Raw genomic sequence first — 72089 nt, 5'->3', positions numbered from 1 at the left:
CTTCTCAACTGAGACTCTAAAAACCAGAAGGGCTTGGAATAAACAGACCAAACCTGAAAGATAATGAACGTAAAGCAAGATTATTATATTCAGCAAAACTATCTCTCAAAACTGAAGAGGAACTCTCTACATGGGTTCAGGAATAAAACATATCTTGGAGTTCAGATATCATACTAGGGATTGAGAAGAGAAATAATTGCATAGAAAGATTTCTCGAGTTCATTGTGAATTTCACAAGGTCTCTTTCTCTTTAAAATACTGTAGGGGAGCACAAGGTATACCAGATCCTAATCACATTTTGAGGTCCTTCTCCAATAAATTCAGTTCCATACACCACATTGTCTCTTCCAAGATACTAATGCTTTTGTAGGGTTCAACAGAAAACAATGATCTAGATCTGAGTGAGAGGAGGTGAGCCTAGTGTGGCATGTAATAACTTGAGGTGCAGTTGCAGAAGGTAGAACCTGTTGGTTCATTCTCCTCTGTGTGGGTATTGGGTGCCTCTTCCAATACCCAAAGCTGTTGCCATAAAAGTTCTTGATTTCTTCAAGATGTTTAATATTTATTTAGTTAGTCGTTTCATTATAAATGTACACCCCTGTCCAGTCTTCATCCACACAATCTCCATGGCCACTTCCTGTTCTGTGGCCTCTTTTAGTGCCCAAATCACATCACATTTCTTGCTCAAGTCCAGACAATTGAAAATAAACAGACTCACTTCTGGGGAATTCACCAGACCAAAATGGCAAAGCACAATGCCAGGGAATAGAGAAATAAGACATGTTCCGGGAAGACAGCTATGTGGGAGGTCAGGGCAGCCCATGACTGCCGCAGCTATGTTAGTGTCTGTTGTGCCCCGAGTTCAGAAACATGCTGGACTATCAAAGGGTGACTGAACCTTCCTGCTGTGGAATCACAGAAGTCCTGCAGCCTCTGGGGCTGTTCCCAAGGTCTTCATATTCAGATGCTTGGAGGATGTGCTCATGGTGGTCTAGCAGCTTCTGCATAGACTGGATCTCACCCTCTTCCCCAAAATTCTGAGAGCTCCTTTCCCAGGTCTCTAGAAGAAACTGGGTTATCTGATTTATAGCTTTTGGGCTTTATTAAGGTGTCAGCTTGGTTCACTGTAACCATAATTGCCATCAGGCACACATGATCTGATGTGCTCTTTGGAAACCCCACATTTCTCTACACCCAGCCAATCTGTGGAATTCTTCTGAGCTGCCCCATCAGCCACAGGAATGCAGCAGAAGCTGTCCCCACCACCCCAGGAGGCTAAAGCTGTGTGGCCAAAAGACCCTAATTGTTGGAAGAAATCCTAGTTCTTGGCCAGCAGCAGTGAATGACTCAAGTGTGTAAACCTGAGGGGAGGAGCGTTCCGCTCTAGCCACCTAGGAAAGTACACAACTGCCCCAAATTGACTAGTGTTACCAAGGAAATCCGTATAGGAACCTGGTGGTCAGATCCCCCATAGCACATTGTGATTGGGCAAGAAAACCATAAAATGTATAGCTGTTCCTGCAATAAGTGAATTTGCAAGCTCCTTGCCACAAGCCTGCTTCCACCCAACTCCCAGAGTCTGGGTCTTGACGCTGCACCCTTACCCCTTGTATGAGCTAGCTCAGCACAAGAGAAGTAACATCTTGCACCCAACAAGCCTCGACTACTCACACACCCAAGGATTGGTGAGTCCCCCTGATTCAGTAAGGGCCCCTTTGTGTTTGGTGTGCTGACAGTCCTGTAAGGGTGAGCAAAGGACACCTCCCCCCCTTTCTTCCTTGTATTGTCCTGATCCCCAAGAATAGGCACACACCACCACTCACTCATATTGGGCGCCTTGCCACCAGTGGCTCCATTTTCACTTTAGGTTCTCCCAGTGAACTCAACATAAGGGATTGATCCTCCCAAATTCGGAACCACATCTCCCTCTGTAGAGATTTCTACCCGAGACACAATGCGGATATATGGCTGTGAACTAACGACTCACAGAAGTTCCCCACTAAGCACGAGACATTGAATCCTAAACACCTCTCTGTATGTCTGAAGACAGGCTCCCTTTGTCCTCCCGCAGGTCCCCTATCTTAGGTTTAAGGATACTCATTGCAGGTTACCTTACAGTCCTTCTCTTTGTCCTTGAGAGATTTGTTTACTCCACTCCACAATTCAACACCACCCTTTCACGTAACTCCACCCCACAACAATGGGAAATCTGCCCCCCATGCAGCGAGTTCAGCAACTTGCTGCTTTAAAGGCACTTTTCTTGTAGCATGGGCTTAAAGTGAAACCAAAAGGACTGCCAGGCATCTATCATCCTCCTTTTGCCTGCCTCTCGCCTGTCCATCGCCTACCTTACCCCTATCCATCACCCAATACTCGAGGTTCACCTCCCGATGGTACGACAGCTGCCAGCAGATGGACTGCAGACTGCCAGTGGAGCACCAGTGGCCTGCTGTCACCTGCAAGTTTACTGTCACAGTACCTGCAGGTTTGATTACACGTGGCTGCCATCATTTTGAGACAACAGCAAGGCCCCATAGGACCCCTGGCCAGACTGACTGAGCCCCATCTCCAGGATCCCTCAGCCCGACTGACGACTCCCTGCCTCTGGGGCCCTCACATCAACTGACTGCTCCCTGCCGCCAGGACCTCCAGACCAACTGACTGAGCCCTATCACCGGGAACCAAGACCAACTGATTGCAACCGGCCTCCAGGATCCCACAACTACACCAAACACACTGGACCCCCAGGACCCCTGCCGGACCAACTGCATCCCATCTCCAGGACCTCCAGCTGACCACATCCACCCCTGAGCTGCAGCTCCCCATGTGCCAACACATTTCGAAGCCAGAGCGGCCATCTTGGATAATCCTGGAAGCCAGAGCTCCGATCTTCGGGTGGGGCAAATCCCATGCTGAGACGCCTGCTGGAGGCTTTAAGCTCATTGTCAGGTACCTCTCATGCATCAGGCTACTGAACACTGGGAGGTATCATTAGTATATGACTGTTATACAGTAGATTTTCCTTTTTCTCCTTTTTAAAAAAATTTGTTTTTATTTCTTCACTTTCTTGCTTTCTTTTCCTTTTCTTTACCTGTTCCCTCAGAGTCTCTTTCTCCCTTTTTTGCATGCTAACATCCGATTTCTTTTATTTACACTCTCACCCTTTCGATTTTCTAGATCTTCTGTATATTCTTTTCTTATCCCATTAACAGCCATATTCTATATCCCTCTGCATCCTCTTTGTCCTCCATTAGAAACTGCAGACCTTATTGCAAACCTGTTTGTTTTATCGAAGATAACATTTGAACTCATTTTGTTTATTATGACAATTTTGTTATTGTCCCCATAGAGGCTATTTGGTCTAGGATTGCATAGTGTCTGATTTGGGCACTGGTAATATTGATCTCCCCTTAAAGAAAGGGTTTTGGAAACCTATAGGGCCACTATAAGCCTATAGGGGGATATCTTCAATACCCCAGATCTGCACTGCTAGAGGGGAAGATATATGAACAACATGAAAAAACAAGGGAAGAAAATGATCCAAACAAATCTAGATTCTATACTAATAGAATTCAATGACAGTATGTTAGAAGAAATGTCAGAAAAGGACTTCAGATTATACTTGATTAAGATGATTCATGAAGCAAAGGATGAGATAAGAGAGCAAATGCAGGCAATGAATGATAATACCAATAAGCTGAAAGAGCACCTGCAGGAAGCAAAAGATCATTTCAACAAAGAGATAGAGATTCTGGAAAAAAAAAAAAAAACAGAAATCTTTGAAATTAAGGAGGCAATAAACCAATAAAAAACCCAATGGAAAGCATCACCAACAGACTAGACCACTTGGAAGACAGAACCTCAGACAATGAAGACAAAATATTTAATCTTGAATATAAAGTCACCCAAACAGAAAGGATGGTAAGAAATCATGAACAGAATCTCCAAGAAATTTGGGACATCATAAAAAGACCAAATTTAAGAATTATTGGGATTGAGGAAGGCACAGAGATACAAACCAAAGGAATGAACAACCTATTCAATGAAATAATAGCAGAAAATTTCCCAAACCTGAAGAATGAAATGGAAAATCAAATACAAGAGGCTTACAGAACACCAAATGCACAGAATCGCAACAGATCCACACCAAAGCACATTATAATGAAAATGCCTAGCATTCAAAATAAAGATAGGATTTCAAAGGCCGCGAGAGAAAAGCATCAAATTACACATACGGGGAGACCAATACGGATAGCAGCCGACTTCTCAACCCAGACTCTAAAAGCTAGAAGGGCCTAGACCAAAATATTTCAAGCTCTGAAAGAACATGGTTGCCAACCTAGAATGCTATACCCAGCAAAACTAACCTTCAGATTTGAAGATAAAATAAAATCCTTCCATGATAAACAAAAGTTAAAAGAATGTACAAATAGAAAGCCTGCACTACAGAATGTGCTCAACAAAATATTCCATGAGGAGGAAATGAAAAACAACAATGGAGGTCAGCAAAGGGAGGAACTACCTTAGAGAAAAACCACTCAAAGGAGAAAACAAGCCAACTTAAAAAGCAAAAATAAGCCAAATGACTGGAAATACAAATGATTTCTCAATAATAACCATGAACATTAATGGCCTAAACTCATCAATCAAAAGACATAGACTGGCAGAATGGATTAAAAAGAAAGACCCAACAATATACTGCCTGCAAGAGACTCATCTCATAGAAAAAGACATCCACAGACTAAAGCTGAAAGGATGGGAAAAAAACCTACCATGCACATGGACTCAGTAAAAGAGCGGGGGTTTCCATCCTTATATCAGATAAAGTGGACTTCAAGCCAAAGTTAGTCAGAAGGGATAAAGAAGGACATTTCATACTGCTTAAGGGAACCATAAATCAGGAAGATATAACGATAGTAAATATTTATGCCCCAAACAATGGTGCATCCCTGTACATCAAAAAAATCTTTCTCAATTTCAAGAATCACATAGACCACAACACAATAATTCTGGGCGACTTTAACGCACCACTGTCACCACTAGATAGATCTTCCAAACAAAATCCAACCAAAGAAACCATAGAACTTAATAACACAATCAATAACCTAGACTTAATAGACATATATAGAACATTCCATCCATCAACAAGCAGATACACTTTCTTCTCAGCAGCACATGGAACCTTCTCGAAAATAGACCATGTGTTATGCCAAAAAGCAGCCATTAGGAAATGAAAAAAAAAAAAAATAGAGATACTGCCTTGTATTCTATCAGATCATAATGGACTGAGAGTAGAAATCAATGACAAAATAAAAAAAGGAAATTACTCCAAGACTTGGAGACTAAATATATGCTATTGAATGAAACATGGATAACAAAAAACATCAGGGAGGAGATTTAAAAATTCTTAGAGGTCAATAAGAATAATGATACAACATATCAAATCTCTGGGACACTATGAAACCGGTACTAAGAGGAAAATTCATTGCATGGAGCACATTCCAGAAAAGAATGAAGAGTCAACAATTAAATGACCTAACATTACAGCTCAAAGCCCTAGAAAAAGAAGAACAGAATAAGAGCAAATGTAGTAGAAGACAGGAAATAATTAAAATCAGAGCTGAAATCAATGAAATTGAAACAAAAGAAACTATTCAAAAAATTGACATAACAAAATGTTGGTTCTTTGAGAAAATAAACAAAATAGATAAACCCTTAGCCACACTAACAAAGAGAAGGAGAGAGAAGACTCAAATTACTAAAATACATGATGCAAAAGGAAATATCACGACAGACACCACTGAGATACAGAACATAATGAGAAGCTACTTTGAAAATCTGTATTCCAACAAAATAGAAAGTACCAAAAACATTGACAAATTTCTAGAGACATATGCTCCTCCCAAACTGAACCAGGAGGACATACACGATTTAAACAGACCAATATCAAGCAATGAAATAGAAGAAACCATTACAAATCTACCATCAAAGAAAAGCCCAGGACCAGACGGATTCTCAGCAGAGTTCTACAAGACCTTCAAAGAAGAACTCATTCCAATTCTTCTCAAAGTATTCCAGGAAATAGAAAAGGAGGCTACCCTACCGAACTCATTCTATGAAGCTAATATTACCCTCATACCCAAACTAGGAAAAGACACATCAAGGAAAGAAAATTTAGACCAATATCCTTGATGAATATAGATGCAAAGATCCTTAACAAAATATTGGCAAACCATATCCAAAAACATATTAAGAAAATTGTGCACCATGATCAAGTGGGGTTCATTCCTGGAATGCAAGGATGGTTCAACATTCGTAAATCAATAAACATAATCCATCATGTCAATAGACTTAAGGATAAGAATCATATGTTTATTTCAATTGACACAGAAAAAGCATTTGACAAAATACAACATCCCTTCATGCTGAAAACACCAGAAAAAATAGGGATAGTAGGAACATACCTGAACATTGTAAAGGCTATTTATGCTGAGCCCATGGCCAACATCATTCTTAATGGAGAAAAACTGAAACCATTCCCTTTAAAAATGGGAACAAGACAGGATGTTCTCTTTCACCACTTCTGTTCAACATTGTCCTCAAAACTCTAGCCAGAGCAATTAGGCAGACTAAAGAAATTAAAGGGATACGAATAGGAAAAGAGGAAATTAAGCTGTCACTATTTGCGGATGACATGATTCTATGTTTAGAGGATCCAAAAACCTCCCCCAGAAAACTTCTAGACCTCATCAATGAATTCAGCAAAATAGCAGGCTATAAAATCAACACACATAAATCTACAACATTTTTATACGCAAGCGAAAAAACAGCTGAAAGGAATGAGGAAAACAACTCCATTTGCAATAGCCTCAAAAAAAAATAAAATACTTGCCCATCAATCTAACCAAAGAGATAAAAGACCTCTACAATGAAAACTACAAAACACTGAAGAAAGATACTAAGGAAGACCTTAGAAGATGGAAAGATCTCCCATGTTCTTGGATAGGCAGAATTAATATTGTCAAAATGGCCGTACTACCAAAAGTGCTATACAGATTCAATGCAATTCCAATTAAAATCCCAATGACGTACCTCACAGAAATAGAGCAAGCAATCATGAAATTCATCTGGAAGAATAAGAAACCCAGAATAGCTAAAGCAATCCTTAGCAGGAAGAATGAAGCAGGGGGCATCGCAATACCAGAACTTCAACTATACTACAAAGCAATAGTAACAAAAACAGCATGGTATTGGCACCAAAATAGACAGGTAGATCAATGGTACAGAATAGAGGACACGGACATAAACCTAAATAAGTACAATTTTCTCATACTAGAAAAAGGTGCCTCTTCAACAAATGGTGCTGGGAAAACTGGAAATCCATATGCAACAGAATGAAACTAAACCCCTATCTCTCACCCTGAACAGAACTCAACTCAAAATGGATCAAGGATCTTGAAATCAGACCAGAGACCCTGCATCTTATAGAAGAAAAAGTAGGTCCACATCTTCACCTTGTTGGCTTAGGATCAGACTTCTGTAACAGGACTCCCATAGCACAAGAAATGAAAGCAAGAATCAATAACTGGGACAGATTCAAACTAAATAGCTTTCTCTCAGCAAAGGAAACTATTAGCAATGTGAAGAGAGAGCCTACAGAGTGGGAGAATATTGTTGCCACTCATACTTCAGATAGAGCACTAATTTCCAGAATATATAAAGAACTCAAAAAACTCTACACCAAGAATACAAATAACCCAATCAACAAATGGGCTAAGGAAATGAACAGACACTTCACAGAAGAAGATCTACAAGCAATCAACAGATATATGAAAAAAATGTTCAATATCTTTAGTAATAAGAGAAATGCAAATCAAAACTACACTAAGATTCCATCTCACCCCAATTAGAATGGTGATTATCAAGAATACAAGCAACATTAGGTGTTGGAGAGGATGTGGGGAAAAAGGTACACTCATACATTGCTGGTGGGGCTGCAAATTAGTGCAGCCACTCTGGAAAGCAGTGTGGAGATTCCTTAGAAAACTTGGAATGGAACCACCATTTGACCCAGCTATCCCACTCCTCGGCCTATACCCAAAGGACTTAAAATCAGCATACTACAGAGATACAGCCACATCAATGTTCATAGCTGCTCAATTCACAATAGCCAGACTATGGAACCAACCTAGATGCCCTTCAATTGATGAATGGATAAAGAAACTGTGGTATATATATACAATGGAATATTACTCAGCTATAAAGAATAATAAAATTATGGCATTTGCAGGCAAATGGATGAAATTGAGAATATCATATTAAGTGAGATAAGTCAATCTCAAAAATCCAAAAGAGGAATGATCTCACTGATAAGCAGATGATGACACTTAATGGGGGGTGGGAGGGGGACAAGAATGGAGGAAGGAGGGACTGTACAGAGGGAAAAGAGAGGTGGGAGGGTTGGGGGGAGAAAAAAATAACAGAATGAATCAAACATCATTACTCTATGTAAATATATGAATATGCAAATGGTATGCTGTTACTCCATGTACAAACTGAAACAACATGTATCCCATTTGTTTATAATAAAAATAAATTTAAAAAAGTGAAACCAAAAGATCTCAACTCTTTGGGATGAATCATTAATCATTGCACCGTGGATCAGCCCTGAAAACACTTGGGACAAGACAGTGACCCTTCAGGCCTCTGCTTCAAGTGTTGTAACTTCTGAGGAGGAGGAGGAGGAGGAAACTGATAATAACAAAGGCCTCCAGCCATCTGCCCCTCCCCCTCTATATCCTTGGAATGAATTGCCATCTCCTGCTCACACCAGAGGTCCCTCTGTTAAGCCAGAAGCTTTAAAAGGGTCTTCTTTCTCTCCCAAGAATCCATTTTCAGTATACCCCATCAATTTGGGCCCTGAGGTGGGTGAAAGGCCTTGGATCCCCAGCCCACTTTCAGACCTGGCCCTACTTAGGAAGGCATCACAGGACTCTGGCCCTGACTCCCCTTACTTTCAAGAAGTACTTAACCAATGGTCTGCTAATCTTCAGAATTCCTTCAATTGGCTTACTGTTCTCAAAGCCTGTTTAACTTGCCTGCAGTTTTTGCAATGGAAAGCCTCCTATGAGGAGGAAGTAGAAACAGCATGTAATAATTTGGCATACAATATCCCCTTAACGTTGGACATGCTTACAGGGCATGGTGCTTATGTTAACCCACAAGTTCAGTCATAAATTGGTAACCTTATGTTTTTTGACCAAGTCAAAGATTTGCTTATGAAGGGGAAATATCCAAAGGCCATTACCAATTTCCTAAACTTAGCTGATAAGAATTATAAGATCTCAAAGAATAAAGCTTAGTTATGCCAACAGGTTCAATACTTAGGATTGCAACTGTCTCAAGGAACCCACAAACTACCGCAGGAAAATAACCACCATAGGACAATATCCTCTGCCCCAGGAATATCAAAAATGGGCCTTACTTCAAGCTCCTGTCCTCAGCTTACCTATGAAGCAAGATTTAAACTGTTTGTCATTGAGAGGAAAATAAATCCTGGATAGGCAGCCATGGTCAGCTCAATAGCCAATGGCATATCTCAGTGAGGAGCTTAGCATAGTAGCTTCATTCTCAAAAGTAATGGAAAATAAGGTCTCATGATCTTTGACATTCAGACATGTCCTGAGAGAAATGGTTAAAATGCTCTGGGCACCAAGCTTCTGCTAGAGCCTGTTACCTCAGCTCCGTTCAGATCTCAGTAAAGGCTTATGCTGAAATGTAAATAGAGGAAGCCAGAGGACCCAGTGGGAGACCAGTCTCAAAACCAAAAAAAAAAAAAAAAAAAAAAAAAGGCAAACAGTCTTACCTGAACTCCAGCAAAAGTAAATTGTATGGTGCTTTACTATAATAATTAATGGTCATGTTATTTTTCCAGGACTCTTGTTTGTTTGTTTGTTTTTCCCCTTAAATTCTATTTTTTGTTTTGAGCTCATGACTTTTTTTGATCAGTTCTATTTTTTTATTCAACTCTAGAGTTATTTTTCAACATCTGTTACATTGCCATGGAGATTCACCTATGAAGTTACAAGGCCTTTGATTTTGTGTTATGTGTATATCGTGTTGTCTGACATCATGTTGTTTGTGTGTGCATCTAAATATCACGTTCACGGTATAAAAATTAAAAGTTAAAATTTTAATTCACATGATCTTAAAAGTTTTTATTTAAACTAGGTAAACTAATAAAAGTAAAATGTCTTTAAAATTAACTCACAATTTCTGTAGGCAGTCAAACTGATAAAATGTTGATGTTTATAAAATGTCAAATATCAATTGTTTCTAGGATTTTTCTTTAACCGGAAAGAGCTGGCAAATACTGTTCAATACAGTTGTCTGATATCTTATTTTACAGTACAATAAATAAATTAGACAACATATATAAGATTACTCAAATGTGTTTGTTAGAGACATCTGATTAATTTGCAAAGTTAAAATGCTAATTATTAAATAACATTGAGTACTCTTAAATCCTTAAACTCCAAGGGCTAACACACTTATATATTACTGGTATTTTCATAGATTGGTGAATAAAAAGGGTTTAAAATTGCTTTATGTCATCACTAAAAACAAGGTAACTAAGAGTTAAGTCCTAACAGGTACAATTCTATATAAAAAGGGCTCCAAAATTTTCAACTGTGTTTCAATTAGAGTACTATAAGCAACAAAATATTTAATCTTGTTAAAATGGAATAATTTATCTAAATTCAGAAGTTTCATAAGAGTTGTTTCAAGATGTGACCAACAGGGGTTAACAGATAGGAAAGAGAAAATAAAAGGTTCTAAATATGGAAATATATTTAGTGAAAAACAAAATGTTTCTGGGTAAGAAAATGTTTATGTGGTACACATGAGGGTCTAAGTAAATGCTAAGAAAGTCTGTGTGTAAGTAAAGGGCAAATTTCAACAAGTTTGTGTGTAACTACATTGGTTATGTATGTGAGACAATCAGTTAAAGCTATTTAAGTTTTTTCTAAGGTCAAATACTAATGTACTGATATAAACCAAAGTTTAATCCATATACTAAAATGACAAGGATTTCTTAGAAACACTAATTTACTCTTAACATTATGCCTATGATGATGCTTCCTTCTTTAGAACAATTAGTCTTAAAAATTGGGGTTTATACAATTATGGTTAAACAACAACTGTTAGAATATTGTACTATGTTATAGAGTCTAAAGTTTTCTTTAAAAACTAAATTTGGTTCATATAAAGGTATCAAGGTAATTGGAATGATCATTATTTGTATATTAAATGTGCTCATTTCTTTCAGGTATACAAGTCTTTAAAGAAGGAAATTTATCAAGCTGCTATTCTCCAAATTAAACTTGTCTATAATGGTAATTTTAAACTTATAAAGAGTAAGTTTTATTGGGAATTTGTTTCTATCATTTAATGCTCTATTACAGGACCTGTTATCAGTGGATTATATGTAAAATTTCTTACTTTTACAGTGAGATAAAAATTTTTAAATGTAAATATATTTCTAAAAGTTAGTGAGAGTCTGATTTGTCTAAAGGTTAATATCATGAAACATAAAAAACATTGCCACTTTGCCACATAAAAGGAAAGTTAAGAGCTCTCTCAGCCTTTCTTTGATTCATGTTTTGGATATAATGTTAAATTGTGTTGACTAATGTTCATATAGACTCAGAAAACAATATATGTAAACTTAAAATGATATCTAAGGAAGTCAAACATCAGCATCAGAATTAGAACACTTAAGATTCGTGAGGAGCCACACCTTACCTAAGATAAGGCTCTGCCCCCCACCTTACTGCATGTTAGAGTGGCTCCAAAATAAGCCAGACTTCAGTGTCTTTAAAGTTATAGTCGAAGGATTGGTTCTTGTTTTGGGATTACTATGATCTCAAACAGGGGATAAAATATAGCCAGCCAAAATTCAAGATAGCTATTATACAAGATGAATATATTTTTACTCTTGCTAATTTCATTTTGTAAAACTGTTACCTGTTAGTTTTGCAGAGGCACTGCTTCAAGAACACACAACCTAGGTAACTTGTGATAATAAGCCATCTCCTACAGAACAACATAGTATATAGTGGTAACTTCCAGTACTAATACAGACTCCACTTAAAGAAAAGGGTAAATAACTGTAAAGTTATAGACATCAAAGTTAAAGCCCAGTACTCTTACTTTATGACTGGTGAGACTGGCTTGCTGAGTGGTTAAGATCAAATTTAGAGACAGATTAAATACAGAGGCCAGTATTTGGCTCTTACCCTCAAAGTCAGCCTGAATCCAGGGAACAAGAGGACTTCTCTAAGGAGCTTTGCAATTCTGGGTCACATGACCTCCTGACCAGTGAGATTTATGAGACCACTGGTGGATGAAAAGCCAATCAGTGCACCTGCTGCAGAGGAGGGTCATTGGAAAAGGGAGACATCCCTGATACTTCCAAGGGAAGCCATCTCATCAAGGAGACCCTACCTAGCAGATGGCACTAAAGGAACTAAGAAGCTGCTCTCAAGTTCCCCACGAGGGACCCCTGTGGGAACTCAGCTGACTCTTAACAAGACAGGAGCAAGTCAATTTGACCAGCTTGATTTAAACATCTAGAAAAACTGTTAAAACCAAAACATAGCCATTCTTGGGCATTTAAAAGAAATAACAGTTAAATGTAATTTAAGAAATACACTTGTGTTAGCCCCCTAGAATAAAGACTGGAAACTACAAAAGAGAGATTCTTAGGCAAATGTGCCTGATAACTATCAAGAGAAACTGCCTTAGTCAGTTTAAGGTCTACAGACCTTCCTAAGCTACAAAGGTAGGCTTAATTTATGTTTGCTAGTATGATTGTCTAGCCCTAAGTAACTGAAACATAGAGATCTCTACTAAACACAGGTTATACAGGTTATAAAAGGATATTTTACAAAATCAGATGACATTAAGTAGCTTTGCTATGTTTTCTGGGGACATCAATGACATTAAGTGTTAAATGTGGTTTTTACATTCCTGATATCTTGGACAATGTTAAAGTTCCCTTATGAAGGCCTTGTCCTCTCCAGCCTTTGTTAGGCCTTGTTATGGGAACAACTTCTCAATTCTTCCACCACCTGGTGATAGATTATTGATTTCTGTCATCTTCATGATATTCACTAACATGTTCTACATGCTGCAACTTTATATTGTATTAATCATATATCAGTACTCACGTCTTTTTGTTTCTCTCTCATAGAAGCACCCACCCCCAGATGACTTTACAATCTGCTCTTCCCCAACTAGACATCTACCTGGACCCCTCAATTGACCTGATTTCTAAAGGGGAACTCCAAACTTCTTGCCCCATGCTGCCCCCTTCCACTTTAAAGCAGCCAGAGTGGTCATCACCCCCTTTCCTTACAGCAGTAAAGAGTTCCTAAAACAAAAGGGGGGAATGAAGCCAGAGTTGGAGATAGGCAATTAGTGTAAAAATAGGGGATCAGGTCAAATGGAGGAAATGGAGGTCATGAAAGCCATCTGCCTCTGAAAGTTGGAGACTTCCCCTGGGAGAATGGAATGTCAAGGATCTGCAGAGCCCATTAATTACCAGATTTACCTGCCCTTTTCAAGGACTGCAGACAAACAGCTTCTAATTAATGCCCCCTGGGCCCTTACCTGGCTGAATCACTTTGGCCCTTCCCCTGCCCATTTGCTTCTCACTTTATGCATCTCACCTGCAAAGCCAGGCCTAATCACATAGGCAGGAAGGAGAGATAAGTGGGGAGAGAACTGGAGAACAAAAGAGACCTTAACCTATAAAAGATGTAGGGTACGCTCACTTCTTAGGACTTTAGAACATCAGCCATGGCTCCCTTCTCCCTCCCAGGACAGATCTGTGTTATTACCTTTAAATAGAATCTGCTTAATATGCTAAATTCTACTATAACATTAGGATTAGTGTGTATACTCTTCCTTATAATACTTGCAGTTCTTAAATGTTTGTGGTCCATTTTCAACAAAAGAATCACAAGGATCAATCAAATCCTCCTGAAGGAATCCCTTGGCCAAATTAATAAAAATGGGGGAAATGTTGGGAGAAATCCTAGTTCTTGGCTGGCAGCAGTGAACATCTCAAGTGTGTAAACCTGCAGGGAGGAGCATTCTGCTCTGACTACCTAGGAAAGTACACAACTACCCCAAATTGACTCAGTGTTACCAAGGGAACCCATATAGGTACCTGGTGGTCTGGTCCCCCGTGGCACATTGTGATTTGGCAAGAAACCTGTAAAATGTATAGCTGTTCCCACGATAAACATGTTTGCAGGCTGCTCGCCACAAGTCTGCTTCCACTCAACTCCCAGAGTCTGGGTCTTGACACCATGGCCTTACCCCATGTATGAGCTAGCCCAGCACAAGAGAAACTACACCTAATCTTTATGATTATGTAAACTAACATATCCAAAATTTTAGTATCATAACATTCAGTTATAAAAATTATAATTGAAGTGCTAAACTTTCAATTTTTCATAAAAATATCTTTGAAATTCATTTTTATGCTCATGATTCTTCTCTTTAGACTATTTCCTTTTGTGTTTTTATTGAGACATTATAGTCATACACAATACTGGGGTTCATTTTGAGATAATCACATATCTTCCAATGGATTATCACATAATCTTCCAATGCTATGGATATAATTTGCTTGAATTCATTCCCCAGTGCTTCCCTGTTCTTCCCTCTCCTCCCATTCCCTGTTACCCTTCCTCTACTCTTTGGGTCTCCCTTCTGTTCATTTATCATTGTTTTAAATTCATGCTTTATATATATATGTGTGTATATATTACACATAAAAGTGAAATTCACTGTAGTACATCCATGTATGTACAGAGCATAACTTGCTCAGTTTCTTTCCATGTTCCTCCCTTTTCCCATCTTTCCTCCTTCCTCTGCTCTACTGATCTTTCTTTTATATTCACAGAATTCCTCCCACTTTTCCCCCCTTATTTTGGTCTAGCTTCTTCATATGAGAGAAGACATTTGACCCTTGGTTTTCTGAGACTGGCTTATTTGCTTTGCATGCTGTTCTCCAATTCCATCCACTTACAGCAATTCCATAAGACTAGGTGTATTTCAAATGCTCAGTCGTGACAAGACCTGTGGCTACTTGATTAAAAAGTGTGTCTTTCTCTAAAATAGTAGTCCGTATTTTCAGAGCAGTGTTAGTTTTGGGAAGAAAGTGTGGACAGTCCCCGCGGGCCTCACTTTTCCCCCAGCCATGACGCCCCTCTCATCCATGTCTGCTCTCATGTGTTACCTGGCTCAGTTGAAGGGCCAGTAGCCACCCAGAACTCACACGGTGGTCACACTGCTGTTGTCCATCCTGTGGGCTCTGGCACCCACTGCTGCATGTCATTCAGAGAGTGTTGCTGCTGAGAAAGCCCCTGTGCTCCAGGGCCAATAGGGGTTTTCCCAAGTGACCTTTGCCTCAGTATTTTGGAAGATAGGAAATAAAGAGGTGCTTTTCAGCAATTGCCTCATATTTTAGGGCATGGGGAGAGAAGGATTTCTCACACAGTCCCACATCCTCAGAAAAGCAGAAGTGATGGAGGAATATAATGCTGTGGGTGTAGAGGAGGATAGGACAGTGTATTGATCCACGGATTCAGCATTCTGAAAACAGAAGATTTCAGTAATCAGGAAGGTCAAGGTTCAGAAGGCACATGCAACATGATTTCTGCATTGGTACTGAGTTGGAATTTCTGAATTCAGCATGATTTTTGGCTCTCCCAGACCATGAGAACTTCACACTTGTAGGGGCTTCTGCCTGTGGGATTGGTATGCAGACCTGCATGGATCACTCAAGGAAAGTCCTGTGGCTGCTCTGGACACTGGGTGTGTAAGGCTGAATCTCTCTATCTTGGAATTTGGAGGGATGGCTGTCCCCAGGATGCTATCTGGGTCCTGGTGGGCACGGGCCCTTCTGAGCCTTTCACCTTGCACCTGACATGACATTCTCTGATGCAGTTCATTTCCATCATCCCAAATGGCTTCCATGCAAACAGTTTCTTGACACAGGTTTGGAACCAAATCTGCTCAAGGGAAGTTCACCCCTGGGGCTTTGCCCTCTGTGGTCCTGGATGAAATCATGGCACCTGAGGCTGGAGAGGATGATCCTCAAATTTATTTTCCCACTTGTGTTTTTCACCTGGATGCCAGACCTCAGATGCAGAGCCCCAGACTCACCCAGGGGACTGGAAGAGGCCAGGCTGAACAACAGCACACTCACAAACATATGACATAGGCATATACCTGCCTGGCACCTCAGCTTCCACCTGCACCCAGACCTGGGGGTCGCAGGCATGTCTACAATGGCCCCTTTGATCTTTGTTCTCTTACTCCTGCAGGCACCCCTGCCGGTGTGCTCCTTTAACAAGTCTGACTGCTTTCATAGAATGAACACCAGTGTGTACGAGGATGGAGATGTGGTGGTTGCTGGCTTCTTCCCCCTGTACACTTTGCTCTTAGAGAGCAGAAGCCGTGATCCCAGCAAGCACATCATACACACACAGTAAGTGCTTTCCTCATTTCTTCATCGGCTGCTGGGATCTGAGGCTGAATGACACCGGGCACCTGTAGAGGCCCACATCAGCACCTCCACCCAGCCCTCCCCTCCCACCCAGACCTGTCTGTCCCTCCTTATACTTGTGTCTTTCTCTTGACTCTTTCTTCCTTCAATGGGGAGCAGGGTGTTCTGGGTTTATTCCTGTTTATATTCCCCTTTCAGGGCTGTAAGTCCTCCACCTTACTTCACTATCTGTCCCTCCTCCAGCCTGGTCTCTCATTGCATAAACTCAGGCAATGCTCCTTAGAAATGGTCCAAGCCCCTGGCATGAGTTCTGGACTAAGAGGCTACAGCAAAATTTTCTCCCAACCCAGTCAAGGGTCTGATACGATTCTTGAATACATGAAGAACTCTTAATGTCCTTTCAGGGAAGTCACCATTTTTACACCCAGATGCACGTACAGACTTCTTCCTGCAGACATCCAGCTATGCTTTTAGAAAAACTCCAGGTCCTTTCTGCTTTCCAGGCATGCTCCATGCTTCCCAGAGTGGCAGGCCAGGCCAGGAATAAGAACTGAGTCGTCTGTGAGATTTCCCTTCCTTCCAATTTGAGTCTATTTCATTTGTAATATGCTCACCCTTGGGTTTTGAATAGTATCCATGTCAGGTCAGCAGCAGAAGTTCTAACTAATATGGATGAGGCGGATTTCAGGGAACTCTACCAGGCTGTTCATGCTACCGAGAATGGGGCAGTGCCACTAATCAGCGATTGCTGCACCCCTGTCAGATGCCAGGGTGACAAGCATTCAAGCATTGCCTGTGGTAGCTGCCCACGCTGGGAGCAGCCACAGCAGGTCAGGAAGTGGGGCCTCTTTCCCGCTTTGGAAGATGTCTGTACCTGTCTCCTATTCTCCTGTCTGGATGTTGGTCTGCTTGTTCTGTCTTCGTGTCTTTTCCATTTATTCTACGATGCTTTCCCCATGTTCGCCTGGCTTTTTCCTTCTGTAAGTTCCCAAGGTGTGTTTGCATACTGGTATTGACGTGTTTATGGACACACTTTGACTCTGAAGGTTGCTGCTGCTGATTGTTTCTCAGCTCTTGTCAAGTCTGCCAGATTTGGGGACAGTTGTCAGGGAAGTCTAGACTGGATATCTGGTACCCTTTAAAGAAACATTATATAGGGCACTTCTTAAACATAGTAAGGAAACTTCCACTGCATGGAAGCATTGCCATAGACACAGGGGCCACTGCAGTGAGGGTCTGTGTTGGGGAGAAGGACTGAGCTCACTTCAGAAGACACCATGTGCAAATGGGACTCTAGAGTCAAGGACTGGAGTGGGGATCAGAGGCAGAGAGTGACCAGGAGGAGACGCAGGTGCCATGGGATTCTTCCCAAACAGAACTAGCAGTGGTTTTCCTAAAGGCAGGTAAGGGTTATCAGACTCACCTCAGACGAGCGGAAGATGAGGAACTGCTCATATTCCAGATGTCATCAGGTCGTAAGGACATCTAGCAGACCTGTTCTGAAATGGACATTGCAAAGGAAACCATCCAAGTCCAAAATCTGAGGAATAGTTGAAAAGAGTTTGTGGAAGAATCAAGTTTACTTGAGGAGCAAATCTCCTTGAGAGGAGACATGGTGGTGCCTTATGTGGGAGCAGTGGCAGGCTCCTGGGGTCCGAAGGGAGACTCTGTCTCTCTCCACAGGAGAAGAGGCCAGGCCACCTTGTCCCGTCCCCTGCTCTCCACTCTCACCAGCTCAGTGAGTCTGGGCAAATGGCTCTCTCAGACCTGAGCCTGGAAGCCCTGCCTGTGCCTGAAGGAGGCTCCCTGCCATCGTGTGACCTTCATGCCCTGCTGACTGATCCACTGGGCACAGGACGTTAGGGGCCCAGGAGAATGTTTAAGTTTCTCCTAAAACCAAGAGTAAAGATGAAATAACTCTAGGGTCAGGAAAATGTGCTACTTTAAAAGATTATTATGTTTATCTTTGTACAACACTTTAGCAAAACATCATTTTAACTTTTTTTTCAGTGAAACATGGGACACATGAAGTTTATGCATCTCTTAAACTTAATAGTTATATCATGAACCTGATCATACCCTTCAGAGTCATATGCAAATATAAACACACTCTAAAGGGGGATTATGTCATCTCGATCCCTGTCATTTATTTTCCTTACATTGAAAAACATCATAAATGTTTCTGCAGGCACAAATATCCTCATCATGATTCTTATACCTACATAATATCATAGACTGTGAGGTTCCCATAATTTTGCCCTATGTGAATTTTCCTATGTTCCTAGTGTTTGAATATGTTTCTATTTTTATGTTGGTATAATTAGGCAGATAGTAAATAGATCCTTGATAGATAATATGATATTGTTAACAGAGTTTTGCTCACTGATAAATGCAAATGGAGTCTTAGAAGTACCATGTCTGGGTCGGGGCTCTGCATACGCTAAAGTCTTTTCCTGCTGACAGTGAAATCACCCTGCAGAATCTCACTGATGGGTGCTTTCATGTGCCAGGCTGGCAGTCCTGCTTCCTCCACACATACCTAAAACTATGCCCCAATCCCATGTGTGAAAACTGTTTGTCATTGATTACACGTGCACGTTAATAGTTAGATTGATAAAATGTTTATGCATCATCAAAAGAATATACTTTGATACCTTGCATTTTATATTTTGCTATATTATTACACACCTTTTCACTTTTAAGGACATTTTATATGTTGGGGAACAGGAACATCTAGTTGTCAGATATTCTAAAAATATTTTGCCAGGTTGTTGTTTGTTTAAAATATTTTGGGTACATCATCTTTCAGATGGAAAGGAATGTGAGCTTTCAGGTGAAGTAAAATCTGATCATCTGTCTTGGTGTTTCGTTTTACCAAGAATCCAAAATCTATGATTTTTTTTTTTTAAAGGACAAGTCAATTCTACTAACTTATTTGTCTTCAGAAATCACTTAGAACTTCTGGAATTTATTTTGGTCCCAAAATGAGTAGATTGGCAGGCTCTGCCTTGTGCAATGGTTAACTTCCACTAGCTGTAACTGAGCCAGTGAAGAGTTCACTCTGCATTCCTCGTTTTCAACACAAACCACAGCGCCTGGAGCGTTCAGAAGCACACCCCGACAGGGCTCCATTTTCTGCTCGGTCCTGCTGATGTGCCCACATGTTCTGGTGCCACCGTCACCTTTTTAGACCATTGTAGCTCTGCTGGCCAAAGCCCATTGCTACGGTGTGAGTAGGTGCAGGTGGGCAGAGGTGAGTCCCACCATGTGAGTTCACACAGGAAGATGCAAACACAGAGCACTCTCCCCAGTAGTCATGATTTCTGAAAAGCCACGTTCTCTCTTTATCATTTTGAATGATTTTCACTGATGTTCTCAGGTTCTCAAATTGCCACGAAACACTAAAGTTAATTGTGCCACTATCATGAAAAAAATAAAATAAACTCTTCTGGCAACTTTTAAATCTATTACTATTTTAATGGTTCATCTTTTGGGGATATACTCTAATAGTTCTATGCATTTACACAGCATGCAGGGTTAAGATCAGGGTATTTAACCTTTTCAATTTGAATTTTTGAACTTTGATTTACCTGTATTAATTGGACATATTTGTGAGTGACTTACCATGATATTTGAAAACACACCCACAGATAAATTGGGGCAATTAAAGTTTCCACCTCCTTAGCATGACTTTGTGCCTGGAAACTTTCAGCTCCTTCCATTTAGGAATTCGGGAAACACATAATGGGTGTTGTGAACTCCGCTCACCCACTGCACTGTAGGACATGCCGTCTTATTACGTTGACCTGGCTGTGTTCAGGGTCCTGCTGCCCTGGATTCATCACACCTAGGCTGCCACCTGGGTGTCCATCAACAGATTAACCAAAAAAGAAAAATGTAAATAATGGAATATTAATCAACCTTAACAAAAGAATACAATGCTGTTGTTAGTGTCAATGTGGATTTAACTGGGGGACATGAGGTTCACTGAAAAATCTCAGGCTCATAAGGACAAATACCATGTGTTCTAACTCACATGTGAAAGCTAAAGCATTGATCTAGGTAGAGAAGATAACGGTGGATACCAGAGCAAGTGACAGGTGTCGGAGGGCCAGGAGAGAAGAGTGCTATCAGGGACCAGGTGACAGGACAAAGAAATGATGGATGAGTGAGCTGATGTAAGCATCAGTTTTGAGAATCTGATAATTGCACATTGTCTACATGCATCGAAATGCCCCTGATACTTCAGCATGTGCACTGTTTTAGAGAATTGGACCATAAAATAACATAATTTCCAGATCCATAAATCAAATTGGTTGATGCTGCTGCTATGGTTTGGATGTCCCTCAAAGGTTCATGTGTTGAATTGAAGGCTTGGTCCCTGCTGCTTGTGGTACCGGGAGGTAATGTCAGGGATTTATGGATCTGGAAATTATGTTATTTTATGGTCCAATTCTCTAAAACAGTGCACATGCTGAAGTATCAGGGAAAGATCTGAGCAGTTACCAGGACCATCTGATTTTCCTAGACTCCCCACTCAGTCTGCAGTGAGAGCTGTGGTCCTGGACTCAGGAAGTCCCCCCAGGAGGGAAAGCCTGCCTGTTGCTTTGGCTGCACCCCCTGCCCAGAGGATGAGATTTCCAACCAGACAGGTGAGTGCATGTCTTAGGGAGAAAGCCCCTGACTCTCCTGAACATGGCCCAATCCACGCAGGAAACGGGAAGGATCCGGGAAAGAATTACAAAGACCAAGCACTTGCTTGCTCCAGTCGACAATCTCACTGCTGCGCTGACGACATTCCCGGTGAAGCAGCACACTCTGCAGGATTGCACCTCCTTTTTCTCTCCGTGTTCTAGATCCCTTGCAGGCATTGTCGTCTCAAGGAAACGGAGCCGGTGCCCCACGCCCCTCGTGGAATCTAACCCACTGTGCTCCTCATAGCCAACACCTCTTCTCTGACACTGCAGTTACACAGCATGCCAGACGTGGGTCCTGGGCAGCCTCCGTGCCCTGCACCCATCACTGTTCTGGAGGCAGAGCAGGTGCTCAGAACACTTGCGTTTGGTTTAAGAAGTAGTACGTCTGTGCGGCACGACCCAGTTCTGAAAATGTCCTCAGTGAGTCGGTTTCCTTCCCTGCTCACCCTGGTTCTTGAGGAGCAAGTCCACGGGCAATGGCATCCATTCAAGGAGAGCCACTGGGCTGCTGTGCGGGGACGAGCGAGTCCTAGGGAAGGTGACCCGCTGTTCCTTCTGTATTTGGGAGAGAATGTCAAACTCCACAGGCTCTGTCTCCACTGGCAAAGGTGAATCCCAGTGGAATCCTTCCCCACAATTTATGTGATGACCAACCACTCCACAGGTGAAGTAGTTCAGACCTTCAGAATGTAGTGATGCTCATTTACTCAGTTCTTCAGAAAACAGCACACTCTGGAGAACTCGATTCATTTCATGAGAATAGCTAAATTTAGGACCCATTTCTGAGAATACCACTACAAGAAAGGAATTTTTCAGGCCACTTTTCCTTCTTGAAATAAATTCACATGTGCTATTCCAAATCAAGATGTTTTCGATAAAGAGGCTACATCATGATCAAATTAGGTAAATTCAATGCAGCTCAGTACACTAGTTTCTGCAAAAAGAGAAATAAGAATATTACTAACTGCAGAAAAACATACCATTAAACTAGGAGAAGAAATAATGGCTTTGTTTATAGCACCATAAAGAAAGTGAACAGTATAAATTCAGTTATTCCTTCTAGAGCACTCTTTACTTGGTGACTAAAGCAACCACAGAGGACAGCTTGATTAACAGTCCAATGAGCTGCCCAAGAGAGGGCTGAGGTACAAAAGGAACACTGAGCCTAGACTAAGGATACTTTGCATTCTTCCCAGACATGGACCAGTGTGTGAAGTGTCCAGATCACCAGTATGCCAACACAGAGAGAAGCCACTGTCTCCAAAGAGCTGTGACCTTCCTGGCTTATCAAGATCCCCTGGGCATGGCACTGGCCTGCACGGCTGTCTGCCTCTCTGTCCTCACATCTGCTGTTCTTGGGGTCTTCGTGAGGCACCAACACACTCCCATAGTCAAGGCCAACAACCGGGCTCTCAGCTACATCCTGCTCATCTCTCTCACCTTCTGTTTCCTCTGCTCCCTGCTCTTCATTGGCCGTCCCAACACAGCCACCTGCACCCTGCAGCCAATAGCATTTGGGCTGGTGTTCACTGTGGCTGTTTCCACTGTCTTGGCCAAAACTGTCACTGTGATCCTGGCCTTCAAGGTCACTGCCCCAGGGAGAAGGATGAGGCGGTTGCTGGTGTCAGGGGCACCTAACTTCATCATTCCCAGCTGCTCCCTGATCCAGCTGACTCTCTGTGGAGTCTGGCTGGGCACCTCTCCTCCCTTTGTGGACTCAGACACACACTCTGAACATGGCCACATCATCATCACCTGCAACAAGGGCTCGGTCACTGCCTTCTACTGTGGCCTGGGATACCTGGGCTCCTTGGCCCTGGGGACCTTCATGGTGGCCTTTCTGGCCAGGAACCTGCCTGACACCTTCAATGAAGCCAAGTTCCTGACCTTCAGCATGCTGGTGTTCTGCAGTGTGTGGCTGACCTTCCTCCCTGTGCACCACAGCACCAAGGGCAAGGTCATGGTGGCTGTGGAGGTCTTCTCCATCCTGGCCTCCAGCGCTGGGCTCCTGGGCTGCATCTTTGCCCCCAAGTGCTATGTTATTTTATTAAAGCCACATAGTTGCTCCCTACGTGGGTTCAGAGATAAAACCCATTGTGGGAGTAATAAGCCTTCTAGAGTTTTAACTCGTGTTTCCTACAGTTAACAAGGGGCCTGAAGAAAATGCCACACCAATCTAAGAGTCAGATTCTAAGTTACAATGTGGGGTTTCCTTCAAAGACAAGAGACTCTTCCTTCTAATGCTGTAGTCACTGATGAACTACAGCCATCAACTTTTCAATTTTGAATCTAACAGCGTTTCTTCATTTCCTCTAATTACATCTACAGTTAATTCTTCTCTCCCTGCTTAATCGTGTGTGTACTATTCACCTTTACATTGTCTTCCACTTGGATTTTTTATACATTGCTTCATGGATATCCATAAAGAACCCTTTCCTTCATCTAGCCACATTTACCCAATGATTCAGGAGTATTTATAGTCTTCTTTCACTTTTGGAAAATTGAAGTGTTCCTTTTAAATACACCAAATTCCTGTATGACTATCACCCTGTTTCTGGACCTCTCAACATGTTACATTCATTTAACTCAGGTTTTGTCCACACAGAAACCACACTTTTGTTAAGTCTAACTTTGGCCAAGGAGGCCTCTATACCCAGTCCTCACATGATGAACTGCAACCTAGCTTAGTATTCAGCCTAACCTAGCGGGTATTGCTTTGTAGCAATTGGCTGAGTGGCAGCCAATCACAGCAGCCAAGGCCCTGGGAGCCACTGGCGGTAACTGTTCCAACTTCACTGAAAAAAGGCAAAAGCCCAGCTGTCACCGCACTGCCCCTGGACCTCAGTCTACTCTTCCCCTAGAAACCAGCTTCCTTCTCCCCTTGCTCTGTTGGTATGTGGGCCTCCATGGCCAACCAGCCACTTCTTGGAGCTAGACCTCAGGTCTGTGTTCCAGGCATTTCTCCATGATTTCTTACCCTTTCTTACCTTTTACCCTAAGTCTAAGGATTTCTTCACGATTCCACTTGCTTTCTGTGACATCCCCATGTTTATAAAAGCATCAAGGCCATTACAAAGGTGCACCTTTTCTCCTGTTCACCTGTCATTCTTTGTTGATTGCTTGGACCCAGCCTGTGTATAGGGGAAGGAGGGAAACTTCTTTTCTACTCTAAATACATGTATAAACGTAGTAACCCAAGGTTCATCTTTGAGAAATCTCTGGACACACAATTTGATTGCAGGCAGGCACTGAAGGAAAGGTAGGATGCAGTAGTAGAAATCTCCTTCTGTTCTCTCCAAAGGTGGTTCTTGAAGCTAAGGGGGGAAAGGAATCTCCTGATGATCCAAGAATAACACCAGCCACCTAATGGATGAGGTTAGAAAACTTACCTAGGAGCAGGAGGAGCCAGGGTGAAGAGGTAGAAAGAAGAGCATCACCTGCAGAACATCCTAAGCAAAGGTCCTGAGGTTGGGCTCAGCTTTGAAGTATTCACTGAGGAAGGCAGAGTGGCTGGAACCTTCGGAGGGGAGAGAGGGTATGAGAAGAGGTAAGCAGGCACAGACTGTACAGATCACTTGAGGCTTGTGAACTTTATTCTGAAAGCAAGAGAAGTCATTGAGAAATTGACAACAGAGGAAATAGAAGTGTTCTTAAAATGGTGTTACTTACTGTATTTTGATTTTAATGGACTTGCGATGAGAAGTTTGGATGAAATAAAATCTCTCTTGAATGAAACTGATGGCTTTTAGTTTAAAGTTTACTAAAACAGTCAATACTGAAGATTAATTTCAGTAGTACAGTAAGTACTATAAATGCAGTCAACATCTCCTGCTCTGGTTTTGATTTGGTTCTTCTCCCTGTGGTTCATGTCTTGGGGGGTTGGTTCTCAGTGTGGCAGTAATGGGATGGTGGGACCTCAAGAGGTGGGGCTTAGTGGGAGTTCATCACTGGCCCTCCCCTCACCTTGACCTCCTGTTCCACCATGTGGTCTCCGCCTCTCCCAAGCATTCCCACCACTGAGATGGCATCCACCATGAAGTGATGCAGCCAAGGGGACCTGGCAAGAGCCAGTGCAATGCAGTAGGACTTTCACACTTGAAAACTGTTAGATAAGTAAACCTCTTTTCTTATTATATGTACCCAGCTTCAGGTATTTCATTATAGTAACAGAAAACTGACTAAAACATTAGCATATGTATCTTAAGAATGAGTTTAACTAGCTAGATATGCTCAGTCCCCAAGAAACTAGAGAGGCAATAATAACAGAACTCAGTCAAATCCTTGGTATGTGGGAGCAACAATATGTCAGGAACAAGGGAAGGTGAAAAGCACTCGATTACAGCAGGAGGCTACAAAAATTGAGAAGCCCATAGACGTAAATTATGAGGACAGAAGTGATCTGTACCCAGTTTGGTCAAGTTGCTGACATAAACATACTAATGTGTCTTTTGCAAGATGATACCTGTACTTTCAACTCTTTCTATTGTCAAGAGAGGAGTACATACTTGAAATTTTATCAATGTACTCTTCTCAGATTTTTGATGAAAATAATAGCTTCAGGAAAATGAGTCTGGCTGAATGCAAGTGAAGGCTTTGACATAAGAAATGCAAAGATACACATATTTGGATTGTTAAAGATGTCATGAACTAAAATTCTTGACATTAAAAAATATGTGCCCCCATAAGCATGTAAGTCTTCTAATTTAGGGGAGAGGGGTTTGGAGGAGAATGAATTACTACAGATTTTTTCTGAATGGGGTTAAAAATTTCAAGACAAACCAGTGTTTGCGTATTAATTACTAGTCAATCTCCCCAAGTAACCCAATAACTTAGCAGCCCTCTCCAAATAACTGTTGGAATATGCAAACAAAAATGCCACTTGAACCATATCCATTGCTTACTGAAGGTCTTCTCCATGTTGGATGGCGAGTCATCCAAGAAATACGTTGCTTTGCACGAGGGAAATTCACTATGCCTTGTGGTCAGCAGAATGACCCCCAAAGTCATGTGTGTCCTAGTCCCTGGAACCTTTGAATATTGTACCTTCCTTCAGATTCTGTGGCCTCTCCAGAAACAGCTGTGTTCTCTCAAAGCCTGCCACACAGTAATCACGAAAATGCTCAAGTATGGAGAAAAGAGACCTGTGCCGCCAACGTCGATCTCATTTTTTGTCCGTCACTTTGCTCGTGGCTGAGAGAATCAGTGGGGAGACCACCATGTGACCCACACTGCAGAGTCCCATGCTAAGAGGTTGCAAAAGTGGAGTGCGGACTGGAACTGTGTGGACAGTCAGGGAAAGACAGAAATGAGAGGAAGGGGAACGTGGCCTGTGAAGGAGGAGGACCACGGGTGGATAGATTGGTGACGGGAAAAGCACAGGCAGTGACCAACCTGAAGGGTCCCATTTCACGGGCAACAGGGAAGAGACCCAGCCACCACGAGCGGCCCAACTGGAGAAGATGGACAAGGGCTGGAAACATCAGCCAGACGGTGAAGCACCAGCCTCTTCCCTCCTGGGAGTACGTTGGTCCCTCCTGCAGGATTCACGAGCCTTTCTTTGCAATGACAGGTGAACTGTTTTCAAGCTGAAATAGACGCGGGGAGCTACAGTCACCCGTGAACGCTTGGCCAGGGTCCATGAGGAGGACACAGCTGTTTAAGAAAGCAGTCACCACCCGTGGGGACGTGGAAACTCCAGCGACAGATGGACGTGTGTTTGCTCCTGAACGTGCTCCTCCAGCGTGAATTTTCACGAGTGGAATTGTATCGTCACTTTTTCAAATTAGGGCAAAATACTCGTAGTGTAAATCGGCCATCTTAGCCCTTTTTAAGGGCCTGGCTCGTTGGTGTCAGCACGTTGGCAGGTGGTGTGGCCTTCACACCACCATCTCCAGAGTTTCTCCTCTCCCCGCTCTGTCACCTGCGCCCACCACGCTACCTTCCGTCTCACTTTCAGTGTTTCAAATGCACAGGACTTTAAGGTTGGTCCTTATCTGGTTCCTAATGAACTCAGCCCTCTGCAAAGGATGGCTCCTGTGGGTGCATGTAAATCCGCATTTGGAGAAGTTCAGTAACTTGCAGCTTGAAGCATAGCCTAGAAGCTTTTTCTGTGAAGGAGCAGATGGTGAATATTTTCAGCTTGTGAAGTGTGTTCTCAGTTGCCAATGCTCAGCCCCACAGCTACAGGAGGAAGCAGCCAGAGGTGACAGGTGGCCCTGTGTTGGGGGCTGTGCCATGTTGGCGGAGCCAGGATGGCACCTGATCACATCGGCAGCGAGGAGGTTAATTGACATAAGCACACTCAGGTGATTTTCTCGTCCACGCACATAATGTATGTGCATGTGTTCTCGAGCACTAATTGCCTGCTCGGAGCGTCTCGCCTAATCTTTGCATGAGAGGCGTGGCCCTGCTCTCCGCCTCCTGGAAGTGATATAAGTGTAGGCGGAGCGAGACAGACACAGCAGCCATTAGCAGAAAAGCAGCTAGACACACGCACTGGCAGCAGCCAGAGAGAAGAAGACATACGCGACGGCAGCTAGTAGGGACGGACAGCAGCCATTAGCAGAAAAGCAGTAGAAGAAGACTCAAACACGAAAGCAGCTAGGAAACGCGACAGCAGCTAGTAGGGAAAGCGGCACAGCAGCTAGCAGGCAGCGGCGGAAGGCAGATCGCAGAACGGAGAACTGAGACGCATCACTAGGGCACCTTGGGTGGACGTACCCTTAGTTCACAGGATGCAGGACTTTAAGGCGTAGCAAGTCTCTCTTCCTCTAAGCTCTAAGCAAAGCCTGTCCTTCTCTCAACGTCTCTCTTAAGCAAAGTCTCTCTCTCTCTCCTCTCACTCTCTGATAAGCAAAGTCTCTCTCTCTCTCCTCTCAAAGCAAGTAAACCTCATTTCCTGTATCCTCTATAAACAAACAAGCAAGAAAGCAGTGCACTAAAGAGAAAGATAGAAGTGCCTCAGTTTCCACTCCACCACCCATAAGACCCGTGCAAGTTGTTGCTGCAGGCAGTGACAAATATCCATGGATTTTGGAACCGCAAAGAGCCAGCAACAGCCCTGTGTGCTTCCTGTGGGCGCTGAAATTTGAGGACATGCACACGTTGTTAAATATTTTTCTTGTGAAGTCATTTTCTGCCACGAGGTCTGTGTCCTGCAGCACTGTGAGGAAACCACAGCTCACGATAAGCTGTCACGTATTTTTTGAATGACTGGAAGAGTGGCGCCTGCAGGCTCCAAACACAGAGCAATGATGAGACAGAATGCTAATGACCCTGACCCAGTCAGCACATAGCACGGACGTGGGTGGAAACACCACACTCAAGAACGGACAATCATTACATCTTAACCAACTTCTTAACACCTAAGGGAATGTTGCTCCTCTGAATTAACCATCGCTCACCATGGGTGCACAAAGGCATCAGACCACACCTCGCTAACACGTGCGTGAAAATGACAGTGAATAAAACCCATCAGGCGGGCATGATGGTGGGCACCCGTCACCCCAGCTACCCAGGAGGCTGAGGCAGATTGGAGACCAGCCAGGGAAACATTAAGATCCCACCTCAAAAACTAAAATCAAACATCCAAACCACTCTGATTGCAAGGGATGTAGAAAAACAGACAGTGGATGCAAGTTTACTAGCTCTGGATCTAAAGGAATCCAAAGAAAAGAGGAGAAACGTTTGTGTAAAGCTGGCAGCCACACTGACCGTCACCTGCTGTGGAAGGAGAGGCGCCCTTCTACCTCCTGGTCTCCATCAGCTCCTGGCGAGCGATGCAGGTGCTCGGTAGCTGCTGTGGTGAAGATGAGTGTCTCCCAAGGCCCATGGCTGCCAGCCTGGGAGCTCCGGGAGCTGGTGGAGCCTCCAGGGGCCTGTGGGGGACTTTAGGTCCTGGGGCGTGCCATAGAGGGGCATCGGGGCCCTGCCCCCTTCCTCTCCCTCCACTTACTGGCCACCGTGAAGTGAGCAGCACACTCCACCACCTGCTCCTGCTATGACGGGAAACTCATCACAGCCCCAAAAGACACAGGGCCAGCAGAACCACAGACCAAGACTCCAGAACCACAGGTCTCTTAAACCTTTCCTCTGTGCACTCTTTTATCTAGGTATTAATGACCACAAGGGAAAGGCAGCTAGCACAGCCATGACCCCTCCTCTCCATCCCCCTGGCCAACCACTCCACTGCCCTCCACACACATGTGCAGATCCTTGGACACCTGGAATATCCATATTGCAGACCCCATGTGGGATAAATTCCTATAAATACAACTCATGTTAGGGCCTTTCAACCATCCAAGCCCTTCTTTTCACAAAATCCCTAAGATTATCAAATTAAAGGTGAAATTTATCTGTGGGTAAAACCATAAAGGGCCAACATTGGTATAAATATGGCCAACTTTTACCGCCAAAATAGAAAGCACTAGAAGACCACCATCAAGTGTCCCCCTGGGGAACAAAACCACCTCCCCATTGAGGACCCTGCTTTAAATGTTATTCCTGTTTCCAGAAAAAATAAACATTGTATCTAGAAATAAAGTGAAATGGCAAAAGTATTGAATATGCCTATTTGAACATGCACTTAAAAATCCAGATCTGCCACTCTAGTGGAAGAAAATGTAAGTTTCTTGGAACCAAAAACAAAACAAAACAAAAATGCTGTTGAAGACTCACCACACAGGGAAAACGCAGCTCTCTTAACCACAGCTCTGGCAGGAAGGAAACTACAATCTTATTCACTGTTTTGTTAACAGCCTCCGGGTTTCCAGGGGGCAGAATTTCCACAGTTGGGCCCAATGTCTGACTAATGCATTGTAATGAACACGCAGCTCTGCAGGATGTCACCAGCTCATTGTCCCCTTGCAGAGCATTCTGGCCCCCTCATTGCACACGGTGCCCAGAGGTAAAGATCAGGCAAGTAGATAGAACATCGCTAACTTTGAGATGCTGTGACCAAACCAACAGCCACAATGCTGGCCCCATGTGCTTGATAAAACATTAAAAAATAAACCAAAGCGAAGCCCCAGAGTGAGACTCAGAGATTGGAAATACCAACCTGTGCACTCAGAGGTAAGTGGGAGCAAGGGATGCTTCAGCTCTAGAATGAGATCTGTTTGGCAGGTGGTCGCCTTCCCCACTTCACATCGTCTTGAAGGCACTCAGAAGTGACTTTGAAATGGGTTTCCTAACGCCAACCCTGCCCAGCCCACCTGTTGCAACCTTACATGTGAATATCAGACTTCTCCACTTCCTGAGCCACTGAGGGCTTCACTTCCTGGTACAATGGCAATCAGCACCCTCCCTGTCAGATGTCACCTGGGCTCTAGCCCAAGCCCCATCAGGGACAGCCTGCCACCAGCCTCTGTTCTTCCTGGGGCATCAGGTGAGTTAGGGTAAGCCAGCCATCCCAGTTTCCCACATCAGAGAATCTCTCCTGTCCCAGGCTGGATTGTCCTTAAAGAAAAGGGGGGCAATAGAACAACATGTCCCTGAGTGCCACCCTTCCATTCCCCAAAGCTTGGCTGAGCTAAGGGAAGAGACGAGCAGCCCAGGCTGGTCTGTGCAGGTAGGTATCACCCTGAAGGGCCCTGGCTCGCTCTCAAGCACTTAGGGAACCAGGACAAGTGAAAGTCATCTGCAGAAAGTTGCTTTCTGCACATGGGCCAGGGCTGCTGCTCCCTGGGACGCGGCTCACACAAGCAGACTGAGCTGACATCAACGATGCCCTGCTCCTCCATCTAACAGAGAAGCCCCCTCCCAGCGGTGGCTGGAGCAGAACCGAGAGCCCTGTGGAAAGGACCACTCACCACTCACCAGCCGGCTGTTGCCAGGTAAATCCCCACGATGGAGAGGAGGCCAGCTTTCAAAGCAGTGAGGGGTGGGGAGACTGTCACCGCCAGACATTCTCAATAACATCTCTTAAAGTCTGGTGCCTTGAAGGCCATCTTGGGTACTGACTTTGGCCTCTTGACAGTCAGTCCCACTGCCCTGGCATGACTGGGCTATGGACATGATGCAGGGAACTGGGGACAGCCAGTCACCCTAGCTGGGGGCTGTGTTGATTGGCATGAGGCTGGGGATGCAAGAGCAGGTGGAAAGCCACCAATCAAAAAGCCCACTGCACCAGAACTTTCCTCTACCCCAGAACACAGAAAAGATGCTGGAAGATTCTCCAGCTGTCTCTCAGACACTGAGGTTGGCAAAGATGGCTAATGGCTGGAGACCACCTTTGATCTGGCACGGGATCATCCGCTTTTGGACTTCTCATTGTGCGCAATAGTTAAAACACTATAGCTCATGGCCATGTTTTCCAATCAGAAACCCACTGAACTTCCAGCCCACATTACAGCCTCCAGGGGCACGTTTGGAGTGGAGAAGAGGAAGAGTGGGTCTGAAGGAAGAGTGAAGAATGCCTGTTTCAATTATTATTCCTGTTCTGTGGAGAGTGGTGAAATCGCTTGCGAAGGTGACACAGTAAGTTCTGCAAGTGGGACTGGATTCCTGCTATGCCTGACCCTGTAGATCTGGATTTCAGACACCACCCGACTTTTCTTTCAAGGAATCTTCAGGGAAGGCTCGGGTCCAGCTAGGGCGCCCCGACTCGTGCTCCCACAGCACAGAGCACGTCTCTTTCCTGATCCTTAATACACTGTCTGCCAGCTCCACATCTGCCTTCTGCCTTGGGTCAGGCTGTTTAGCTGCTGCTCACACTCAGAGGGTTTGTCAAAGATCGCCTTTCTCAGGCCTGATTCTGGAGCCCCAGGGAAGAGTTTTGCTACCCCAGGATTTCCAGTCCTGAGCTTGGTAAGACTTGGTAAGAATGCTGTCACCAGGACACTAGCTGCTGGCCCAAAATATACAATGGCTTAAATACAACAGATTTATTTTTGTTCCATGTAAAAGTCCAAGGAGGTTGTTCTTGATCTATATGGGTAATTTCCCTCAACCCAGTAGTTTTGGGACTCTGATGACACCAATATATGCCCCCCAAATCTTTTAAGGCCATCTCCATCTCCAAGAGCTGGAAGGAAGAAACAGCCTGCAGCAGCACAGCGGAGGGTTTTATGATCCCACCTGGAAGCTTCCCACGTGGCTCTGGTCCCTGGGCTAACACTCGATGGGGTGGCCACACTTACCACCAGGAAGCGGACAAAAACACCAGCCTGGGTCAAAGAGGAAGTGGGTTTTGGTTAATGGTTTCTTCCACTGGGGGGTGGGCAGAACCCACAAGACACAAGGTCCCCCACACACACCGTCCCTCCCAGCCAGTCACGCCTGATGACCTCAGAGAACACCCTCGGGAGTTGCCGTGGACGCCCACAGTTTCTGGAAGAGTCGCTCATTCCAGTTACGTGCAGATTCTCCCCTTAGAGGCCATCTCCTTCCTGGCTATGCTGAGCTTGCAGGTGTGTAAAGGTGGCCACTCTGCCTGAACAAGCTTCACCAGCAGGCGTCCCTCCCAGCTCTCCCTGGAGACTCACCAGTTCTCTTGGCACTTAGTGATGCAAGCGTCCCATCTTATAGCCAGGCAGCTCACAATTGCTCAGTGTCCATCAGCAGATGAGCAGATTAAGAAAGCGTGGCATGTAGGCACAGTGGAGTTTGACTCAGCCAAAAGGACAAAATGATGTCATTTGCAGCAAAATGGATGGAACTGGAGAGCTTCACGTTAAGTGAAATAGTCCAGACTCAGACGGTCAAGGGTCATGTTTCCTCTCATACCTGGAAATGAGAGAGAAGAAAGGGAAAAGTGGATGTCATGAAAAGAGAAGGGACCAGGAGAGTAGAAGAGGGGCCTCAGGGGAGGGAGGCGGGGAGGAACCCTACCAGACCATGCCGTGTGCATGCGCAAATGTGCCACAGTGAGTCTCACTATTGTGCATAATCACAATGAACCAATAAAATGTTTTTAAAATAATTTTTTCCTTAAAAATGTATATTATGTTGAGGCATAAAAGTTCAAAATGTAATTGATTTTAACATGCTTGGTTCACCTTTCCAAAATAGGGAAAAAGAAGTCACATGATGACACTCACCAAATTCATTCTTTGTAGCTATTCAAAATGAAATTTCCATCAAGAGCCTCCTACCAAAAACATGAGCACAACATTGAGCACCTGAGCTCATCCGGTGTTCACTCCCAGGCCCCTGAGGACCTGCGTTCAAGTCAGATGTAGAATAAGAGCCACCGGTTTGTACAAACTCACTTCCACCCATCGTAGAATGAATATTTATTGCACAACTATTGATCGAGGCATCCTGCTGTGTACAGTGTACTAAAAGAAACACAGAGCATGGAGAATGTGAAAACACACTGCTTTATTAAGTATTCAGCCACCAAAAACAGTATTTAGCTCACAAGGCCTCTGTTCACATATTTGCAGAGCTCCTGTTTCCTCTGGATTGTTAAAATGATAACCACTAGCACTCCTCCTTGACCACACAGTGGGTTTTGCTGTGGACTGGCCACACCTGCTGCCAGGTGCTCCGCTGGTATCCACCTCCTGTCACACTCTTCTGCCCCTCCCCTGGTCTCCAGCCCCTTCCCTGGCAGCCCTGTTCCGCGTTCAGGTTGCATTTGCCCCTGAATCCCGCACCAGAGACACTGTGACACTGTCCTTCTGAGCTGGGTTCCTTTTGCTTAACATCACGTCCTCCAGCTCCATCTTCCTGCCAGTGTCCTGTCTCCCTGTTCTTTGTGGCCAAACCCCCTGTGCTCATGTCCACGGTCATCAACTGGGAGGCAGCCAGGCGGATTCCACAACTTGGACTTTTTAAACGTTTTGCCTCTTCTAACATTTCAGGATACCTGGTTTCAGCACAGTTCAAAGAAAACTCAAGGCAGAATTCAGTTATTACCTAGTTCTTCAAAATTAAATGACAAGATTATGTGCTAGGGACATATGTTAATATCATACAGTCTTAATCCCCAAAAGGAGACCTGGGTCTGCTCCTGCTGTCAGATGCTGTTGGAAGGCTGTTCTTCCCCAGCTTTCCAGTTCGAAGCCACCTCCTAAGTCTGTAGTTAACCCCACGGCCACTGTGTCGTTGGCTGGGAGCTGATCCCCAGGCCAGGGCTCTTCGGGGGCAGCTTTGTTCCCCAGGGCAATGTCTGAAGAGAGTTTTGGTTCATGACTGCTGAGAACTGTCTTCTGGTAGTTGAAAATTGGAAGGAGCAAAAAACAGCTCCTTCCAAATAAGCAATTACCCAGCCTGAACTATTGAGCTTTGGAAATAATGATTAGAAGAAGGCAAAGATCAATTCATTTACCATCTTTTTCATTTTTTTTTCCAGTCTAAATATCTTTTACTGATGAATTGATTAAATAAAGCAAGAAACACCATAAGAAAAGAGGCATTCTTATATGGACTGACATGGGAAGCAGTTCATGGCATATTATTATTATTTTTAATATTTTTTAGTTGTCAGTGAATCCTTATTTTATTTACTTGTGGTACTGAGAATCGAACCCAGTGCCCCACACTTGCTAGGCAAGCGCTGTACCACTGAGCCACAACCCCAGCCCCAGGGCATATTATTAATTGAAGAAAAGCAAGTTGCAGAACAGCATGTATGCTTAGATCACATTTATCTTTTTAAAACAAATGCATAAATCATATTCATGAATATACAGGTACCAAAAATTCTGGAGAACAACAAATGGGTCCTGGGGAGGTATCTCTGGTCAGGTAGAGGACAGAGAGTTCTCTTTTTACTTTAAGCATTGTGGGAAAGTCTCCTTTCAAACCATAAGTGTGTATACCATCAATTTCATTTTTGCCTCCAAGAGGTTTGTAATCCAGGGCATCCTGACCGGCACTCACACGAGTGACACAGCACATGAGAGGCAAGTCAGGCTGTAAGCGGAGCAGAGGTGGAGTCCACTGGGAGTCTGAATAAGGAAGAGGGTTAGAAAGGAAAAGCCAAGCAGGCTCTCGAAGAGAAGACCAGGAATGGGAGAGGCAGGGAGGAAAGAAGGCAGCCGTGGCGAGGAGGAGAAAGATGTCCAATACAGAGGCCAGCGCCCAACAGCTGGTCTGCTTTCATTGTCCATTTGCAACATTGACCAGAGAACAGCGGCGGCCAGTGGGACCAAGCACCGGCACCCACCACCTGCCCAAGAAGTTTGCATATTTTGAAAGTTTTATTCATGTAAGTTTTTTTTTGGTCTATTTCTCCTTTTCTGTTTTTGTTGTTGTTTCACTACTTTTACTTTTTTATTTTTTTTATGTCTTACATACTGCATTTTGATTCACTGTACACACTGGGTACAACTTTTCATTTCTGTGGTTGTGCACAGTTACATTCGCACCATTCGTGTCATCATACTTCATGCAAGCTTGACATTGCATGGTAGATAAAGCTGCCCTGCATGCACATATTTCAAAAGAAAAGTGAATGTCCCTTAATTTTAACTCTTCCAAGGGAACCACATAATTGCAAAGCCAGCAGGGGAGAAGGTCACAGCCTGGTTGCATTGTTGCCACAAGCAGATGATGTTTGAGCTCATTAAACAATAAAGGCCACAATTCTTTGTCCATGACCCAAAAACACACGTCAAATCACCAAATTTCAGGTTATTTAAAATTTCCTCACATAAATTGTGGTGACTCTTGCCTGTTATTTTAACATGGACAGTCGTTGTAATTTAAAATGATTTCACAAAATGTCCTCACTCAAATAAAGTCAGATGACGATGATGTGTATATTTGGGTGCACTTGCTAAGTCGTGTGAAAAATGACACTAGACAGGATGATCTTTAACTCAGGTATACATGCAAGTTCAAAGATCCCCCCAGTGAAGAAAGGTGGGATAATGGCAGTAACTTACTTACCCAGGATTTCTCCTGAAAATGTGTCCCTAGACAAGGGTAGTGGCTGCTTCTGCCCTGCAGGAATTCAGCCCCATTTCTGTGGGTTTTGTATAGGCTATGTGGACCTGGGTGCTGGTACAAGACCCTCAACACCTGCAGAGAGGCCAGAGCGGGGCCTCAGGTCCGGCATCCCAGGCAAGGAGGCAACAGCTGGAGGAAGAGAATCCACCGATGCTCCCCCTCCGTGAAAAGCATCTTTCTAACACTTCGTTGCACTTAATTGCCCTGTGAATATGGGTGCAAGCCCACCAGGTTATGCCCAGGGTGCATACCCTGTTCTTTCTATGGAAATAAAAGCCAAAATAGCCAAGTCCAGATTTTTCATGGTTAGGCAGAAGGGGTGGTATGAGTCTGATTAGTGTGCGGCCACACAGGGCACCGTGGACACACAAGCCGGTTCTCGGTCTCCAGCTGAGAAGCAGGGAGGAGCTGAATCAGCTGCAGTTAGAAGGACAGGGTGCCTCTTCAGTGAACCAGTTCCGAGGACTTTCCTGGTTCCTCCTGCATGGCAGAGGGTCGGGAGGTCACAAGGAGGAAAGGAAAAACTACCACATCAGAAATTAACCAAAACGTCTAGCTTGCCTAGAGACCAGCTAGGAGTTCTGCAAGGTCCGAAGCTCCCCGAGGACATCCTGACACCTGAGAGCTTTGGCACACTCTAACAGAGTCGGCCCTGGCTCTTCCCTTGCCCTCCCTCCCTGTCCGCAGCCCCTTGCTCTGCTCTAATGGTCTTCCTCCTGCCCACTGGCTGGGTTCAATTGGTGCAGAGACTTGCACATAAGCCTGGGACTCGCTGTGATCTGTCCATACATGAACATCTATCCACACATGTATCCATACATGTCGGCTTCATCCTGCAGCCCCTCCCGCTCCCAGCCCGCCCCCTCCTTCTCCTTCCTCTGCTTCACTGCCTTCCCTTCTGTTTCACACGGTGCCCCCATTCTTTTATCTTCTCACAAATATTTATACTGGGCTTACCATTCTGGTGTGGGTTGTGGAGTGAGACATCTCCGTACTTTCAGTTTCAACACCCCTCCGCACCCGTCTAAACCACTTCTTGTATTCCATTCGCACCTAGAAGTTTGAGAAATACAGAAGCTTGTGTTACAGACAGAGCATGGCCCAAGAGAAAGAGCTCTAAAATGGGAAACTGAAGATCCAGAGGCCAAGCCTGACTCTGGGCCACTCCCTCGCTGGCTTTCCGTGTGATGTCTGCCCTGCTCCTGTTGACTCATGGCAGTGAAATTCAGCTCCCTCCATTATAAAGTTATGTTGTCAGACACCATACGAACTTGATGTATGATGATGAGGAGGTGATAAGAGGGTGATTACAGTGGTGGTGAGGAGGATATTGAGGGTGCAAATGAAGGAAGTTAAGGGGATAATGGTGGTGATGGTGATGGTGATCATGGTGATGGTGGTGATGGTGATGGTGCTGGTGGTGATGATGGGGAGGATGGGGATGATGGGGATGATGGGAATGGGGATGGCAGTAGGGATGAGAGGATGATGGGAATGATGATGGGATAATGGGGATGGCGATGGTGATGGTGCTGGTGGTGATGATGGTGATCCTCAACAGTTAGAGTACGCATCACTAATCTGCAGATGAGAAAATCATGGCTCACAGAGAGCAGGCATACTGCCCAAGGTTACACAGCGACCTACTCAGGAGTAGACCTGGGATAAATGGTGAAGTCTCTCCGAGTTTGTGGTAGATTTACCAAATATTCCAGCGTCCCTCCTTATTACAGGAGGATTATTCATTCCCTCCCTGGTGAACTTGAGGATGGCCATGCAGTTTCCTTTGAGAAATGAAATGGTAGCAGAACTGATGTGTGAACAGCTAAGCAGAAGGATTAAGTGGGGTAAGCTGGGATCTTTTCCCTCTGCTGTGAGACCAACAATATTTTAGGGAGGGAGCCATACTATTGCCTGAATCCCTGAGTGAAGACCATGTAGATCAAGCCATGTCCATGCAGCATAAGCAAGAAATACACCTTTATCATTGTAAGCCACTGAAACTGGGGGGATTGTTAGGAGAGGACTTTTTGTTAATGCAGCTCAATCTACCTTACCCTGACTGACACATGTTCTTAAGAGATATGTCAGGATGCTCAATGGGTGAAACCAAGGACACAGCAGGCCCAAAGAGACCCTAAACCCCCTTCTCAAATAGAAGGCAACATTTAAGGACAAATACAAACGACCAAGGAAAGGCAAGAACATGTGCAGCCATTCAATAAGACGATGGGGTTAGGCTGGGAAGGCAAACACTCAGTCTTACCTGGCAATTAAAGAGGCAGTGAACCACGAAGAGCAAAACCCCCTGCAGGACGTTGATGATGGTGAACAAGTAGGCAATGACTGATCCGACTGTCTGCCCTACTTCTTCAACCATGAGAAAACCAAGGCCCCAGGAACAGCCCAGGACAAACAGCTGAGCAACAGCTTTGAATGTCATGACCCTGGGGAAAAAAGCAATATTAACTGCAGCTTAACTGGCACTGTGAGTTGGTTAGCACAGTGCCTTATTTAACCTGATAACAACCTGCAGTTAGTGACTGACATGTTGCCTGCACCACCTGAGGGTCAGGTAGGACCCATGTTCTCAAACACCTCTGCTAAGAATAATGTTTTCTCCCAACCTTCTCTTGCACATACACATAGGGAGTGGGGAAGCATCAAGAAGAGGGAGGCTGACCCTCCAGAGCTAAGGTAACTGAGGACAAATGATGGTAAGTTGGTCTGATCAGTGGATGAGACCAAAGCCAAGGCCAGAGGTTGGACCGATATTCCTACAAGTGCTACCCACATCACGACCACTCTTGGAGAAGTTGAACAGTTAGCTGGTTGGTCCATGGTGTCAGTGGAAGGAGTAATGTCCACCTCACAGGCTAGAGTTTTTTGGCCAAGGCCAGTATCTACCATTATTATCCTTAAGAATTTATATGGCACCACTGAGAACAGAGTTTCTACGATCAAGGATAGTGGATTCCAGAAGTGAGTGGACCCTCAGAGGATAGGAAAAGAATAATATTGATACTCTATCAATTCAATATGAAGAATGCTATACTGAGGAGACAGTCAATGAATGTTTCTTGAATACAGAACTAAAGCAATGGATCAAGTTACCTACAAATCATTGTGTTTTCATGGTATTTACTTCTTTTGGGGGGTGGTGATTCTGGGCTTGAAATTAGACATTTACTTGTGCTGAACAAGCCTCTACCACTGAACCACATCCACAGCCCAGCTCATACTTCTGTAAGTTGCCCCTCTTGTCAGGTAGAAGAATGTCTGTCTGTTTTGTCTGGGATGGAACCCAGGGCCTCTGTGTGCTAGGCTGGCACACTACCACTGGGCTACACGTCCAGCCCCATGTCATGTTTTTGAATGGACTTGCTCTTTCCCAGGCAGGGTGGTCCTGAAGGACAAATCTGTGGCTATTACAGATTCCAGTGTCTTCTTACCTGGTATCCTGAATGGTAGAAACTTCTTTATTGAGGGAGGAAAGTTTGCTTCTCAAAATCCACAGAATTTGGAAGTAGAACACCAAGTTTATCTGTGGAAACAGCATGGGGAAGAAATGACTTGGAATTTTCTTTCAATACCATTTCAAACAACCCAACTTGAGTTGGATTTGAGAATCTGTTCCCAAAGGACACCAGCTTCCTAAGGTCAGCAGGGACACACTCAGGTCCATTGTGTGTGGCACAGAGTACAGTCCAGGAGCACTTGGCTTGTTTGGTGGCTCCATCACTTATTGTCCAGCAGGACATTCTGAAAGTGGGATGCTGCTAGCAACACCTGCACCAGGTGTCATCATGATGCTCCTGGAAAACAGGAGACTGGGTTGCTCTGAACAGAGTAAGCACTCCCTGGATTTTGTCGAATGAATGAATAAAGGGCTTTTTAAAGAAGTTCCAGCAAAAGGCTACATGATTCAAAGAACAACCATTGCACTAGGGGAAATGATGAACCATGAACAATATTTTCAGAAACAGAGTTTGGTCCCATTGAACTGTATTTTCCTATCTTTATCTCATTTCCACTTTAACAGATAAGAAACACTCTCTATGCTAGGTCAACCCAGGGCCAGCACAACTATCACCTACCAAGATAATGACGGCCACTGGTCCCATGAAGCTCCAGATGAATTGTTTATCAAGCCTGAGCCAGCAGCTGTGGAGCAAAAGACAAGCATTAGCTGGGCTTCCTCCAGAGGGGAGGGGGTTTGCATGCAGGGTCCTGGAGCAAGATCCGAGCAGCACAAGGAGCCACTGGACAGGCTTTAGACACTGACCTCATCCGACACGAGCTGTGTGCACCAAGTTTTGGTTACCCTAAGTGTAAAGTGTAATTAACCAAACCACAGGAGACTAGGTGACTCACGTATCTTTACATGAAGGCATGAAGTCAGGTCTCCAATTTTGCCTTTCTTGAATACTGCACAGGATATTCTGGGCCTTCTTCCTCTTCCACGTAAACTAGAATCACTTCATCATTATCCAAAAATAATTTTGTGGGTGTTTATTTGGCAATGTGTCAGATCTACAGACTAAGGCACTGATGTCATGACAGTATTGAACCTTCTCATCCATGAACATGGAATATCCTCTCCATTTATTTCAATGTTCTTTGATTTCTCTCACTAGACTTTTGTAGTTTTCTCACACAGAACTTGTAGGAAAGATGAAATGTGATCATGTGTGTGAAGCTTTTGGAGGCAGCTCCTGGCAAAGAGCTCAGGTTCACTCAATGTAGTTACTATGACAATAATGATTGTCATAATTAGAAAGAGTAAAACACAATAATTTAACTATAGCGGTAAAAGCAATCAACACTAACTGAACGTTCTATATACGAAGTGCTCTGTCCTCAACCACTGTGTGTTCTATCATGACTAATGATGGTAAAGGTAGTATAATTTATTCTAGAAGGAGACCTGGAAGTACAAATCTGGTGAAAATAACAAGCCTCAGCTAACAGGGAGCAGAAAAGTTTCCACACCTAAGTTCTAGCACAAGGGTTGCAAACTACAGGCCACTGACCAAATCTAAACTACCACTTGTTTAATGGAAACCAGCTGCCCTCATTCATTTGCTTATTGTCAATTGTTGCTTTCACAGTAGAAAAGCAACGCTGAGTGGTTGCCATAGTGACCATACAACCTGCAGAGCCAAAAATAGTTACCATCAGTCCCTTGAGGGAAAAGTTCATCAGCTTCTGCTCTTCCCTACCATCGGGAACAGGGTTCAAGCTAGAGGAAGGGCATCTCCTTGTATTTAAGAGGGACAACATTGTACATGATGTGTTGGTGCACACACAACCACTTCCTAACCCAAGCACCACCACCAGAATGTCAGCTTCCCCAAGAAATTGTTCTGCACAGAGCTTTGCAAACTTCTCCAGTGAGGCAGCAAAGCGTGGCTGCCAAGAGCACTGTATGGGAATTCTGGCTTCCTCCCTTTGTAACTCTGACCTTAGGAAAGAGTATGAAGAGCAATAAGTCAGATGCCTGTGCCTGAGATAGCAAACTGCCGAGTTCAGATACGGTCATGGTAAGAATGACATGCGCTACGCGTACAGGAAGCATGATCTCTAATCCGTCACCAGCCTTTGACAATTGTGACAGTTGTTATTCTTTGTGGTTTGGAAGTTAATCTCAACCCCTTCCACTTAGCTTTCAAAATCCTAAAGACTGTGTAGCCCTCAGGTTCTTAATGTGGAGCCATGGATTTGCTTTACCCATCCCTACATATCCAGAAGTCGCATTCAAATGTTCGTATGCCTATAAATCCATCTGGGGAATGGAGCCTCATTTTCAACACAATTATCAATGGGATCCGACCCCAAAGATGCTGAGAATCATCATTCTAGGAAGTTCCAAAACAAAATAGCACCAGAGTTTAAAGAAGAACTGGCAATTCACCATTTGGTTTCAAAGCATGCATGGACTGCAAATACCATTTCCACCACAAATCATGCTTACTGAGTGTAGGTGCCATAATTTCTGTGTCCAACTATTGCAGACACAGCGACAATCACAGCTGGGATGCCGTAGCCCACGGGGTACATGAACCTCCTCTTGAATCTTCCTGCGCTGGTGTAGTTGGCCACTTTGAGGTTCCTGACGGTGAGGAAGAGGTGTAGCCCTTCCAGGAGCATCCAGATGAAGGAGGCCAAGTAGAGGTAGTGCAGTACCCCTGCAATGATGGAGCACAGCAGCTGCAAGGGAGAGGAGAGCTGGGTGTGGCCACCGGCAGGCTGCACCCGGTTGTCCTCGGCACTTATCATTCCCTGGATGCCAGCAGGGAATCTCAGTTTCAACACCTGTGTAATACATTGCCTGGGAACTTCTAAGGGTCATTGAAATTTGCTATCTGAATGCACACTTCAGGCCAGAAATACCAAGGAACAAATGCCCTGGGAGCAGCCCTCAGCCACATAATGGAGGAGAGTTTGCCAATAGACTCCAGTGCCCTGGTGCCCTGGACTGGGGAAGACATGCGCACTACGCTGCCCCCGAGGTCCTCCCTGGAATTAACCTCCAGTGGCCACAATGGAAACTCACCCATTGTTGGTTTTCTGTCCATCTCCAGCTCATTGCCACCCCCGCCCAGGTCAATGTAGCCTAGATCAGTTCCAAATAAACAACTCACAATCAAACTCCCACTGCAGGATCTTTACCATAGAATGTTAGTGATCCATGCAGAGCCAGTAAGCACCCTTCACCGGAACAGTCTCAGTACAAGTAAATGAATTTTTAGGGCAAACTTACGTCACGTTCCACAGATAGGGACACTGGGATCACACACCATCAACATTCATAAAAATAGATACTGATCAATTTCAAAGCGTGTGTCTACTTTTCATCTAGAAACATCTGAAGTACCACACTTTTGAAAGCACTTTTCATCTAGAAACATCTGAAGTACCACACTTTTGAAAGCACTTTTCATCTAGAAACATCTGAAGTACCACACTTTTGAAAGCACTTTACTAAACTAATTTATATGTATACATGAATCACATACACATACAGCCTTGGGGGGACACTTATCCAAACCACAGCACCTAGGACAGAAGCATTTCCTTTTCTGCTTGAATGACAATCATATATGTTCAAAAAGGCAAGGGAAACCATGGTGAGCATGGTAAGGAGAAAAATGAAAGACACAGCAGAGAACCAAAGCATTTTATTTCAGTTTCCTGACAACTCTGCTTAAAGAGAGACTAAATGTTTTTTTCTGATTTAATGACTTCTTTTTTCACCTTTGTTTAATTTCATGTGTCAATTTGGCTGAGCCACACTGCCCAAATGTATGGCCAAACACTGTTCTAGATGCCTCTGTGAATGTTTTCAGATGGTATCACCATTTAAATTGGTGGGCTATGAGAAGGGCAGATTGGCCCCCACAGTGTGGGTGGGCCTTGTCCTATCAGTGGACAGCACAGGTAGAACAAAGTCTGAGGTGCCTCAAGGCTTGAGGGAATCTGCCAGCAGGCAGCCTTCAGACCAGGACTGCTGGGTTCTCTTGTGTGGGTCTCCAGCCTCTTGACCCACCCTGTGGATTTGTCAGCCTCCATAATCCCATGAGTTCATTCCTTAAACCAGATCCCTCCCTCTCTACTCTCCTATGCACATTCTACAATGTCCATTTCCCTGGAGAACTTAACTACCACAACCTCCTAATTACCAAGTCCAGCAGCCTCTCCCCTTGACCTCTGGAAGAGTTCAGCAAGCATGATTGACACTTCCTGTCATTTGGCTCCCAGGGCACCTTCTGCTCAGGAATTCTCCCAACGCTGCTTGTCCATGAGTATTCTGTTGTGCCCGTGTGCCTCAGCTCCCACGACTGCCCAGCACACCTCCCCACCAAGTGCAAGCTGGCACTCCTCATCCTAATTTTGCTTCAGTTTTGGCTGCACATGACGACTGTGCATCTGTGGGTACAAGGCCTAGGTGTGTGGTGGTCAAGAGTCACCATGTCTGGGTGATCAGCTCGGCCTCTGGCCTGCCTGTCTGTGGGTGCTGAACGCCTCTCCTGTTATTTTAAATGCACGCTGTGCTAGTTGTGGTCACCCTGCTGTGCAGTAACACACTCCGTCTGCCCACAGCAGGGTCTTCTCTGCCCTCAGTCCTTCTGCTAGTTAATGACATCACCAGCCACCTAACCAGTCTCCCAAACCAAAAGCCTCAGACACCACTATTTCTGCTTTCTCCCCAACAAGCCACTGCCACATCCACCTGCGGCCGAGTCCTACCAATGTCACTTCAGGTTTCTCCAGCCTGACTCCCCTCCCCCAGGCCGGTTCCCACCCATCAACTCCTACGTGCCAGCCACGCCCCTCCGTGTCCTTGCGCTGCTAGTTCCCTCTTAACCAGCTTCCCCTCGCCTTCCCCGGGGGTCTTCACGGACGCCTGGCCCATCGCCTGCCGCAGGACCCGGAGGCCTGGCCTCTGGCTCTGGCCCAGCTCCAGCTGGCCATCTGTTTGTGTCCCTCAGGGTCCTGGCACCCCAGGCCTGTGGGCCGACTCGTTCAGCCGCCGTGGTGCTGCAGTGGCGGGTGAAGCCGTGCCAGGGACCACAGGGCACAGAGTGGGAGGTAGCTAGCAGAAGGCCCTCTACAGAGGTTCGCCACCAGGAAGATGAAGCCTGATCGTCACCTTCCTGACTCCAGAACCAGCTTCATCGACTCCCCGACATTCCCCCCAGAGGTTCACTTGGACACCAGTTCAACCTGGACGGGCAGGTTCAACCTGGAAGGCCACGTGGAGAGGGAGGCCAGAGTTTGTAAGGAAGCCACAATGGGTGAGCGGGGCCCGAGAGGGGAGCCCAGGCACACGCCCCCAAATCCATGCTCGCTGCACCTCAGGTCCTTCCAGTCCATGATTTCTTCTACCTGGACGCCTTTCTTCCTGTCCTTGACAGTGAGCCCATTCACCCTTGAGAGCCATCACGCAGGTACCCTCCACGAAGTATGTCAGTCTCTGGCTGATGGTTCACGTGCAGGAGGCTTCCTGACTGACAGGTGGGAGCTCAGACTCGCACTCCACAGGCCACGCCCAGCCCGGAAGAACCCTCAGGCTCTCATGCTCCAGCTCTTAAAAGGGAGTAGCTTGCTCAGGTTGCACCGGCAGTACTAAATCAATAGCCCCAACCCCTCCTGCTCCCTCTCTCCACCTCCCTCCTCCCCCCTCCCCCCCCTCCTCCTCCTCCTCCTCCTCCTCCTCCTCCTCCTCCTCCTCTTCTTCTTCTTCTTCCTCTCTCTCTCTCTCTTCTCTTCCACCCTCCCTTTTACACTACAGAAAATGTGCTTTTAAAGAGCAGGGTACTCACAGGGCATAGTGGCACAAACCTGTAATCCCAGCAGCTGAGGCAGGAGGATCACAAGTTTAAGACTAGCCTCAGCCCTTTAGCAAGACCCTGTCTCAAAATTTAAAATTAAAAATGGCTGGGGATGCAGCTTATTGGTACAGCAGACCTGGGTTCAATCCCAGCGTCAAAGGGGGAAAAAAAAGAGCAGGGTCTTAATACCTTATTTCCATCGGCCGCATTAAGTCACATGCCCCAACCTCACTGCAAAGGACACTGGGAAAAGCTGTCCGTCTTCCTCAATATCTTCCACACCTGGCGAACTCATCCACCTGATTGCCACTGAGTCACCTTGTCCCCACTGGTGGCTTCCACAAAACCCACAGGGGCAGAGTGCTGAGGCCCCCCATCACCCCGCACCGTGGTGGTCCTCCAGCCTGACTCACACCTTCCACGTGGGCTTCACACACGGGCTTGACTAGGCACCTGGCACGCGGGGCCCTACGGATATAAGTGAATGAGTAGATTCATTACGAGGCGGGTGACCGTGCAGCAAGGCAGAGTGCGACGCAAGCACAATATCCTCCAGGTCACTGGGTTAGCTCCATCTCCCCTGGAATATCGGTTTTAGACCTGTGGGATACAGTCTTTTGAGAACTTCTCAGAGTCGTAGCTAGCACCACGGGTGAGCTCTGATCACACCACCTGGGGCTGAATGCGTGTCACTGTGAAATACCCTCTGACAGCTTCTTTTGTAAAGGTCCACCTGGAGAACCTTCTAGGCTTTTCAAGCTCATCTCTACAACATGCAAACAAGTGCGTCTGGTGTCTGGGTGTGAACAGAAGCGACATCACTGAACGGGGGGGTGGGCTGGATTTGCCTGAAGGCTAACGTCTTCCAAATTCTCCCTTTATTCAAATAAGGAAATTGAGGCCCAGAGAAGCTCAAATCTTGTCCAAGGTCACGCCACTGGAAGAAATAAAGCTGTATTTGGACTCAAACTGTCTCCAGAAGCTAATTATTCTTTCTTGTTTAAAGTTGATTTTTAAGTGGTAAACGACTAAGCATGTGTACTTGGGCTATGTAACAGGACGTGCTGCCGTGTGTATGCGCCGTGGAAGGATTCAGTTCACTGACATGCCCATCACTTCACAAACATACCGTCGTAACTGCTGCATTCGTCTTCCCAGGAAAATAAGTGGTGCTTTGAAACCTTCCAGTTGGGGGACCACAGACTTTGTGAGTTAAAAGGAGCCTAGAGCCTGTAGTTCTGGTCCTTCCTGTTGGTGACCGGGGTGCCCGTGAGCACGGTGAAGAAGGCCAGCACTGGCCTTCTGCACGTTCCTACTGCTGGGTCCCTGCTGGCCCTACGCCTAGGTCCCACTGCAGAGGGGAAGTTCAGAAAGGGAAGTCAGAGCAGAGCTGCTGGCAACACAGTGGTTGCGAGAACAGCCACCTGCCACAGCTTGGAGATGACCCAGAAGCAGCCTCCAGTCCCCCACATCCAGAACAGAGCAGCAGGGTGGCGCCTGTCCCCCTGCTCAGCTCAGCTCAGCCTCAGCCCATTCCACATGGCCATGGCAGACCACAGCAAACACAAACTGGCTGGAGGCTCTGGAAGGACCAAGGGCCCAGGCTGGCGAGGGCTTTCTGCGGCATTGCCCACGGCAGAAGGGCAAAGAGAGCAAGAGGGGACCAACTTGTCCTTTCACCAGGAGCCACTCTGTGGTAACAGCATTAGTCCATGGACGGGGCAATGCCCCCTCTTATTAAATTTATTATTATTATTATTATTATTATTATATCTTTTTTGAATTGACACATGGTGATTGTACAGTTATGGGCACAATGTGGCATTTCAATACATGTACACAATGTATAATGAGAAGATCAGGGTGACTGGCATTTCCATCACCTCAGACATTTGTCATTTCTTGTGCTAGAAACGTTCGAAATCCTGTTACCAGTTTTGAAATATTCAATCAGTCATCGTCAACCACGGTTATTCTACTGTGTTGGAAGGCCCCCTTAACACTGTGGCATTGGGGTTCAGTTTCCAGAAAGGAAACCGGGGTAAAATCATTCAAACTATAACATAACCTTTCCATAATGTAGGTTTCAAAACAACATGTGGTACACAATAAATGTCACTACCACTTTGTCAATTTTAAATAACTTTAAATAAATAAAATGGGAAAGTCACTTCAACAAGGTCATGCAGCAAGTAGGATGAGTAGTTGAGATCAGAGAGGCACAGCCACTGTCCATCAGTGTTCCAGCTGCTCCCCACCCCTCATTCTAGAACACAGATTTGTCTCTGCATGCTTTGCACCTTTGTGATACCCTATGACTGGGCTCCAGCCGATAGAATATGAGAGGAAGTGATATGCAGCACTTCCTGGTGTGGTCCTTATTAACCTGCCCCTTGGACTCTGTCATGCCTTTTTCCCTTCCCCGTTGGCTAAAATAGGAGACTACAGGATGACCTTAGAAACTGAATGAACGATAATAGCCTCCTTCATCCTGAGGGTGGACAGACATTCTGCAATCTGTCTACTCACCCTCTACTGATAGATGGGGAAAGATTAACTAACACTGTGCTAATTCCCCCTAAGAACTGGAACATGGCAGGAATGTCCTCTCTCACCACTTCTATTCAATATCATCCTTGAAACTCTAGTCAGAGCAATTAGACAGACCAAGGAAATTAAAGGAATATGAATAGGAAAAGAAGAACTCAAACTATCACTATTTCCTGAAGACATGATTATATATTTAGAGGATCCAACAATTCCACCAGAAAACTTCTAGAACTCATGAATGAATTCAGTAGAGGATATAAAATCAACACTCATAACTCTAATGCATTTTTATTCACAAGTGATGAATCCTTTGAAAGAGAAATTAGGAAAACTATACCATTCACAATAGCCTCAAAAAAACAAATACTTGGGAATCAATCTAACAAAAGAGGTGAAAGACTCTACGATGAGAACTACAGAACACTAAAGAAAGAAATTAAAGAAAAATCTTAGAAGTTGGAAAGATTTCCTATGTTCTTGGACAGGCAGAATTAATATTGTCAAAATGACCATACTACCGGAAGTGCTATACAGATTCAATGCAATTCCAATTAAAATCCCAATGACATACCTCATAGAAATAGAGAAAGCAATCATGAAATTCATTTGGAAGAATAGTAGACCCAGAATAGCTAACGCAATCCTTAGCAGGAAAAGTGAAGCAGGTGGCATCACAGTACCAGACCTTCAACTATACTACAGAGCAATTGTAACAAAAACAGCATGGTATTGGCACAAAAATAGACAGATAGACCAATGGAACAGAATAGAGGACACAGAGACAAACCCACAAAAATACAAGTTACCTCACATTAGACAATGGTGCCAAAAACATACAATGGAGAAAAGATAGCCTGTCCAACAAATAGTGCTGGGAAAACTGGAAATCCATATGCAGCAAAATGAAACTAAACCCCTATCTCTCACCCTGCACAAAACTTAACTCAAAATGGATCAAGGACCTTGGAATCAGACCAGAGACCCTGCACCTAATAGAACAAAAAGAAAGTCCAAATCTTCATCATGTCAGCTTAGAACCAGATTTCCTTAACATGACTCCTAAAGCACAGGAAATAAAAGCAGAAATCAATAATTGGGATAGATTCAAACTAAAAAGTTTTTCCTCAGCAAAGGAAATAATCAATAATGTAAAGAGAGAGCCTACAGAGTGGGAGAAAATCTTTGCCACGCGTACTTCAGATAGAGCACTAATCTCCAGAATCCATAAAGAACTCAAAACACTTTACACCAAGAATACAAATGACCTAATCAATAAATGGGCTAAGGAAATAAGCAGACACTTCACAGATCTACAAGCAATCAACAGATATATGAAAAAAATGTTCAACATCTCTAGTAATAAGAGAAATGCAAATCAAAACTGCCCTAAGATTTCATCTCACCCCAATTAGAATGTCCATTATCAAGAATACAAGCAACAATAGGTGTTGACCAGGATGTGGGGAAAAAGGTACACTCATACTTTGCTGGTGGGGTTGCAAATTGGTGCAGTCACCCTGGAAAGCAATATGGAGATTCCTTAGAAAGTATGCAATAGAACCTCCATTTGACCCAGCTATCCCCTATACCCAAAAGACTTAAAATCAGCATACTACAGTGATGCAGCTACATCAATGTGTATAGCAGCTCAATTCACAAGAGCTAGATTGTGGAACCAACCTAGATGCCCTTGAATAGATGAATGGATAAAGAAACTGTGGTACATATACACAGTGGAATATTATTCAGTCAAAAAGAAGAATAAAATTATGGCATTTACAGGTAAATGTGTGAAACTGGAGAATATCAAGCTAAATGAAATAAGTCAATCCCAAAACAACCAAAGGCTGAATGATTTCTCCAATAAGTGGATGACAATCCATAACAGGGGGTGGTGGGGAGGCAAGAATGGAGGAAGGATGGATTGTATAGAGGAAAATGAGGGGTGGGGAAGGGGTGGGGGGAAGAAAAAGTAATAGAATGAGACAAACATCATTACCCTATGTACATGTATGATCACGCAAAAGGTGTGACTCTACTTCATGTACAAACAGAGAAACGACAGTTGCACCCCATTTGTGTACAATGAATCGAAACTTTTTAAAATTACTGTGCTAAGCCTCTGACACTTTGGAGTTCAGTTATAGCAGGTGATGTCCCGCTGTCTAACACCGTCAGCTGGACTCCCCATTACTCCCTGGGCTCTCAGAAGGGTGGTCTCCGAGTGACACAGGAGGAGAGATGAGAGGAACACTTGCTTCTCCCCGGCACCCCTGCTGCCTGTGACTCACTTTGCTTAGGCTCAGACACTAGGTTTGACTCCGACCCGGAGGCCATTTGATTAAATCACCTACCTCAGGCTCAGTTCTGCTGATGCCCGTGAGGAAGAGGAAGTGGGCCAGGAAGAGGCAGAGGGAGAGCTGCAGGTGGAGCCTGGTACTGGTGTTCTGGATGGACCGGCACAGGAGGAAGGTGAGGGCTGCCAGGAGCAGGCAGAGCAGGGAGAGCCCCAGGCCCACGTGGGTGATCACAGTCAGCACCGGGTCCTCCTGCGGGCCACGCAAGAGCCGGGTTAGAGCCTCCAACTCTGCTGTCACTTTCCTGACAGTCAGATGGGCTTCCTAGTCCAGCCCCTGAAACAAGCGTTAACCTAAGACACGGCGTTGCAGCTGCAGAGCAGGGAGTGTTAGGGCATTTGCCACACAGGACGATAGAGAAGCAAAGCCACCCGATGGACACTGCCCCACAGAGGCATCCAACACAGGAAACCTGTGCATCGCTGTCGATTTCCTAGTGGCCAAAATCAAACATATAAAAAGAAACAGGTGGAATGAATGGCACCAAGTGTCTGGTTCTGCAGTCACACCACCCATGTCACCCATGTGGCTGGTGGTCTCACCAACAGCCCAGCGCTGGGCAGCAGGCTCCAGGGCGCGGGCTGGGCACGGTGCCAGCCTTGTTCTGTGCTGCACCCTCAATGCTCACCAGAACAAGCCTGGCGCTCAGACAGCACTCAACCGAACGAACGGCACACAGCACAATATGCGAGGTGCACAGTGCTCATCCTATGGGAGCTAAAAAGCCCCAGGGGAAGAAGCGAAGTAAGTTTCTTTCAGCCTGAGTCCTCCTAGATTTGGGTGGGAAGCCCAGAGAGCTACATTGTGTCATTGGTGACAGCTATTTGCCTGCCTTCTGGTGTGACCGGGAGGTTTGGTCGTGACCCTCTTTTGCAGGGTAATAGGTGTTTTCAATCCCAGATTCCCCGGGACCGCACACTGGAGAGACTGCCACACCAGCTTCCCAATGGCCCAGGGCTTTCCTAGCCGGCTTGCGCTCACTCCACCCATGCTTACAGAAGTGCCCGAGGATGGAGAGCCCTGGACACAGCTGAAAACACATCAGCACAGACAGCAGGTGGACAAATACCCAGCTCCCTCATCACTCGGATGACTCTGAGGTATGGGTCGCACACTGACTCCTGGGATCCCAGAGGTAATGAGCACTGGTGACCCACAGTGACAACTGGCTTGGTGATCTCTGCCTTGCCTTCTGTCCTCTCCCCGGCCTCTCTTGGTGCTTCTCAGAATCACCTCTCGTGGAAGCCACTTGACTCCTTACTTTAGAACCTTTTTCTAAGCTCTGCAGAAGGTGAGCCCAGAGCTTCCACTCAAGGAAACTTGGAACCTTGGTACCTTGGGGATCAGAGCCATGAGGACAGCAAAGCTGGACAGGTGGGAACACTGGCACGTGGTGTGGGAATCGTTGCTGCTCACGTGGAAGCAGCCCTCAGTCGACCAGCTGCCCCCGTCCTTCGACCCTTCCCAGTAGACACAGAGACGCTTGGCTGTCTCACCGCCAGGCTGGAAAGAGAAGAGCAAGAACGTGGGTCTCTTTCTGTTGTCATTTGGTTTTGTAGTTTCATCCATAAGTCGGAAAGTTGATTAGAAAAACACCTTCAGGGTTATTCTACGTTTATTCTCCCCTTCTGTGGCCATCTCAGTGTCCTGGATATTGACCCTTAAGAACTGCTTCCCCCGGGGCACTGCTGAGAGATCCCTGGGAGAGGACAGAGAGGGGGAGTCTCCTTCACACTGCTTCCTGCTCTGCGCCATCTCCCTCTCCAGCAGGTGACCCTTCCTCTCCCTGTCTCAGCACCCACTGCTCAGGAAGGCTCACGCCCCAGGGCCTCCCTAGCTTCCTGGCTTCCTGCAGCGGACCTCTCCAGGGGCCTCGGCACTTCTCTTCCAGCTTTACTGAGACGTGATTGACAAGTAAGCATCGTGTCCATTTAAGGTGCTTCTCTATCCATGTACCCCATGAAGGGACAGCCACGTGGAGCTGATCAGCATCTCCGTGCCCTCACGTTTCCTTGCTGTGGCGAGAGCCGGAGAGCCGCTCTCTTGGGGAATTCCGCTGCACAGCACCTGGCCATCCGCTGTAGTTTTCATGCTCTGCTTCTCCAGATGAGGCACGAGAACGCCAGCCCTTGCTCACCCTGTAACTTCAAGTTCATTCTCTTGGACTAACCCATCCCCCTTCCCACCCCGTTCCCTGGTGACCACCATCCCACTCTGGGTTCCTGTGAATTTGATTTTTTCTAGATCCCAGACGTCATTGAGATCATGCCGCATCTATCCTCCTGCGTCTGGCGTGTTTTATGTAACACCGTTGCTCTGGGTTAGGGCACGCTGCCGCCAGTGCCTGCCGCTTCCTTCCTCCTTCCTGAGGCTGCACAGCACTGCACCATGTGATGTGCACATTCGCTCACATTCACTCATCCGCTCCTCGTTTCTACATCTTGTCTGTGGGGAGCAGTGCTGCGTGAACATGGGGTGCAGAGGTCCCTCGGTGCTGAGCTGACCCCTCTGTGGGTGGACCAGCAGTGGACTGCTGGACCTCGTCGTGGTTGTACATTTAATCTCCCGTGTTCCCCGTCCTGCCCCACGATGCTGTTTTGCTGCACCTTCCCACCAGTGCTGCCCATGGGCTCCCTTTCCTCCACGACCTCCCCAGCACCCATCTTTCAGGTTCTGCTCACCTGAGTGTGTTGGAAAGTCAGGATCACAGGTTCAGACAGGTAGACCTTGTCTTTCAAACCAACAGTGCCGCTGATGACACGGGAGTCCAGTCCCACTCCCAGCTTCGCCCTCTGATCACTGAAGAAGGAGCCGTTCAGGAAATTCCCAAGAGACCGGTAAGTGATCAGAGCCACTGTGCTCTTGTCTGAGAAAACAGAAGAGAGGCAGCATCAGGGAGTGTCACAGATGGAGTCAGGACCTGAGCCCTGACGTCTGCTGTACATGTGCAATAGATCTGCCCTCGGAGATTCCTTACGCTGAGCGTGCAGTGCCCTCCAAGGGGTGTGGGGGCAGAGTTTGGCATGCTTAACACATAATGCCCACACAATGTTTCCACAGGCTTGCGTATGAAACAAGCCCATCGATGGGTCATAAAGACACTCGAGCCCTTAGGCATCAAAAACAGAGTCACATCAGGTGCAATGGTGCACAACTGTAATCCCAGCCACTCGGGAGGCTGAGGCAAGAGGATCGTGAGTTCAAAGGCAGCCTCAGTAATTTAGTGAGGCCCTGAGCAACTTAGGGAGACCTGGTCTCTAAAGAAAAAATTTAAAATTGGGCTGAAGATGTGGCTTAGTGTTTAGTGCCCTGAGTTTAATCCCTGGTACACACACAGGCACACACACACACACACAAGCAGAGTCATGAGGCATGGTGCTTGTGCTCAGAAGGGAAAGTGGGAAAAGGAAGCCTCAGCCCCATCGCCCAAGTTCCCTCTGGGACATCTAACTCGATGGAAGGGCATGGGGGTGACTCCTTCCACTAGATGGCCCCCTCACTCTCCTTCCCCGTCGTCCCCGTCCCTCTCTGGAACTTTCTCCCTCTCTCCTCTTCTGTCTCCCTGTTCATGAACAGACAGCTTAATCTGATGTGTTCAGGATGCTCCATAGCATGACCGAGCCTCCTCAGCCGCAGATATTCATGGGCCACTCCACCTGGGGCCAAATCACTTCCTCCTACACCCTCATTCACTCCACTGTTCAAAACCACTCGTTTTCTCCCCTCGCCTCCCCTCCCTCCAGCTCACAGAAAGGAGCAGAGACTAAGGTGGCCGGGGACTTTCCCGAGTACATGAGCAGGTAACCAGGTCTCTCTCTTTGAAGGGTTTTGTATGCACCCTTCATCCACTGGCTCGCCAGATTCCTGTTAAGCCTCTACGGTATCCAGGCATTATGATACAGAGGCGAGCAGAACAAAGTCCTGCCACCAGAGAGCCGGCGTTGCAGTGGGAGAGATGCACAGTAAGCCGAGAACAACTAGGAAGCTCTGCCATTGCACAGGCGCTTTGCCTGACCCATGGTGAGGGGTCAGGAGGCACGTGGCAAATGCCTGAGGGTCAAGTCCAGCCTGCCACCTGCTTTTGCAGATGAAGACTTATTGGCACAATCCCGTCCCTTCACTGGCGTATCCATGGCTGTTTCTGCACTGCCATGATGGAGCCCAGTAGTCATGAGAAAGGTCTCCTGGCCCTAAAAACCTAAAGTATCTACTATCTGGTCCTTTTACAGAGCACTGTTGGCAACCTGTGGGACAGAGATAAATAAGGCATCCATGTCACACAATGTGTTCATAAAATACTTTTCAAAAGAAACAGTGGTCGAGGCAACAGCCAGGCACCCCGGCCAGGAGCTAGCTTGTCAGACGGCCACACGGAATCACACGTGGCTCCACGGGCACCTTTCAAGGAAGTGCGCCACCTGGCCCGTCCTGACCTCAGGCCAGCGACTCCCTCCCACAGGCTGCCTGTGGTGCTCAGGGAGAGCTTCTCATCCACCATGCAGATCCCCGCCACCTGAGAGCTTCGTGAGCCCCCACCTATCAGCCAGGTCCAGAATCGGGGTCTGGAGGGTGCACCTCAGCCCCAGTACCTCCTGTGCTGTCCCTGAAGACACCAGTGCAGTTGAGGCCCATGGTGTTGTTCCCAGCTTCCAGCAGAGTCTTCTCCCCGCACCTCTTGGCTTCATAGACTAGAAACGGCAAGAAAGTGACCTTGCTGAGCTCATCTCTCGTGCTCAGAAGCCTGGAGAAGCACCCGCTTTGGGGGGGGTTCTCTTTTATGCATGTTTTCCCTTTTATGCAAGGGAGGCTGGAGACGGGTAGAGAGCCAATTCATTCCCTCATCCCTCAGACTTATGTTCTGGAAGAAGCGCCCTGCTCCTGAAGAGCTGCCTGTGTGGACAGCCGTCACTCCGGAGGCTGACAGAGTCACTCACTATGTCTGGTCCCCTTAGAGTAGCCCTCGTATTCCTTACCTAAATCTAACGTGGTGTTTTCACCCTTGCTTGGAGACTCAAAATTCTCGTTCAGTATAAACATTTCCACACGCTGAAGTACTTGGGTAGCTGTTTTTGCAAAATCCTTTTGGCTTGTATTTTTCCTCAGATCTTCCTTTTAAAGAAATAAAGCTAATCAGATGCTCGCCAAAACTTAAGAAATCAGGAGTATGCTACATCTGGTTGGGCCAGCCCAGAAGGCGACCACATTTGCTGGTCTGCCAGGAGGTGGGAGGGACGTTCTCCATGTGTGACATGGGCCTTGGAGGGCAGAAGAGGCACCGTGAACCAAGGCAGGGTTTCTCCGTCTTTCAGAACATCTGGGCCTACACAGATCTTGGCTCCCCTGGGTGCCCCGCTATCTAGGTTTCCATCGACTAGATGCCAGGAGCCACCTCCCCACACTGTGACAAGGAAGAGCACCTCCAAATGTCCCAGAGGCCCCTGGGACAGAGGGCAGCATTGCCCCCATGAGATCTGTTCCATCCTGAGAGCCACGGGGACTCTCTGCAGGGTCGAGCAGGACAACATGGTAAGACAGACCTGAACCCAGACTTCACCCTACTCACCCAAAAGTTGCCCTGTGAGCTTTTGTCTTCATCTGCGTTCCCTGGGAAAGAAAAAGGAGCCCTTAGATGGGACACAGGAGGAAGCACCCTGGCCCACATCCCTTCTTCTAGTCAGCCTCAAATGGCACCTACTCCTGACATTCATCTAAGTCCACAATGTATTCTACCATTGAATTTTTAAAAAGGGAACTAGGATGGGGCTTCTGGTTTGATAATTCAGTCAACAAGCGTTAGGGAGCAGCTACTTAAAACCGGACATAAGGCTGAAGGGTAAGGATAGAGTGTCAGAGACCCAGGGTGCTCTCTTGTGGAATCTGCAGGCTGCAGGAACGTCATTAGGGACATGGTCACAAGTAAGCAAAGAAGTTGTTGCAATCGCTGCTCTTATGCAGTAGGGTGAGGTGATGGGTGCATACAACAGAGGCCCCAGTACCTTGGGGTGTGAGGAAAGGCTTCCCAAAGGAATCAGTGTCAAATAATAGCAGAAGCCACTGTCTACACGTTACAGTACAGACGGCTCCTTTACGTGCACTATCTTATCTAAGGGAACAGAAGTTTCTAGAACAGGCCTAAGTATGGTAGTAGCTCAACTTCCTTGAGCCTTCCTGAGTGCCTAGGACTGCTAAGTACTTTACATGTATTAAAACCAGAAAGGGCAGGTGGGGGTACTGATTTGCTAGGGCTGCTGTGTGGAACATAGCACCACAGACCGTACCCTCTCTCAGTTCTGAGGTCAGAAGTCCGAGAGTCGGGGTATCAACAAAGCTGTGCTCGTCTGAAGGCTCGGGGAAGAGAGTCCTGCCTGGCCCTGCCCAGTTTCTGGTGGTGGCCAGCAAACTGGCATCCCTGACTGTGGTTTTGTAACCCCAGTCTCTGCCTCCATCGCCACGGGGTCTTCTCCTGGTGTTTGTGAGTTCAGATTTTCCTCTTTTCATAGGAACACCAGTTATGTTGGATTCGGGGCCCACGCTGATCTAGTATAGCCTCATCTTGATGAGATTACACCTCCAAAGGCCCTGTTTACCTTAAGTCACATTTACAGGTCCCAGGTAGAAATGAATTCTGGAAGGACCCTCTTCACGCTCCTGAAACTGCTCCCAGTGACCCCATCTCTATCACCCTGGGTAACTTCTTCCCCTTGACTGTGGACTGGATCCAGTGACTCATTCTGATGAACAAATATAGGATGTGCCTCCTGAGATCAGGTTATAAGAGACTCAGACTCTGTCTCATTCAAGCTCTCTTTCTGGCTGGTCTCAGGCACTTCTATAAGAAAGAATACTAGAAAAACCCATATCTCTAAGAAGTGGGGGCTACCTTCCACAAACCACCAGAGAGCAGTTGAGATCTTCATCAATGTCTTTCAAGAAACTGAATTCTGCCAGCAACTGTGAGTGACTTAGGAGCAGACCCTGCCCCAGTCAAGTCTTTGGATGAGACCATGACCCGAGTAATATCCTCATCACTGTTGTGAGAAACCCAGATGCACAGGACCTAGCTAACCCATGTCAGGCTCCTGACCTACAGAAACTATGAAGTAATACATTTCTGTATGGTTTTAACTGACTGCATTTGGGAGTAACTTGTTACTCCTCAACACACAACTAACACAGTAGATCCTGCCCTATTCCCATTTACAGATTAGATGTTTTGGTCAAATCACCAACCAAAGGTCAGCTGGTAAGTGGAGGAGCCACCACTGAAAGCCAGTCAGCAGAGCTCAAGACCAGGAATTATACTAGGACTGAACATATAAATATGTTGTAGGCACTGAGAGGTAGATTTCTCCTTGTTGGAGAAAGAGGCCACAAAAAAGAGGAAGACTGGGGCAAACCTTAGCATCGACTGGAATCAGAGGTACTAAGGGGAACTCATGAGAAGATGTAGCGTACAGACAGATAGATAGAAAAAGGAATCGAATTTAAGATCAGTGAGACATAAAGAAATGGTGAAGCTCACAAGACAACTGGAGACGTCTTTTTGGAAGCCTGGGAAAGAGACCCATATGGGAGAAATAAATTTATAGGGTGTCCACACAAAGATGGTTGATTGGTGCCCTGGGCTTGGAGACATCTCCCTGTGAAAGACCATCACAGTCAACAAAGGGATGCAGATGAGTTAAGAGAGGGCTCTGTGTTCTTTCCCTGACCTGAGCTGTTACAGGAGCACGTGGCACGTGTATGTGCACGTTCTCTCTCTCTCTCTCTCTCTCTCTCTCTCTCTCTCTCTCTCTCTCTCTCTCTCTCTCTCTCTCTCTCTCTCTCCTCCCCCACTTCCCATGGTGGAAAGCATTTGGAAATTCTCACCGTGACATTCTGCATGATCCATATCAGAGAACCATTTTAACAATGAGCGTTGTACCACACAGACACAGAGGTAATATGCGATCTTTTTACTACAGTGCATTTCCTTGCACTTTGCCAACTTGATCCTACACTCATCAACATCTGTGAATCAAGAGAAAAATACTTCTTTTATTCTCATAGAACCAACCATTTTTCCTTGCCCAAGGGATTGCTATTGCCCAATGTCATTTATAAACACCCAACAACATCTCTTGTTCTTTAAAAGGATGAATCCACATTATAAAGATAATGGTTCTCAATAAATTAATTTTTAATTCCAACATAGCACTAATTAAAAATCTACAAGCATTGTATAGAGTGAGATGAGTTGATTCTGTCATGCAAGGGTAACCAGAAAGACTGTGAGGTGGAGACCAGACTTACCCACCAAAACATTCCATAAAACCTCAAGCAAACAATGAGGTACTAGTATACAGATAAATAAAAATGACCACTGGGATAGACCAGGTCAGAAGTAGACCCAGGGCATACGGAGCTTTAGAGTACAGTAAAATTAGTATGTCAAATCACTGGAGGAAGGATGGGTGGGCTTTTAATGCAGTGTCAGTTTGTCAGATCTACTTAAAACATGCATCCAGCAGCAAGGAACTAGAGTCAGGCAGAGCGAGCACACTGCTGGAAGAGGCTTCAGGTGAGGGTGGTCCTGGCTTAGGTGCTTGTGTGTCCTGGGTGTCTCTGCCATCTTCCTGCTGATGAACCAGAGCTGAGGCCCCTGAAGCCCAGGGAGACCCAGATAGAAGCTGCCCTGGCCCAACGACTGACACTTGCTCTCTCTTTCCAAACACCTCAGGGACAAGCCCACCTGGAAAACAGTCACACTTCCCCCATTAGTCTTCTGAAGAACTCCAGCTTTTGGACATGGAGCAGAACAGTTATTGCTAAAGAGTGAGGGAAGTAAAACCTCGTGACCGCTTACCATCACACTTGAGGTAAGATGTACGGAAGATTTTCATCCACCACGTATACTTGAACCCATTTCTACAAATACAGTGGGTGCTGTTGTAGCAGATGGCAACTTCAGGGCATGGAGGGCAGGAATCTGCAGAGACCACAGAAGTGAGTTATCCATTTGCTCATTCATTCATCCAGGAAGCACTCACTGGCCACCTACGATGGACCAGAGGCTGTGGTCAGAAGGATGTGCTTTTGGGAACCTTTCTCACGTCCATTCCACTGCTGAGTGGAGAAGCTCACTGTGCGCACCCACATCCCACTTCTGCCACCAACACCAGAGCTGCCAGCTGTCAATGGCCAGCACTTGTATTCCATAAAAAACACCCAGCTTTGTGATTACTTTAAAAAGTAAAAACAAGTGTCAATCTATTCATTGCATCAGCCCAAAACATCTGAGTATTCTAGTGTAGAGACTGGCATGAGGAAAAGGTCATCAGAGTAAAATTAAAAAAAAAAAAAAAACAGGTATCAAAGAGGATATGGAGAAATTGGAATACTTGTGCACTGCTGGTAGAAACGCAAAATGGTGTAGCCTGCATGGAATGACTAGGGCAGTTCCCCTAAAAACTGAAAATTAGAATTACCATATGATCCAGCAAGAACTGAAAGCAAAGCATCAAAGAGACTTGTGCATCCATGTTCACAGCAGAGCTGTTCACAATAGACAAAAAGTACAAGCAACCCAACTTTCCATGGTGGATGAATAAACAAATAAATGTGGTATATTCACACAATGGAATATTACTCAGTCATAAAAAAAAGAAGGAAATGCCGATACTGCTCTAACATGGACATTATGCTCAGTAAAATAAGCCAGTCACAAACAGACAAATATTGTGTGATTCTACCTGTAGAAGGTCCCATGGGTAGTCAAATTCATAGAGACAGAAAGTGTAGTGACGGAAGAGAAGGGAGAGCTAGTGTTCAGTGGACAGAGGTTCAGTTGGGAAGATGAGAGACTTCTGGAGATGGGGGGATGGCTGCACAGCGGGGTCACGTGCTTCATGTCCCTGAACTGTGTACACGATATTGGCTGAAAGGCCAGTGCCAATGTCTCATCTCTACACACGTTCCAGATCCCAATCTCCTTTCTCCTGGCCTGTGGCCATGAGTCAACTCACCTCCAGAAGGCTGTGCTTCTGATCCTGGTGAAGCCAGCAAGACACTGACAGCTGGAATGGAAAGAGGAGGGATCAGTTCTGACAGGGTCCCTGGGGCTCTCCTTGGGCACCTTATGGCTTTGTCTCCCTGCAGAGATGAATCCTGCCACCTGGGCCTGCGTGCCATCCTCGCTGCAGGTCCCTCCAGGCAGGCATAACCCCGGAGGTCACCAGCACCCTACACACCACCCGAGCAGGAGAGGTGCATTTGGCTGCAGCCACGTCCTGATTTCTGAGAACCTAGCAGGTATTCGGCTTCTCCTGCAGTATGACACCCAAGGCCAACTTCCCGTCTCTGTTCTGTGTGCGCCAGTCTGTCCTTATCACTCCAGACCTCCAACCCCACACCATCCAACAGAACACTGTGAAGCACACGGCTCCTTTGGAATTTTCTAGTTGCCACCTTTTTAAAAAGCAAAGAACACCAGGTGAAATTAATTTCAATAATATATTCTACGCAACTCAGTAGAACATATCATACGATATGTAACCGGTAAAAAGCAAATTATTAATAAACTGTTGCATTGTCTTGTGTGCATTGTGCCTTGGGAATCTATTGTGTATATTGAGCGTACATCACATCTGCACCTTTTGGGCTGGTCCCACCTCTAGCGCTCAGTAGTCACACAGGACAAGGGCTGTGACATTGGACAGAGGACATGGTCACTTCACCCTTGTGACCATGGCTTTCTCCGGGATGAGAGGAGATCTGTACAGCACCCGCCACAGGAATCCTGGGGACCACATTGCTGTGGAAGATTTGAAAGTAGTAAGGATGTCTTACAGATGAATCACTCCTGCGCCGTGTTGCTGGACAGAAGCTTCCTGCCAAAGTTGGGGACAAGCTCAGAAATGTAGAGCGTCCCCAGCTATTTCTTCCCAATTGTCCACTGTCACTCTCCCAAGGCAGGCACAACAGGAATGACTGCCCAGAGAAAGGGTCTTTTTGCCCCCCTCATGACAAGCTGACCGTGTGGGACTTCCCCTTCCTCCTGGTCAGGTTTGGGATTGACATCTTTCATTCAGCTTAGCTCTCTGGGCATTGCTTTGCCATATGCATCAATTGTTTTTCCCTTTTAATGCCTGAGTGGTGTCCTGTGGTATTGATGGGCTGGTTTATTGAACCCCTCACTCATTAACAGCCATCTGCACTGTCTCCAGTTTTAGCAATGGGATACACGAGCTTTTGTGAACAGAAATGTTTGTGTTCCTGGTATAAATGTCCATAAGTACCTTTGTTGGGTGCACACTGAGTTTTTTAAGAAATCGTCAAGCTGTTTGCTGGAGTGGCTGTACCACTGGACATCCCCACAGAAACATGAGTGACTGCTTCTTTACATGTTCTCCAGTGTTTGGTGGTGTCTCTATTTTTATTTTACTAATTCTGGTGGTTACATAGTTTTGTCTCATTATAGCTTTAACTTCCTCCTCCCAAAATGGCCAAGGATATCAAGCACAATTGCATGCATTCATTTGCCTCCTATATGACCTTTCAGTGAAATGTCTTTTCATGACTCTGCCCCTTTCAAAATGGATTTTTAACTGCATCTTGAGAACTCTTTATATATTCCAGATACTAATCTTTGTTAGTTACACAGGACGCAAGTATTTCCCAGCCCGCAACTTGTCTCTCACCCTTTTAGCTGTGTCTTTGCAAAGCAAGGTCTTCTCTGCATGTTGACACTTGCTTCATCAATCATCTCTCATTCACAAAATGCATTTCAGTGTCGAGCCCAAGGACACCTTGTGTGGTTCTACCTCCTGAAGATCTTCTCTTGGTGTTTTCCCCCTAAAATTTTACCTTTCTTTTTTGCATGTATCCCGGGGACTTATTTTGAGGGTTTGTTTTTTGTTTTGTTTTGGTTTTTTGTATAAAATGTGAACTTCCGGTCAAGGTTTTGTGATGCTTGGTCTACTCTGGGTTTGCAGTGGCCCCAGAACCATTTGTTGGAAGGGTTCCCTTTCAGTCCTACTCTGGGGATCCCGCCTAGGAATTTGGAATGCGAGGTCAAAGCACGTGCAGCCAGACCTGGAGAAGTGACAAATTTAGAGGAGAAAACAAAGCTAGGACTTCAGGCACGGGGAGCGAGAACCCTCTGCCGCACTCACCTGAGAGCAGGGCCAGCCACCGGCTTCCCATTGCACTGGGCCCCCCGGAGCACGGTCAAGGGCCTCCCGGGACAAGGCAGGTCTCCTGCAATGAGAGATCCTGTGAGAACGAGCTCCTGAGGGTCGCGGAGTTGCCAAGCCAGATGGCCAGCGCCCACCATGACCCTTCAACTCCTCACTCTCTGGGCCCATCATTCTGCTTCTAGAAACTGTCTCCAGGGATAAACGCCGCAACGCTGAGCTCACAGCGTGGGTCATAGGAGACCAGTCTCCTACTGGCCAGTGATGGATGCATGCCAGTAATGTTCTGCAGGAATTTAAAATCCCAGTCCAAAACTGCAGTTAGCATTTTTCATACTGTAGAAAATTCAAGATTCTTTTCTTGGTACATAGCGATCATTTATTTGCCACTTAATTTTTAATTTTTAATGCTAGAAATGTAACAACAGAGCACCTGATGTTTCAATGGGTGTGTACATTGTACATGTTAAATCGACACAAGGAACAGACCCACCCCTCACCTACTTACCGTTGTTGATGATGAGAACATTTGAAACCCAACTTTTAGCAACGGTGGAAACACACCAGGTATTATCACTAACCGTAGTCACCAGGCTGTGTGGGATACCTCTCTGAAACTTATTCCCCCTGTGTAACTGAAACTCGTGAAACTTTGTGCCCTTTGACCCACATCCTATTGCTGGCTCTGCCCCATCCCAGCTGTGGCAATGACCATTCAGCTCCACCCTGTGGGGTCCACTCTCATCTTCAAAAAAAATAATAGTCATAGTAAGATAGACAAGGGTCCTAGATTTAAAGAGACTTGGAAACAAATCATGAGTTGTAGTATTTTAATAAACCCAAACCAAAAACTTGATTTTCAAGGTTTTAAGTCTGGATATATCATGACAATTGTCAGCTCACCCCAGTTAGAAGGGCTGTTATAAAGGAGTAAATAAATAAATAAATAAATAAATAAATAAATGAAGACAGGTGAGCTTGTACAGAAAAAGGAATTCATAGACTGTTGGTAGGAATGTAATTAGTACAACCATGTGGAGAACAGTGTGGCAGTTCCCCCAAAAAACTAAAAATAGATCTACCACGTGATCCACAGGAGTCTGTATCCACAGGAAGTGACATCAGCACACCCGAAAGGCAGCTGGCTGCCGGGCAGGCTGTGTCTCTGCTCAACAGCTAAGGTATGGAGCCTGTGGGTGAATGATTAAAGAAGCGTGGCCCACGTGCACAACGCAATCTCATTCAGCCCTAACAAGGGGTGGAATTCTGTCGTTTGCAGTAAAATGGACAGAACGGGAGGATATTTCGTTAAGTGAAATACACCAGACACAGAAAGACGGTCCCACATATGTTCTCTCACATGTGGAAGCTGAAAAAGGTGACCCAAACATGGGGTAGGTCAGGCGGGGTGCAGATGGGGAGAGGTAGGTAACAGGAAGTTGGATCTGATCAGTGCACACCATCTGCATGTGTGCAAATATCACACTGAACCCACTAATGGGCATTACCACATGCTAGTCATGAACAAGATTCATAAGAAGAATGTCCATTTTCATAGGGTAATTCATCCCAGTTTCCTCATCTGTTGATTCCTGCAGATGCTCCAAAGAAGCTGTAAGCATGATTAAGTGACTATTTTTAAAGAGTCCTGACCTTTCAGAGATATCTGCTGAAATGTTTGCAGGTGAAATAAAAACATGACCAGAATTTACCTAAAAATTAATTGGGTAGAATGAATGTTTGCGGGAGCAAGCGGGAATAAAGAGGAAACAAGATCAGCCAGGAGCGGATCATTGCTGGGGCTGGGGACAGATCCATGGGCTTCACTGTGCTATTGTTGCTACATTTGTACACATTCAGAAAGTTCCAGAACAAGAAAGTGTGGGGGAGGGGGAGATGATCATGGAAATACACTGCTAAGTAAATGTTTACCAAAAGGCAGTTTACATGCTAACATTTGTGAAAAATAGGAGAGATGATATAGAAAATGCTAGCATGCTGTAAACAATTAGAAATAGGTTTACATGTATTAATAATATATTTATGTAACAGGAAAAATATCTCCCCCATTTTGCAAAAAATGTTAGTGCTCTGTATTCAGTGAGGTCTATGTGCGTGTATGCACTATGCAACGTCACACATACATACACACAAATGCACTGAATGCATATGCATATTATGCTTCTGTGTTTGCATAAGATACTCCTGAAACAAATCTAAGAATTCACAAAACAATTGCCATTGAGAAAGAGCTGCAGATCTAGGAAACACATTTCACCATTTGCTTTGCATCTTGAACCAAATGAAGATCTTTCATATTCAAAAGTTCATTTCTAAAGGATAGAAAAGCAGAAACACTCTACCTCACTATCAATGAGCCTTTCAAAGACTTTAAAAGGCATTGTGTGGCATTTTATTCAGCCATAAAGAAAAATGAAATTACATCATTTGCAGGAAAATGGATGGAACTTGAGCACAATCCGCTACATGAAATGAGCCAAACTCAGAAAGTCAAGGGTCCTATGTTTTCTCTCAAACGTGGAAGCTGGAGAGGAAAAGGGAAAAGAAAGGTTGAGGGTGGAACTCATGAAAATCTACGGGAGACCAGCAGAGTAGAGGAAAGGGACTGGGGGTGGGGAGGGAAGGACCGGGGAGGGAGACTGGCCAGGTTGTATTGTTATGTTGTGTTGCAGGCGCAGAAATGTAACGACAAATGCCACCATTATGTACAACCACAGAGCACCAATAACAAGTGTGGGGAAAGGCTTGTGGTTTGCCTCATGGATATCATTTTAAAATTTAAAAAGCACCCTCCTGAGATAGTGTGAATGGATACATTTTGCACATTAGCAAAGATAAAGTGCTATGCACACCTGATGATCCCATCAAGTGGAAGCAGATGGAGCCACTGACGGAGACCTAGCTAAGCAGCCTAGCAAGCAGGGGGAAGAAGCAGCCTGATAAAGCGCAAGCGGAGGACAGCATTTGAATGAGGGCCGTGCAAACAACTGGTGACCTTCCAATGGTGCCATAAGAGACTCTCAGGACCAGGCTGAGAACACCTGAGATCGGGCACAGGGCGTAGAGCAGGATGACCGAAGCACACTTATGCCACAGTTGCTAACAGGAGATGGCATGAGTGATTTCAAATTTCTTTTTATTAACTATAATTCTGAATTTTGTGCATTGCCTTAGCAATAAGCAAATAATAATAATAATTTTTTTTGGGGGGGGGGACAAAATGACTTTAGAAATGGCTTCCCTCGGCTGCTCTCCTCCTCCAGCTTCTGTTCAGATGGGTACATTCTGCTTTACTCTCTGGATCCATCTCAGCCCTCCTGTTTATAAGGCAGTTGTCTCCCAGAGCATCACCCACTGGGTGCTGGCCACAGGCAGGTCAATGACCTCAAACGTCAGCGCACGAGAAATCCCGCACCCCCGATCTGCAGCTGCAGCTGAGAAGTTCTGAAGTCGTGACTTTGCCTCCGTTAGGTTCAGATATGAGGAGTGCCCCAAAGGCTCAGGTGTGAGACAATGCAAGAGTTTTCAGAAATGAGATGATTAGATTTTGAGAGGTGTGTTCTGATCCGTGGATTAATCTACTGCTGTGGGTTAACTGGCCAGTAACTGTAGGCAGGTAGGGTGTGGCTGAGGAGGTAGGTCACGGGGTTTGATATCTTGTCCCTGGGGAGCAGAGCTCTCTGCTTCCTGGCTGCCATGTGCTCCACCACACCTTCTGCCATGATGTCCTGCCTTACCTTGGGCCAAGAGCAATGACGTTGGTGGACCATGGGCAGAACCTTTGAAACCATGAGCCAAAATAAAATTTTCCTCTAAATGATTCTTGTTAGGTATTTTGGTCACATCAATACAAAGCTGAATAAACAGCCTCCCAGCCTTTGCTTCCTCATCTGTGAAATGGAGTTAAGAAACAGCATGGTGTTCATAGCGTCCAGCTGATTCAGTGAGCCGACCTTCCATAGCATGCGGTTCCTGTCTGCCTAGCAAGTGCTGAAGAGGACAGGCCATGGTGATGGTGATGGAGACCGTGGTGGTGATGGTCCTGATGATGACAGTAGTGATGATGGGCGATGTGGCATTAATGGCAATGGTGGGGTTAGTGATAATGATGATGGTAGAGAAGGAGGGAAGGATGGCTATGGTGATGGCAGATATGATACAGTGGGTCATGGTGGTGGTGGTGGTGATGGTGGTGATCATAGTGGTAATGGTGGTGGTGATGGTGGTGATTATGGTGATGGTGATGGTGATGGTGATGATCATGGTAATGGTGGTGATTATGGCGATGGTGGTGATCATGGTGGTGGTGATGGTGGTATGATGGTGATTATGGTGGTGTGATAGTGATTATGGCGATGGTGGTGATCATGGTGGTGGTGATGGTGATGGTGATGATCATGGTGATGGTGATGGTGGTGATCATGGTGGTGGTGATGGTGGTGTGATGGTGATTATGGTGATGGTGGTGCTGATGGTGATGGTGATGGTCATGTAGAGCTCTCGTATACCTTCCCTGACTCCAATTACAGCCACAACTTTCATGCTAAAGACTGATCCCTCACTCACTGTTAGTGTAAATGAGAATTAACAAGGGTCCTATGAAACCCATACAGAACAAAGTAGTGGCCTGAGAAGGCCCGCCCATGGAATCCCTTTTTTATTTATTTTGCAGTACCAGAGATGGAACCAAGGACCTCGTGCATGCTAGCAAATTCTCTACCACTGAGCCACATCCCCATCCCTCTTCTTACATATTTCTTTATTTTGAGACAGAGTCTCACTAAGTTGCCCAGGGTGGCCTCAAACTTGCCATCCTCTGACCTCAGTCTCCTGCTCATGCCACCAAGCCCAGCTGGAATCCCTGGTTCTTGATGCTCAAGCCAACAGCATCTTGTGTTAGAATCTTGCATGTAAATCAAATTTTGCTACAGATATTTCTCTCAACCTTTATAGTACCACACATTAAATCATTTCCAGAGCTCCACCAGATGGGCCAAGCACCTTATTAAGTGCTTAGTTACAAAGTATTTAATAAGATGAGTTTTCTGTCATTGAAATCTCACAACTGTCTTCTGATGGAGATCTTAATTTATCTCACCACTCGCCAGGTGAAGAAATCAAGGTTCAAAGAAACTACATCCCTTGCTTCAAGGTCACACTGCTAGGAAGACCCCAAGCTAAGACTCGGACAAGGCCTGCTGGAGCTCCAGAGCTCAAGCAGGACGGCGTCCCTGAGGGCCAGATGCTGACCAAGGGGAAGCCTAGACCCCATGCTCTGGCTGGAGGAACCCACACTCACTATTCCCCAACACAGAGCCCAGGAGGCACCAGCTGGCACTCTGCATGGGACAGTAGCATCTGAATGGACCCCAGATACTGCATCCTGTCCCTGGAGTTGAGCTGGGCACACCACGGGCCTCCCCACCCCTCACCCACTCTCCCAGGGCAATCTCCAACTTCCAGAGGCAGATGGCCTTCATGGCCCCCATTTCCTCAATCTGACCCAATCCCCTATTTCTACACTAACTGCCTGTCGCCAATTCTGGCTTCAATATCAGGAAAATGAAATGCTAGGGTCGCTTGGAAGGCAGTGCCCTTCAAGGCAATCCCTTCAGGATTCATGCTTCTCTTCTCCTCAGAAAGAACTACTCTAAAATGTGCTGTGGGTTTTAAAAGGTCCTTGTCCAGATGCAGACACTTCTTTCCTGAGCCCTCATCTAAACCAATCTAACTAACTAAAGCGAGTGTTTTCTGACAATAGAAGTCAGAACAGCTGAGGCCCTTCACCATGCCAGTTTGGAAAGATTTGGGGCCATGATCCCAGGCAAAAATTCCATTTCACAGGGCTGGGCACATAGCTCAGTGGTTGCATGCTAGCCCAGCGTGTGTGAGGCCCTGGGATCAATGCCATGTACAGCCCAAAAAAAGAAGATTCATTTACACAATAGAGACAGAGAGAACTGAACCAAGTTTAGCAGAATGGGCCTCTCTGCCTGCAGCCTGTGATGCTTTATAACTACAATCCTTTTATTTCCACTCATTGCAGGGCTTATTGTGACCCACCAGGCTGACTTCACAACCACCCCTCCAGGGGGACCTCACCAGCCAGTTGAAAGACCTTAGCCTGTAAATGTCTCTGTCCATGAATAAAGGGCACTGCCTTCCAAGTGACCCTAGCATTTCATTTTCCTGATATTGAAGCCAGAATTGGGAATGGGTGGTTAGTGTAGAAATAGGGGATTGGGTCAGATTGAGGAAATGGGGGCCATGAAGGCCATCTGCCTCTGGAAGTTGGAGACTGCCCTGGGAGAGTGGAATGTCAAGGACCTGCAGAGCCCACTGATAACCAAGTTTACCTGCCCTGTCAGGGACTACAGGCAAGGAGATGCTAATTGATGCCCCCTGGCCCTTACCTGCCTGAATCACCTTGGCCCTCCCTCTGCCCATCCCTTCTCACTTTATGCAAAACCGGGCCTAATCATGTAGGCAGGAAGGAAAGAGATAAGGGGGAAAGAATGGGAGGATAAAACCTATAAAAAGAACGAGATATGCTCATCTGATGGATTCTGCCTTTGGGTCCCCTTCTTCCACCAGGGAGAAGTCTGCTTTTACTTTTCCTTAATAAAGCTTAACTTTCTACTCTACGCTTGTCTTGGCAAGCTTCTCTGCTGGCATATACTTCACCTGGGGAAGCAGGACTCATCACCAGTAAACGGCGGTATCAATATGTTGATACAGAGTGAGGTACATGAAAAGCTGCGGGTTCATCACCTGACCTCAGTAGACTTGACGCTTCAATCCTGCTTTCCTCATTTAAACAGCTTGGCTCTAATGACGTTTGCTTTAGACTCTTCTCCCTGCCAGCCTTGTCATCTCAACTCACCTTAAGCCCCTTAGTGCATGATCCACCTTGAACATGCCAGGGTAGCTCCACACTCCCCCATAACAACACCCACATTCCTTGACCAAGCAGAAGGGAGAGAGAGGTGAGGCAGACACCCACATAGAAACTTCAAAGAGCTAATGCAAAACGGGCTGGAAGTTCCTGCTTGAAACTTCCAGAGCCAGCCAAGATCACAAGCGAACATCATCTATTTTCCATGGGAAGTCACTGAACCAGGATCCACTTACCTCAAAGACAGAAGGTCCTGCTCCTCACCCAGTCTGGTAACTTCTCAGTGCTAGCAAAAGAGGAAGCACACCACTACTTATCTTGAGCAGTTTCCCAAGGAATCCTGTGGTTGGGTAAAAGGGCCGGGTTGTTTGCTGGGGCATTTAATATAATGCAAAACTCATTAGTTCTCTCTTCCCTCACAGTAAGTTAAGTAATTGCATTTCCCAGATGGATTCAAAGGGCCTCAGAAATAAATTTGAAAATGGTGATGGTATTCAATGAGGAAAACCAGATAATAACTGAGGTGAGTTCCCGTCAATTCCAAGGAAATGAGTCCAACTTTGAAGAGGCTCCTTTAGTTTAATTCTTAATGTGAGAATAGAAGGGCAGAGCCAGGGAGGGAGACAGAGCATCTTTGTATCACCTGACACCCATGATCACTTTTGTAAGTTATCATTTTGAGGAAATACCCCAGTACTTGTACATGTCCTTGGCCGTTGAGGTAGCCCACCCAATATAATCACACCTATCAATTAGGCTGGTAAATTACTTCACTGGTCTGTAGAGTGGGGTTGGGAAACTTTGGTCTTATTCATATTTTAGTAAATTCCAGCACAAATATGGCAGACACCCCTTGTGATTTACTCCTAGTCCTGAACATTAAGGAAACATGCCTTGTTATTCCTGACAGTAATGTCTTCATCTCTGTTTCCCACTTCTTTATGTACATTAATGAGTCAATGCAATAAAACATTCATACAATCTCTTGGCTGGCAATCAGCACCTCCATGCAACTCTCAGAGTGTTTGCTGTGTCACGTTTGAACGGCACGGGTTGGATTCTTTACTGAAGAGGGTTGGATTCTGTACTGAGCATGGTTATCACCACCGTGACCTAAGCTTGGCCACATGATTGGCTCTGACCAATGAAACAAGAGTTGACAGGATGCAAAAAGTGCTTTCCTGCAGGAGGCCACAAGGAAGAGAATCAATGCACATTCCCCAGCTGCCCTCCCTCGAGTGGCCAGCCTGCCAACCCCCAGCTGTGTGAGTGAGGCCATGTCAAGCAATTCCTTCAACTCCATAACCCACCAAATGGCCACAGACACATGAAAGAGCCCATCACAGGCCATCCGAGCCAGTCCACCTCAGAACAAATGTCTATCCCTACCCACAAAATCATGAACAAAAAATAAATAAGGTAAAAATCAGGAGGGTGATTTGTTACAAAGCCCAAGCTAACTGGTCCACTTCCCATGGTGGACTGGAAGGAGTTCTTTGTACATACATCATCAGCCATGGTACTGTTGGACATCACCTCCCAACCACAGCTATGGGACCATGAGTTGGTCCAAATGTCAACCAATAAAGCAGGGAAGTCCTTCTTGGAACAGTGGTCTCTACTGGTACCAACAGACTGATCAGCTCACCTTGTCTGTCTTGAGAATTTGAATGCAAGGCCACCAAGAAAGATATAGACTCAGTAGAGTGATTCATGAGCCAGTGAAGAAACAAAGAGATAACAAATGCAGAAGCCAGCAGATAAGATCTGCTGACAATCTGCTGAGACCCTGCTGAGGACCTTCCTCTCCAAACTCCACTCTGGGCATTTCACCTTGCCTTGGTACAGCATCTGTCACCATCACAGAATCATGGTCCATTTCACAAACTCAGGGAGCAAATACTTGGTCTAGGAATGGTTTGATATAATATAGTCACGTCTCAGAATTTAGCAATTGGGCAACACTTCACTTGGGACGATTGTGAAAAATAATCTGCTCTCCGCCCTCTGCGCCCTCTGCACCCTCTGCGCCCTGCTCTGTGACCTGAGAGGTTGTCCTTTACAGATTGCATCACTGGCCCCTCATGTGCTGTCTGGCAGCTGTGTTTGGTCAATGGAAGCACTGGAAGGACAGGGGACTGGAGGGGCAAAAGATGGGGGTGTTCATTCCCCAACTTCCCTTTCCCTACAGGAACTGCACACTTGAGCATGGCTGGATTCTTCACTTGCAGAGTAAATCTCCCTCTGCATTGCTGTAACTCCATCCCCTTACCCCTTCAGGCCAAGGAGAGGCAGGATCCAACACACACACTGCTGAACCCATTTCCTAGGCACCTACTCACACCTAAGTAAGTAGTCCTCTCATTAAACCCTCCTCATTTTCAGCCAGTGGCTTCTTCCCAGGTCAGCAACTAAGCCACACCCTCCCATTGGCTCTAGTCATTCTAAACAGAAGCCAACCTTTCTTATCAACTGTCAGGAAAGAGGAAACCACATTTCCAGAAAAGCAGAAGTACCATCATTTCACCAAGTGGTCCTGAAGCACAAAACACAAATGACACTTCCTCCTTTGCCCATC

The 72089-nt window shown here is 45.6% G+C and overlaps 1 protein-coding gene across 1 annotated transcript; it reads right to left on the bottom strand.

Moving 5' to 3' along the window:
• Nucleotides 1–35479: 35479 nt before the first annotated feature.
• Nucleotides 35480–71133, bottom strand: LOC306646483 (putative adhesion G protein-coupled receptor E4P). The gene is made up of 19 exons (XM_079115083.1): nt 71018–71133; nt 69748–69797; nt 62575–62659; nt 60427–60477; nt 59268–59390; nt 58292–58432; nt 57303–57363; nt 55986–56046; nt 55396–55531; nt 55012–55110; nt 53104–53288; nt 51758–51925; nt 50420–50614; nt 42155–42390; nt 40278–40344; nt 39633–39724; nt 38447–38627; nt 37138–37233; nt 35480–36660 (listed from the first exon to the last, which is right to left on the bottom strand). Exons 3-19 carry the CDS (start codon nt 62603–62605, stop codon nt 36625–36627), a joined length of 1959 nt encoding a protein of 652 aa, XP_078971209.1. The 5' UTR covers nt 62606–62659; nt 69748–69797; nt 71018–71133; the 3' UTR covers nt 35480–36624.
• Between the last annotated feature and the right edge of the window lie 956 nt (nt 71134–72089).

Source organism: Sciurus vulgaris, assembly GCF_902686455.1.
Source record: "Sciurus vulgaris genome assembly, chromosome: 16".
NCBI lineage: Eukaryota > Metazoa > Chordata > Mammalia > Rodentia > Sciuridae > Sciurus > Sciurus vulgaris.
This window is presented reverse-complemented; position numbering and strand designations above follow the sequence as displayed.

Excerpts from the sequence above, each read along its gene's own strand:
- LOC306646483 (XM_079115083.1), bottom strand. The coding sequence starts at position 62,605 with ATGGGAAGCCGGTGGCTGGCCCTGCTCTCAG. Across the intron at positions 56,047-57,302 it reads TCTCTGGTGGTTTGTGGAAG|GGCTCCTTTTTCTTTCCCAG; the intron begins GTAGCCCCCACT and ends GTCCCATCTAAG. Across the intron at positions 39,725-40,277 it reads CAGTGGCCGTCATTATCTTG|ATAAACTTGGTGTTCTACTT; the intron begins GTAGGTGATAGT and ends CTGTTTCCACAG.